Source organism: Tasmannia lanceolata, unplaced genomic scaffold, assembly GCF_043159265.1.
Source record: "Tasmannia lanceolata isolate RefF3 unplaced genomic scaffold, GAP_Taslan_0.1 ptg000013l, whole genome shotgun sequence".
Taxonomy (NCBI): Eukaryota; Viridiplantae; Streptophyta; class Magnoliopsida; order Canellales; family Winteraceae; genus Tasmannia; species Tasmannia lanceolata.
Genome location: NW_027518690.1, coordinates 38,440,441 through 38,512,529, shown reverse-complemented (window position 1 = coordinate 38,512,529; position 72,089 = coordinate 38,440,441). Strand labels below are relative to the sequence as shown.

Below are 72,089 nucleotides of genomic sequence, written 5' to 3'. Positions count from 1 at the left end.
ATATCCAAATCGGCGCATCATCGTGACTACCCGAGTATTGGTGCTAGAGAGAAACATAATTTCTTCACTCATAGCTTCTTCCATGGTGATAGCTGAAACCTCCACTGAAAATCCTGTCGGACTAACATCTCTTATGTTTTCAGTAACAAGCTCCTAAGATATCTGTCCGATTTCCGGTTCGGGATCTCCCCTGACTATGATCACCCGGTTGTTTCGAATGAATTTCAATTTTTGGTGAAGTGTGGAAGGGATAACTCCGACCTTATGCAGCCAAGGTCGGCCAAGCAAAAGACAGAAGGAAGCCTTGATATCCAACACTTGGAATTCAATTTCAAAAGTCTCACCCCCAATCTCTATTTCAGTGGCTAATGTCCCAATTACATCCCTCCTGGTACCATCATATGCCAATATACTTGTTCAGACGGTATAAAGTCTTCAGGCCCAAACCCCAAAATAGTGGCAGTGCTCAAAGGGCATACGTTCAAAGCTGGCCCATTGTCTACTAACACTTCGGAAACTTTTTTCTTGTTGCAAAGTAAAGTAATTTTGAGAGGACGAGTATGGTCTTTTCCTTCTGAAGGCAAGTCCTCGTCTGAGAAAGATAAGGCTTTTGAAGCTCTGGTCATGGCCACTAGACCGACCAACTCGTCTGGAGTGATTTCAACTGACATTTGTGACGCATTTAGCTCACAAAGCACAACATGTGTGTGCTTTGGGGACGCCATCAGTAAACCCCAAATCGAAACATTAGCTTGGGTTTTCTTAAGCTGATTCAGCAGATTATCACTAGCTCTTGCAACTTCAGCCAGATTTTCCACTCTGAGCTCGGCTGGTTTGAAAACTCGTCCACCCCGTGTAATGTGACAGAGTTCATCGCACTGATCATTCAGGAGCAGCAGATCTTCATCTTCTATCTTAAGGATGTATGGGGTTTGCATCTCTTCTTCCTCATCATCACTCATCCTCAAGACATACAGAGTTTCACTCTCCTTCTTTTCATCCTCACACTGGAGAACGTACGACCTGTTTGACGACCCAGCTACATCAGGGTCATTCCATGACAAGACATATGACTCCTCTGTTTCTGTCCATTCATCTTCTTCCTCAAATTTCCAAACATAATTTCCCTCAGATTCAATTGCACATATGAAGGAAGCAGGATCAATGACAGACTCTTCGGCGCAAATGACGTTGATTGAAGCTGGAGGCGGCATTGCATGTGTCGGAAGGGGATTTCTGGTTACATTTGGCAGTTCAATTGTCAGCTCCCTCCTATCGATCATGTTCTGTATTTGGTGTTTGAAAGCTAAACACCTATCAGTAATATGACCTGTATTGCGATGATAATCACAGAACTGATCCTCTCTCCAGGACCTTGGCAATGGATTGGGTAGAGGCTTAATGTCAGGCAGTTTGATCTTCCTGTCCTTTAACAACTTCTTCAAAGCCACAGACAAAGAATATGGGAGGGGATCAAAGTGACGAGGAGGCTTCTGCTCCATTGGCGGCCTTCTCACTTCAGTGATTGCCCTGGGTGGTGGTCTGACATAATTGACATTATGTACTTCTTTTGGTGCCATCACAGGTCGCTTCCCCTCTCTGACATCAGATGAAATTCTTGATCTTAGGCCTTTAGCCAATGCATCTTCTATCTGGGTCCCAGTCTTAATAAGATGGTTGAAATCAATGAAATACTGTATAGCAATGTGATGGTACTATTGTGGAGACAAATTCTTAACCACAATCTTTATCTGATCCTCATCTGACAGACGATGAGTCATCTGCGTAGCTTTCCTTCTCCATCTGCGGATGAAGGAAGTGAAGGTTTCATTGTGGCCCTGCTTCAATGCTTTCAGATCTCTTTTGGTCACGTCGATTCCCTCCTCCATGGAGAACTGCTCGATGAACCTATTTGCAATATTTTCTAGAGTTCTGATCTCCTCGGTCTTTAAACTCAAAAACTACTTCTTGGCGGTTCCAACTAAGGATCTGGGAAATAGGAGAGCAATCTGCTCTGGAAACAAACCATGCTGCTGCAGAAGGGGAATTACTGACTTCAGATGACTTCGGGGACAGCCTGTCCCATCATATTTGTCTAGGTCAGGTACTTTGAACCCTTGGGGTAGAACAACACCCGGATCTATCATGAAGTCAGACATGTTTAACTTCTTAGGACCTTGACTCGACCTAAAAGACGGGACTAGTTATTAAAGTTTCTTGTGCGATTATTTATATTCCAATGGATTGTGGATTTTAAGACACCCTATATGCCCTAACTAAATGCAGGTTAGCCCTAAGCTAATGCAGGTGGTTCCTACAACCTATGTGTAACTAGGCTGTGTGTCCTAAGAAAAACAATAAGATCGCTAACGTATCCAAGACCTAGTCATCAGTCGGCGATGTGGATCGCCAACTGACCGGACGGAGGCGCTCCTAGCTAGGACAAACTCCTAACTCTAACACAAACACACAACAAGCACACAACAAAAGACAAACTCCTAACTCTAGAACAAACTCCTAACTCTAGAGGAAGAGCTTTTTGAAAAACAAGATTTTAAAGTTGCTTATTTAAAAAGATTTAAAAATGTTATTTACAAGAGTTTGGTTGGACTTGGGATAAAAATCCCAAGCTGCACTACGTACCTCGTGGAAGAGGATCAAGCCAACGTAGTTCGAAACGAACTCTCCTAATACGCTATAAAACTCAACACTTGAGATTTTTTTTTAGGTTTTTTATATTTTCAAATGCTTTTGATGCTTTTTTATATTTTTGGTGATTAAAAGTGTGTTAACACCCTTTTGGCTAAAGGGGATCCGATAGAAGAGCCTCTATACCCACCAGATCACGGTAGGGTATTAAAGAGGGAAACGGGATCCCTATAACCTTAGGGGAAAGAAGACAAACGAGGGAACTAAAATTCCGATATGAGAAAAATAATCTCAAAGAGATGACCAAAAGCTGACGAGGCTTAGCCAGTATCCATAAGAGACGAGTTCTAACCTGCGAGGGAAAATCCTAAATAAACGAGAGATGAAAAACCTCTAACCCAAAGGGTAAACTTCTAATCAAAATGGGACAGACAACAAAAAAACCTATATGAAGAACCATGAAACAACCGGTCACTAAGGAAGGGTCCTAACTGGTTAAATACTCTAAGAGGAGGGAATCTCTTAACCTACGAAAACTCTAAGGCAGGAAGGGAAGAGACTGGCTCAAGAAAACGTTCCATCGTCGCCAGACCCGACAAAGTGTTCCCAAAATCGAGAGAATCCCGAAAGTAGAAAAGGATCCCAAGGAACGCACAAAGAATGATCTCGAAAGTGAAGGAACTCCTACACCCTATAAGAAGTAATGATCTCGAAGAAGGAGAAACCTCTAAACCCTGTAGAAAATGATGAGATAGGAAAATGGACACGAAGGGCAAAGGGGTAAACACTTGACAATATTCAAATGAAGAGGATCTGGGCCATATCACATTGACACTGTAAGAAGTCAATAGAGTGGGATGGAGTTTGGGTTAGTCACTTAAGATCCAAACTGAATTCTCACCTGAAGACCAGGATCGAATCAAGAATAATTCCAACTTATCTTTTAGCAATAGCTTAAATATGCTCAACCCAAATTACACCCTTACCACCAAAACTCATTTTCAAAGCTGATGCTAAACCAAGAGGAAATGTAAAACATACTGCCATTAGAAGAACTTGACCAAGAACAATTATTAGCATCATGGAAAAAAACATATCACCTAACATTCCCAAATCAAAACCCATCCAATTCTCCTTTTAAAATTCATAAGCCTAATACCCACAATCTTAAACAATTTAAATCCTCTTTCAAAAGAAATCAAATCCAATCCTCCAGGCAATAGAAAAGCTAGAATTCAACTTTTATTGCTCAATAAAAGGAAATCTCAGCAAAGCTCCTCATAAAAATCGATCTATATGACTTATGCTTTCAACTCAAGATTTTTATCATAAGCATTTTCTAATGAGCAAAACGAATGAGGGAAAGAAGCGATAACCAAGAAGCACTCCATGAACAAACCATCCAATCCACTAGAAAATAACAGAGAGAGAAACAAAAATAATAATAAAAAAAGAAAAAAATACCTTAGGGTAATAACTGAAATTGATGGAGCCAATACATGGGTGAGCGATCCGTCCGGTGAAATCCGAGCGACCAACAAGCTTCCTTCTTCTCCTCTTCAAGAGATATAAGATATCCCTTCGACCTTACCTTGCACTAGTAATTCATATTTCCAAAAACCCTCAAAATAGATGAGAGAAGAAATGAAGGGACGGGATCAGTGAGGGCTATGGTTTCCGGTGGAGTTGCTGGAATACTTGCAGAGGGGAGATTGGGTCTTGAAATGGGTTTGATGGGAAGGTGATGTAAATGGGGAAAATAGGAGAGGGTTTGAAGAAATTAGGAAGGGATTTTAGTGGAAGGGAATGTGAAGAGCAGAGTATGGTGGTTTTGACCGGATTCCATGGTGGCTGTGATCGGAGAAGAGGAGTTGACTGGCCGGAGGTAGAGGTTAAAATGGTGGCTCTGATATGGGTGGTGAAGGTGCTGACCGGGTGAAGGAAAAAGGGGAGGGGAGATGATGGTTTGGGTCGGATTTAATGGAGGTCGAGGTGGGAGATGGGATCTGCCGGCGGGAATGGGCCGGCCGGAGAAAATGGGTGATGGGGATTGAGCTCTCCTCCTCCTTTGTAACAAAAAAATGGGATCCCCCCTTTTCCAACAAAACCTAATTAGTTGGTATATGGATGAGGGGTGTAGATGGGTTTTAATGGAGCTCTGAGATGGGTTTTGGGTTTTAGAGGTGGCGGCTTTAATGGGTTTTGGCCGGATTTCGGTGATGGCGATCGGAGCAGATGAAGAGATGAAGGTTGAAGTCGAGGGTGGCGATGATGGTGGTTCAAAGGGTGGGTAGCCGGAGAGTGATCGGGGAAGAAGATGGAAAGGGGTTAGGGATTGGTAGAGAAGAGGGTTTGAGATGGTGGAAATAGAGGTTGTAGGGGCGATGGAGATGGGAGGCCGGAGGAGATGAAGTTGGGGGGGGGGGGTCGAACTCTCTTCTTTTTCCCTACTCTCTTTGCTTTTTCCTTTTCTTGCTGATGAAGAAAAGGCTCCTCTAAAACCCTAATCCTAGTTGCCTTTTAAAGGGAAATGATAAATTAACACCCCCTTTAATTTCCTATAGACAGCCCTCCTCAAGTGTATTTATAATTACTCTTTTAATCTCAGAGGGGGGTGCCTGGGTAGAACAGACCCCTGAGAGAAATGATATATTTGACCCCATTTATTCCTTGGACAACCTTCTCTAACGTATCCTCTCTTCTTTAATTCACTTACAGGGCACTCCCTCTTGGATGACTTAACCCCCTATCTGAATTTGCACCGCGACACTATCGAGGCTTGCTCAATAGGCGAATCAGCTCAGATCTTGACGAAATTTCACAGGGACCTTGGTGGGATCCTAAGCCAGCCCAGGGTATAATTTGGGGTCCTAACACACTGATTTGAAAAAGTTATGCACAAAAAATGGAGGTATAGGGCACGGTCAAGATGGGGTGTCTACAGTCGATTTTGCCAACGATGACCGAACCTGAAATGATCAGGTTGCCTACATACCCCAAAGAGGGATTGGGATCAGATTCGCGTAGTTCGAGATTTCCTGCGGGGGAACTAGTTGGATGTTTGGCTTTGCCAAGTGTGACCGAACCTGAATTGATCAGGTTGCCTACATACCCCAAAGAAGGGTTGGGATCAAGTCCGTGTAGTTCGAGGCTTTTCTGTGGGGAAAATGATCGAAAAGGGGTAATATGAGAGGTTTTGTTGGCTTTACCAAAGGGTGACCAAACCTGGGTTTGTCATGCTGCCTACATACCCCAAAGAGGGTGGGATCAAGTCCGCGCAGTTCGTGGCTTAAAGGCATCTTCAAATGGGTCTTGAACTTTGTAGGTGAGTCTTTTTAGGCTCCGATCGGCACGTGGAGGATTTTGATATCTTTTGATTTGATCGAGGTTAGTAGGTTCTGACATTCTATCTCGATTTTGGTCAAGAAGTCTGACGGCTTTTCCGGACAGGATATCATCAACGATGTATGAGCCAGACCAGTTTGGTCAAAACTTCCCCTAGGATCGAAGACATGAGTTTGGTATTATATAAACATCATATCCCCTCTCTAGAATTCACTGCTCTGCTTTGCATCTTCAGTAGGTGCTTCAATTAACTATTTTGTGGTAACTTTGTCTTTGACCAACTTTAAAGTAATGTTCATGACGTCGAATTCTGATGAATGGTTGTCAGGCGACAACTGGTGACAACATTTAGGGGAGATGACAAACAGCCCTTGATCTTTTCGAAGGCTTCTTGATATTTAGTGTTCCACTATTTGGATAGTCGTCCTTTGGACAATATCGAACATTTTCATTTTTCTTTGGTATTGGAATGATGTTTGCTAATCATTTGGGATGTGTGACAACCTTCAGAATGTTTTCAATTGATTAATCACTCCATCTTTGATTTTGAGGACCTATTCAGGTTTCTGCTTCTTCGGCTTGGCTTCTGGGGAGAGAGGGATATGGTGCTGGACAATTTCCTCACTTAATCCTTGCATATTTTCGTAAGACTTAGATGAAGGCTTCTTTGAAGTCTTTTAACAATTTGGTTAATTCCGCACGCTCTTCAGGGGAAAAGGTTTGCTAATCTTTATCTCCTGAAGCAGGTCTCAAAGGGGGCCATGCCGGCACTACCCACCCCCCCCCCCCCCCCCCCCCCCCCGAGCAATTCTCGTATTTTTATGTCCCCATTGGCAATTTTTCCATATTTTTAGTACTTATCTACATTCCGTAAGATATGAAGAATTGATAGGACTACTAGCATTTTGGCTCTAAGCCCATTTGGGTTCGTAACATAGAGGGTCGAGGTTTCAAAGGGGGCCGTGCCGGCACGGCCCACAAAACAGGGGACCCATGTGGTCAGCAGGCCGACACGATTGACACCTTGACTAGAGGGGGTTGCCCAAGAAAAAAAGGGGGCAAATATAAGTATCTTTATTGGTTTTTGTTTGGCTCTCTCCTTTCATTTCAAGTAGCGAGGTTGGCAGTGAGGGTCTGAAAGAACCGACAGAGATTGAGGAAGAAGCCATCCCGGTGGGCTCCACTTTTCACAGACCACATATTCTCTGCGATAGAGACATCAACTGCCAGTGCATACGACACGTGTAATTTTATCCCGTGACACGTCCTTTTCCCTGTCACGTGTACGGCAGCTTACGACACGTGTAAGTTCGCCTGTTGCTTTTTCCCCCACGTCCGGACACTCCCGGTTACCAACCCAATTAATCGCCGATTTAAACCCCTTACCTTTTCCAACTATGATCGAGAGATCTTTAATGATCTATAGGAAAAGACGGGAATATCCTCCCCCTTTTTTTATATTGGCACCCCTTTCTCTCTTTTAATTTCATTACTTTGCTTCTTCTTCTTTTTCCCTACCATATATGGATGGCCAAGATCCTCCAACTATACAATAATGATGAAAAATGATGTGGGCCATCTTTTTCCTCACTATTATTCTTTAATTAAGTTGCCAGCAACATATGTAACTCTTTTTAATCAATAATGATTACTATATCTAGATGATTAATGATAACCATCCATGACGAGGCCATTACCATTTGATCCAAAATCCTCTATCCATTCTCCCAATAGATAAAGAAGCAATCACTCATCTGGCAGAAAATTGATGAATTAAAAATACAAAATCACACTCAAATACAAGGGCCTGTTTGGATACCTCATATTTTATATTTGGATTTGGAATTGAATTTTGAATACAAAATGAATAGATCCGCCAACTCATGTTGGTGGTAGACAGAGGAAAGGGGATACTTCTTACTGGAGGGGAGAGGTTGAAAGAAACTGCCAGATCTGTGGATTTCAAATTACTTATTTAAAAAACATATTTGGAAATCTGATTTTTTCACTGTCAGTCGCTGATTTGGGAATCCAAGGATTTGATCAGGTTCCAAATCACAACGCAAAACGAGCTGCAAATGTGAGAAATCCAAATCAAAATCTTCTCGGCATTCAAACGGGCCCTAAATGGAATGTGATATACCCTTCTTAGATGCCCTATAGATATAAATACATTAAAGTATGATTTAGGTAATTTTCTTTCTCTATAAAAAAAGGTCCTTGTTGGATGACCACATTAGGAAAGACAAACACCTTAGACATTGGCTTTTAGAAATGAGATGAAAAGGGGGAACTGGAGGATAATGTGGACTAGGGTTTTAGGTTAAAGAAAATGAAGAGAGGAACTAATAGAGAGAAAAAGGACAGAATTTGGTGTCAATTTCAACATTCGACGGGGTTTCAACCATCCTTGTCTTGACAGTGTCTTGATAGGTATCTCACATCTATACTTAATTCTTTCTTGTTAAAGAATCTCTTTCTAATTGCTCTCAAATGATTAGGAGAATCCGTCAGATCTACTTATGGAGCTACCCTTAACACCTCAAACTTGTTATCTCATCCTTTTAGAATTTGTTAGGTTTTTTTAGGATCTGTTGGGGTGAGAGAAGAGAAAGTGAAATAAGGTTACAAAATAGCGAGGTTAATCTATTAACTTCTTCTGACAATTTCACTACGCTCTGTTTCTTTCGACATAAAATGGGCCTAAAACAAAATTTCCACTCATTTTAAGTGAAGAAACGGGCATAAAATTTGCTTCGCACCTATTTTACATGAGGAATGATAGATGCAAGGGAGCCCTTGCATAAAAAGCCAAAAAAGGGTTCTTGATTGGATCCACGTCATCAAATGTAACTGATTTTACTTTTTCAACTGATTTAAAAATGTAACTGAAAATGACGTGGATCCAATGAAAAGCCCTTTTGTGGCTCTTTATGCAAGGGCTCCCCCTTTAAGGGTGTCAATTTTGGCTCGGGCTCGGAGGCTCGCTCGAGCTCGGCTCGAATCCTTAACGAGCCGAGCCAAGCCGGCTCACCAGGCTCGTTAAGCTTAACAAGCCGAGCCTAATTTAGGCCAGGCTCGGCTCGTTAAGGCTCGTTAAGAATTTAATATATTTAAATATATATATATATATATTTAAATATATATATATATATATTATATATTAATTTATACATTAAAAGGGTTGTCCAGGGAGTGAAAGGGGGGGCAAAATATGTCACTTCATTTTTGGAACCCCATTTGTTACTAGGACCACCCCCCATAGTGTAAAAAAAGTAGTCAAATTACACTAGTAGGGCTGTCCAGGGAAGATGAGGGGTGTGAACATAATATAACCCGAGCTCGGTAAGGCTCGCGAGCCTGGCCGAGCCTAGCCTGGTTCAAGCCCGAGCCGAGCTTTTGAGCTTAACGAGCCGAACCGAGCCTGGCCAAGCTCGGCTCGGCTCGTTTACACCCCTAGCCCCCTTGTATCTATCAATGCTCATTTTACATTGAAAGAAACGTACCCTACCTAAACCAAAAAATGGTTGTTTTTAGAAATTCCCCTTCCTTTATTTAATTTATAACAATTCTAACACGAAAGAATTTTGACAAGATGAATATTAAGAGGCAGTTTTTTACACCCATTTTAGGTTGAAAGAAACGGAACCTTAGGGTAAGAATTTTCTTGGAAAAAAATGATCCAAAATTTCCAATGTTGAGCTAACTCCACTCCCATAGAAAATCTTCCAAACTCGTAAACTTCCTGATTTTCTAGGAGAAATTCAATATTGGCTGAAATTTGGATTCTTAAAGGACCTGTTTCTTTGGCAGTAAAATGTGCAAAATTAGCGTAAAACAAATGTATGCATATTTTTCCACTTAAAATGGGCATAAAATTCGTTTACAACCATTATGCGAAGAAAGAAATGGAGCCAGAATATTTTTTGGAAATGATAAATGAGCCCCTTTTCATCACTTAGGACACCCAGCTGCATTGTACGTGGCAATCATGTCATTTCGTTCCTTCAAATGTGAAGTACATCAGCAACTATGCAGTCGTAGATGCACTGTAGCTGGGTGTCCCAAGTAACGAAAAGGGGAGCATTTATCATTTCCGTATTTTTTTCCCAAAAAAGATTTAGCCTGAATCAAAACCACCTTTGAGACAAGCATGGTGCTAAAGATAGGTTTAGCCCAAAGATTTGTCTTATATTAGCTAACATCACTATCATCTTGCACGAAGGCAATAATTAAAAAGGTATTAGATGACGTTTTAGATGTAATTGATTAACCATAGTTAAAATAATTGATCAATTACACCATTGCAAATTAGACACCAGGAAAACAACAAGAGGAAGAAAAAGAGATTTTCGGGCCCCTTTGGATGACACCAACATCATATATTCATATCGATCCATATTTGCAAATAAGATTGTCTTAATTTCATATTAGTTGCTAATGAGACTTTTAAGGCCTCTTGTAGGGAATTCAACCGGGCAGAACTCACCCCTAAAAGCTAGCCGTTAGAGGGAGGGTGCCCATTCCTTTATAACCCATCCCCATCCCATCTCTTTACCGATGTGGGACTATTTGCTTTTGCGTGGAACCTCAACAATTGGGAAAGTTGCTTTGATACCATTGTCGAGAAAGTTGCCTTGTTTCCCAAGGCATATTGGGAAAGAGGAAAAATAAAAAGTCCTAGTTTTGGAAAACCTATTGCTTAAAAGGCAATTATTTGCACGACCATAAAAGTGGTGGTCAGCTGCAAGAAAGCCTTTGGCTTGAGAATGTGACAGAGAAGGGAGAGGAAAAGAGAGACAAGGAGCAAGGAGGTTCTCGGGTTTCATCTTGGGTCTTCATCTCGGGTTTTCTCTTGGGTTTTCTCTTGTATACGGTCTTGGGTTTGAGAAGCAAGGAAAGGGTTACGGGTTTTTAGGTTTGGGTTTAACCATTGTAATCCTTTTATTTTATTTTTCTCATAGTGGAAGATCGTATTTTTCGCCCGTAGAGTAGGCTTAGCCGAACCACGTAAAATCTTGATGTTCATCTTGTGGCTTGTTTGTTTATTTTACTTTTTCGTTTAATTGGTGCACGATCGGATTGTTTTACCCAGCAGATTTTCTCAACTAGCGGTATCAAAGCCGTTGTTGCAATGATCGTCGAAGCTGGGTGGAGTGATCGTGAGTGTTGTGGTTGGATCACGGCTAGAGCAATCTTTGGATGTAGAAAGATTCTCATTCGAGGTGGAGCGCTACCGTGAAGTGCAGAGTAATCTGAGATGGCGGTAAAATCAAGTTCTACTCAGTTCAACATTGATAGATTTTACGAAAATGGCAGTTTCACCCTATAGCAGATGAGGGTGAAAGACATCCTAGTTCAACAGGGATTAGCTAAGGCGTTGAAGGGAAAGGATGAGAAGCCGGAGAAGATGACGGTTGCCTAGTGGGAAAATATTGATTCGAAGGAGGTCAGCACGATTCGGCTATGTTTGGCAGATAATGTTATGTTTAACCTTAATAAAGAAGAAGATGCGCTTAAATTATGAGAGAAGTTGGAAAGTCCTAGGTCTCCACAGATAATCACACTTCTCCTCATGATGAATAGATTCTAGATTCAAGATGCCTTGTTTCCCAAGGCATATTGGAAAAGTGGAAAAATAGAAAGTCCTAGGTCTTGGAAAACCTATTGCTTAAAAGGCAATTATTTGCATGACCATAGAAGTGGGGTGGTCAGCTGCAAGAAAGCCTTTGGCGTGAGAACATGACAGAGAAGGGAGAGGAAAAGAGAGAGGAGGTTCTCAGGTTTTCTCTCGGGTCTTCATCTCGGGTTTTCTCTTGGGTTTTCTCTGCTTATGGTCTTGGGTTTGAGAAGCAATGTGGGTTTTTGAGTTTGGGTTTAATCCATTGTAATCCTTCTATTTTGTTTTTCTCATAGTGGAAGATCGTGTTTCTCACCTGTAGAGTAGGCTTGGCAGAACCACGTAAAATCTTGGTCTTCATCTTGTGGCTTGTTTGTTTATTTTACTTTTCCGTTTAATTGGTGCACGATCAGATCGCTTTGCCTGGCGGATTTTCTCAACACCTCTTTAGAAGCCATTAACTATATGATTTATCAAACCATTAGAATCATGTTTGCAAATAATCATATTTAATTTCAAAACCATTTGTATATAAGATTATGGATTTACTAGGCAATTTTGCAGAAAGCCATTTCACGGCTGACTTTTGTACGGGAGATCAGCCACATAGGCTCGCATTTTAGCAGATTTTGTCTTATAAATTTAATTCATCTGCCGTGGCTGTTCTCATACAAAAGTCAGCCGCAAAATGGGTTTCCCCTAAACTGCCTAGCAAATCCCATAACATTAATATGCAGTTAATTTTAGAGGTATCCTTCAATTTATATAGTTAGTTCACTTGAGTCACTATTGATACTTCTAAAAATTATTTCGATGCATAGTGATCTTTTAATATTCAAATGGTTTTGAGGCTAAATATTATTAGTTTGCAAATAACGATATAATCATTTTAAAAAAAATACTAAAATAGCTTCTGAATTGGCCTTAATGTCCCATTTAAAAATAAAAATAACTTAAAATAATTTAATGGCAAATGATAGTCCCAATATGGCTTGTCTTTTCAAGAAAATGAAGTCATTTTCATGAAAAGATAAATTAAGAAAAGAGGGTGAATTGCATATCACAGGCTTGTAGCAAATCAAGCTACCTTGGAAAGCCCTTTCCAAAGTGTCCAGGCGATACGAAGGAGGGAATCAATGGGCCAACTACCTTAGAAAGCCCTTTCCAAAAGTGTCCCGGCGATACGAAGGAGGGAATCAATGGGTTGGCCCATAGATTTAAGGATGTGTTTGTTTTGGATTTTCAATTGTTAAGTCCAAAACTGATTATATCTAGCAGATAACACTTGATGGATGATTCGACTGTGGAGGTCAAACCGAGAAAAGAATATGCATTCATTTTTAGGAAAAGATAAACAAATTAAAAGGATTTGAAAATGATTAAAAAAAATGGAGTAAAAATAACATTTCTCTAAGGCCCCGTTTGGATACCTCATGCATTTGTATTTTGATTTGGATTTGAGTTTTGGATACAAAATACATCAATCATCTTCTTGATCATGTTTTGAGAGAGAGAGAGAGAGAGGGGGGGGGGGGAGGTCTCGCTGCTGCCGGAGCAACGTCGAAGAGCAGCGACAGTGAAGGAAGTTGCCACAAATATTAATTTCCAAATAATGTCTCGCAGAACAGATTTGAAAATGGGAATTTTTCGCACTATTGTAGCTGATTTGGAAATTTAAGGATCTGATCCAGTTCAAAATATCAACTAAATCGAAATTGAAATATTGTGGGTATCCAAACGTGGCCTAAGTTTATTTGCAAATATGGACTGATTCTTGTGACATTCAAAGAGTCTCCTACTAGGGGAAGCTTATCCTACATCCATGAGAGAAGACCTAATGGCGGGCCCACTAAAATTATGAACAATCAGGTGTTCTCCATGCCCTACCATATACTTATCCAATTCTGCTTAATACAAAGTTATGTCGAGCTTGATCTTGAGGACTCCATCCCTAGTTTGTTTCAAGCTGACTTCGTGAAACATTGGTGTTGTGACATTAAGCTTAGTTGTGATGTCTCAACTCCTTAGGCATTTTTAGATTAAAGGCTGAAAGGTATGTGACTAATTAGATAATGGGACTGTCTGATCGATGAAGGGCCATTTTGGATACCTCTAAAAATTATTTGCGTATCTATAAGTGAAATCCCCTCTTACTTTTTAGAGGGATCTAATTAAAACTGATTACCTAACTTTTGGCGGATGGGTAAGACAATGAACCCTCTTTTTTCTCTTTTTTCTTTTTATCTTTTTGAAACGGTGGATGGTCATTATAATGCAACTCCCATGACCGCCTTGGTCAATGGAACTACGCATCCAAAACACAAGAGTTACAAGGAACAAGACAAAAAGCTCCTCAAGGGCGTAGAAAATCCAAAAACTCTAACTCCGCTCTAGACACTCCTGCTCGAGCAAGATGATCCGTCTCTCCATTCGCCGACTATCTAACATGTTGAAAACACACCAAATGACCCTCAACCTGATCCAAGATTTTATCAAGGAATTCTTTAAAACTACAAGGGTATGGAGATCGGCCTTCCAACTATCTGATGACATTTCAAGCATCTCCCTCGACTATTAGATTGCCAATTTCTCTTTCCGACATCAATCTTATCCCTTGGAGGATTGCTCTTACTCCTACTTCATTTGAATCTGAAGTTCCTATCGGGCCTGAGAATGCCCATTTTGTAGAGCCGTTCTCTATCTCTAAGAACGCCTCCTATTCCCGAAGGCCCTGGTTTGCCCAAACTAGAACCATCAAAGTTCAACTTCAACCACCCAAGTCCAAGGGGTGTCCGTCCGCTTAGGAGCAACTATATATTCACCTTTCATGCTAGTGCAAATCTCCTTCTTGTACCTTTTTATGTCTGATGCTGAATAAAATTATAAGATCTCTCTCCCACATCGGCACGCACCTTTTTAGGGCTATCAATGGACCGAGGCGGTACAATGATCATCCTATCCGAACTTAAACGGACAAGATTAAGACACATTACTAGGATCCATGGATAACTTTTTGATGCCGATCATAGGATCCAAAATTATTTATGATCAAATCCAAACAACTAACAAAAACCCCTGAGACGATCCTAAATTTGATTTTATTATACTATTTTACAAAGTTCTCTCCAATTTCTTTATAACTTTAAATATTATTTCAAAGGTATTGTAGTAAAAATAAGCCATATGCATATTTTTCCAAACTATTATTATTTTTATTATTTTGTCATTCATCTCTCACGGCTTGATTCACCCTCTTCTCTTCCTTCTCTAACCATTGACCCTAAGTCCCCAATCCACTGTGACGCTGTTTCTTAGACTAGCCGTCGCTATTGCTGCTCACACTCGCCCTCACCCTCTTCTGAGAATCTTAACTGTGTACAATGGAAGTAGGACCTATTAGGACTCTCCAATGGATGGTCCGATATGAAATGGATTGTGACCGAGACATGGGAAGTAGGATCCAAAGAACTGTCAGATCTGATCCAACCAATAAGGGATTGGAATGGTTCATGACTAAGACACAAGAGGATCTGACCCGAAGTGGATCCGTTAACACTCTTACCTTTTCTAGTATTCTTATATGCACATAGTTTTGAAGTTAAATATAATTATTTATAAATAATATCTGTCATAATGTTATTAATGGTAATGTCCCATTTACAATTAAGATTAACTTCAAATAAACTTATTTTTATATATGGATCAATGTTGGTAGTATCCAACTCCCTTTGACACCTCTAAAGCTGCATCTGGATTGTTGGAAGAAGGAATCGAAAAGGATATCTTATTCTAATTCCTATTTTTATTTCCTGTAAATGAAATGGAACATTAAATAAAATGAAAATTTTAATCCAAACAGTCTAATAAAAATTTCATTCTGACATGGACGGAAACAGAATACCAACTCTCGCATAGCAAAACAGATTCCTACATTCTCTCCGCTCCCCCAAATTCCCTTGCCAGGGAATGAATAGGAGACAGGTTGACCCATTGTTTGACCACTTTCCCCAGTTATAGTAGACCTGGCAAACGGGTAACCCGCGCGAGTACGGGTACAGGTGGGTACGGGTAAGAAATACCGGCGCGGAAACGGTTAGCCTTTCATGAACCCGGAATCCACCCGGGCAGGTACGGGTATACCCGTGGATAACCCGGCAAATTTAAAGAATAAATTATATATATATTTACCAAAAGAAATTATATGATGAATGGGTGTATGAACATATAAAGGTTGTACGATGGATGTACAGGCCTTGATATTTAATCCAACAGCAGCTTCTTAACAAGTCAGCTGCTGTTGGATCACATATCAAGGATGGGATGATGAGTACATGTTTATACAATTTTTTATTTACTTTAACAAGTATTTATTTTGGTACAACCAAAGATACCACCCACATAGTCTATTTTTTGCTGTTTAGTGTTTAGGCCTTAAGAATAAAAAGTTGAAAACCGAATGGCGGGTAACCTGCGGAAACCAACGCCCGACCTAGACCCACCCACGGGTCACGGGTACAGGTATTTTTTTCCGCGGGTAATGAAATTGGTACCCGTACCCCTGCGGGCTGGGTGTGCCCGTGGGTACGGGTCCCATTTTGCCAGGTCTAAGTTATAGTGAGGAACCAATCGATTACTAACCCCCCCCCCCCGGTGCAACTCGACCCCAGTGGCTATGATTTCGTTCTTTTAGGGAAAAATACACTTAGACCTCCTGTGGTTTCAATTTGTATAAGGTAGACCCCTCAGTTGACGGTTCATCCACAGATTGAAGGGTTAGGATGACCCGATGGAGCTGATTTTTAGGCACACCCTATCTATGTCTAAGGCCCATCAAATGAACGCTTTTGATCATCCAAAAAATGTGGGCCCACTGTGTTTTTGGTAGTATTTGGATTCGGATATGGGCCCACATTGTTTGGATGATCCAAAGCGTTCATTTGATGGGCCCTGACATAGATAGTGTGTGCCCAAAAAATCAACTCCATCGGGTCATCCTAACCCTTCAATCTGTGGACAAACCGTCAACTGAGGGGGCCTACCTTATACAAATTGAAACCACATGGGGTCTACTTGTAACTTTTTAAACATTAGGAGTTAAGTTGAATGTGTCAGAAACCACAAGGGATCAAAGTGTATTTTTCCCTTTTTTTTAACCAAACGCTAGAATTGGAATAAGATGTCGATTCAGGTGCCAGATTCCGGCAATCAAATGAATTGGGATCATCTCTGCTACCTCCAGGGTAGGGGTGCAACTCAAGTCGGGTTGGATCGGGTTGAGGCCAGCCCTAACCCAACCCGAGTTGGCATTCCCACAATCCTAACCCAACCCAACTCGAGCCTCGGTTTGAGGATGGTAAACCCTAACCCAACCTGCCTCTAAATCTCTCAACACTAACCCAAACCACCTAACCTTTTTCTTTTCTTTTTTTCAAATCAGGTCGGTTTGAGTCAGGTTGGGTTCGGGTTCGCCTAGGGCCAAACAGAAAAATATAAGGAAAAACCATAACCGTAAGAAAATCATGATAAAAGTAGAGGACAGAGGTCGGGTGGGTTCGGGTCACGTCAGGTTGACAAGGTCTCAACCCTAACACAACCCGAAATTAAATCGGGTTGGCTTTTCCCAACCCTCACCCGAGGAAATGCCAACCCAATGCGAGCCAAAATCGGGTTGAACTAGTTGGGTTCGGGTTGAGCCCGACTACGGGTGTAAACCGATCGAATTCGAATCGGATAGTGCTATATCCGAATTCGAATTGGATAGTGCTATATCCGAATTCGAATTCGATTACAATATTCAATATCCGTATCCGTATCCGAATCCGAATCCGACGAATAATTATTATTCGTTACTGAATTCGCATCCGATGGATATTATTCGAATTCGAATATTATCCGTATCCGTTTATCCGGATTCAAATCGTATCCAAATATCCAAATTCGAATAAATCATATCCGAATGTCCGAATTCGTATCCGTATCCAAATTCGATTCATGCATGTAACTTTAAATCAACTGGTTAAATATCCAAAATTATCTAATTGAAGTTGAATTCGAATGCGAATATCCGCATCCGTAACCGGATATCCGAGTTTGCATGTGAATCCGGATATCCAAATTCGAATACGAATTCGGATATACGGATACGGATGCGGATATTCGGGATAAACAGATGTACTTGTCGGATTCGGATGTTAAACGGATCGGATGCACCATTTACCAGATTCGGATCGTTAAGAACCAGATATCTCCGCTTGAAGCGGATTCGGATAATATTCGCTTTAAACGGATTCGGATAATATTCGCTTTAAACGATTCGAATGCGGACGGTAATCGAATTTTCGAATATCCATTTACACCCCCTAAGCCCGACCTCCGGAGTGGGTTTTTCAGTCACAAGTCATAAAAGGGTATTTTCATCATATAAAATAGAAAAGTCATGGTTCATATGTAATAGAGTGACAAAACGAGGGTAGTTGCTTTCTAACTTTCCCATTTCCTACACTCCAGGAACCGTTGCAGTGAAAACGTCTCGGCAGAAAATCTCGTATCCGACCAAAAGATCGGGATTTGGGAAAACGACAATGCTAGTTGACTGGGGTTAGCTAACATAACCTAGGGATGTGGTTAAGCTAACCCATAAGCAAGGTTAGTTAGCTTAAGCGTTGTGTACCTCAGACAGAAAAAAAGCTAACCGTGGTCTAGTTAACTAGCGCTTTGGTTTGGAGTCAGTCCATGTTAACCGTGGTAAGTTTTTTCGTGCCCTTTTTCTTTTCTTTTTTGCATTCTTTTAACGTTTTATTGTTGAAGATTAAAAACTCGCGATACCTACTCGCGAAATCTGGAAATATCTCTTCTCAAAAAGACGAGTTAATCAAAAGGCGGACTTTGGACCGGTCCACCGGATTTGATGAGATTAGGCGTACTTAGCTTCTTTTTAAACAAATGAATTTATAATTGATGTTTAAATTTAAAAAAATTTCCAAACGAGAAAGAATATGATTCAAAAATTGAAAGTGGGTTGGTTCCAACTTCCAATCAAGGTTTTAAATTTCGACCGAAATCTTGGTTCCAATCAAGGTTTTAAATATATCGACCGAAATCCTGGTTCCAATCAAGGTTTTAAATTTTGGCCAAAATCCGAAATTATTTGTTCAAAATTTAGGATTTTCGGTCAACATCGAAACCAAAATCCCCGAAACGTAACAAATTGGTCGAAATTTCAGAAATTTCATCAATTTCAGTCAAAATTTCGACAAAATATTATTTTTTATTTCTTTATAGAAAATTTCAGCTGAAATTTGAGGAGAAAAATACGACATTCCATTAGCTTCTACGGAATTTCGACCAAAATTTTGAGATTTCGGCTGAAATTTCAGTTTCGGTGAAGACTTAAATTATAGCCGAAACCGAAAATTAAATCCTTGGTTCATATTAGATTTAAAAGAAGGAACAAAAGAAGGGCAGTGACAAATCGACCCCCTATATCTTAAATCGACCCCTTTTAACGTAAAACATCGGCGTGTGAATAAAGTTTTCATTGCCGTTAAACACTATACAAGTGGACAACTCACACGCCTTGATGTTTTCGGTTAGAAGGGGTCGATTTAAGATATATGGGGTCGATTTATCACTCCCCCAAAAGAATTAGGATAAGAGTTTGTATACGATGGACTGCCATGGGCAAAAAAAATAGTGAGCCACACAGATTGGGTAATCTAAACCAATCATTTGTTGGGTCTGATGTAAAAAGACAAACCCCAAAAATTCTCTCGATAAGATAATCCTAGCCCTATGATTTGTTTAATTTTAAAATTGATTTCATGAAATAAAATTCTCCTCCGATGGGACACGCGTGAGAATATTTTTGAGGCACAATCTATGCATGTCGGACCCCAACAAATGAATGTCCATGTACTATGTTAAGATTTATACTCTCAAATTGAGAAAATTAAATCACTTAGGGCCCGTTTGGATACCTCACATTTTGTATTTGGATTTGGAATTGAGTTTTGAATACAAATTGGATAGATTTGGCAGCTCATCTAGAGGGAGACAGGGAGGGAAGGGGTACTCCCTAGTGGAGGGGAGAGGTTGAGGAGCAAAGAGGGTGAAGAAAATTGCCGGATCTGTGGATTTCCAATTTCTTATTTCCACAGCAAACTTAGAAATCTGATTTTTTTCATTGTCAGCTGCTGAATTAGAAATCCAAGAATTTGATCCGATCCAAATTACAATGCAAAAAGGGCTGCAAATGTGAGAAATCCAAATCAAAATCTTCTCGGCATCCAAATGGGCCCTTAAGAAATTGAGATTAAGGTCATGTTTGGGACCCATAATTGTTTCCATAGAATATTAGCTTACCCAGTGGTAAGGAAGGGAGGTAGAGGAAGAGACTTGCGCAGGAGAGAGCGGAGAAAACGTTGAAAAACATGGAGATAGAAAACTCCGGTCAAAAAGCAATTTATTTTTTACCTATTTTTAGCCACTTTTCACCCTCTCCTAGATTATACTTCTCAAATTTCTCATTTTAATCTTTACCCTTTCAGGAAAAAAATTGAAGAAAGGAAAAGGTTGACAATCACTAATGTTCTTATTTATTTCTCAAAAAGGAAAAATGAAAATAAAAAGTCTAACTGAAGATATGGTAGAAGCATGATTTAAAATTTTGGTTTCAGTAACCGTTTCGGACCCCACCAAAAACTGAAATTTTGACGAAATCCGAAATTTCGGTCCGAAATTTGGTAATTTGATTCGAAATTTCGGCCGAAATTTTGTAACACTTTTTTTAAAAATAAATAATGGCATTTAATCGAAATTTCGGACCGAAACTACAGATGACCGAAATTGGGTAAATGGCGAAAAATGAAATTTCAATAAATTTCGGTTTCGGTCCTCAGATTCCGGTCGAAATTTAAAACCATGGGTAGAAGCACACGAGAAAAATGTCAGTGGCTTCTAAATGGACTCGAAGGGACCCACTGGAGTATTGTTTGGATCCGACACAAGTAGGTCCCATCATTTACACAGAGTAGCAACTAACTTGATGGTCCGTGGACCTTACAGTGGTCCCTCGTGAACAAAAATACTTATGCTGTACTATAACTGCCGACACCCTACTTTATAAAGTCAAATTGAAAAGGAGTTTTCTTTTGGCTACTATATGTTGTACCATGTTTTCATAATTGCACTAACTCGGCTTACTTTTTACTATTTATTCGTATGGTAATTTCCAAAAGAGCTCTCAGAAGTAAGGGTGTCAATTTTGGCTCTGGCTCGGAGCCTCGCTCGAGCTCTGCTCGAAAAAAGCTCGGCTCGAATCCTTAACGAGCCAAGCCGAGCTGGCTCTCCAGGCTCGTTAAGCTTAACGAGCCGAGCCCAATTTAGGCCAGGCTCGGCTCGGCTCGGCTCGTTAAGAATTTAATATATTTAAATATATATATTATATATTAATTTATGCATTAAAAGGGTTGTCCAGGGAGTGAAAGGAGGGGGCAAAATATGTCACTTCATTTTCGGAACCCCATTTGTTACTAGGACCACCCCCATAGTGTAAAAAAAGTAGTCAAATTACACTAATAGGGCTGTCCAGGGAAGATGAGGGGTGTGAACATAATATAACCCGAGCTCGGTAAGGCTCGTGAGCCTGGCCGAGCCTGACCGAGCCGAGCCGAGTTCGAGCCCGAGCCGAGCCTGGCCAAGCTCGCCTCGGCTCGGCTCGTTTACACCCCTACTCAGAAGCAAATAAAGGAAGAAAAAACAAGGTTACTTAGTGCAGTTATCAATGCTAGGAAGTGCCAATATCAGTAGCTTTTTTTAAGTTTTATGCTATAAGTAGGCCCGCAACAGGGTCGGGTTGGGTCGGGTTTTTCAAAACCCTAGGCCAACCGTGGATCCCATTATCTCGGCCCTGACTCTGAGTCAGGGCCGAAAAACCTCAATCCATTGCCTGCCCTACAGGGCTCAGTGCTGGCCCTGGCCCGCCCTAATTGGCCCTAATTGGGCAGGGCCAGCCCTAATTGACCCTAGTGCAAATACATGTTAAGAGTGCCAAAAATAAAGCAACCACTTATCATATAGAACAAAATGATCAATAAACAGAGAAATGAAACAAAATAAGACAATATGAATTCAACAACATGACGGGCAACAGAGACAATTAATAATAATAATATAAAGAAACATCAATCCAAGATAATAGAAAACATAGCAAAAGAAACATGCACATATGGTTCAATTCTATAATAGAAAACTTAGGGTCGGGCCAGGTCAGGGTACCCGAGGCATTAACCTAGAACCCGACCCGACCTAAGTCAGGGTCTAAAAAAATGAACCCTAACCCGCCCTCAGGGTTAGAAAATCCAGCCCTAACCCTGTTCGGGCTCAGGGCTGACAGAGCCAAACTTACACCCCTAGCTATAAGTCTATCAAAAAATTAGAAAATTGAAAAAAAAAATATGTTGGTTGTTACACTTTTCATAAAGGCCACTTTCTGGGCCCCACATGTGCTAAGTGGATGTGACAGAGTGCATTTATCTTATAAAAAGCACTAAGGGTGTAATTGGCGTACCGTTTGAAATAGCATTTGAAACGCCGTTTTGTAAAACGGTGTTTTGCCAAACGGCGTTTTCATGTTTGGTTGGCCAGATCAAAATGGCGTTTTAAACTGCAAACGGAGGTATTGTGTGTTTGGTTGCAAATTCCCCAAAACAGAGTTTTAGTGGTAAAATGACCAAAAAGGGCATTGTTTTAGGGAAGTTGCAGGGGGGGTTGTTAGGGCGAAAAAAAAGGTGTAAAAATGGGTTTTGGTGAGGGCAAACATGTAAAAACCAACAGCCCAAAAACTCCGTTTAAAACGGCATTTTGTAAACGGACCTCCCCCCCCCCCTCTCCATTTGCAAAACGCCGTTTTGAGGGTTCAAAACGGTGTATCAAATGGTGGCTGTGCACCCAAACACTCCCAAACTGCCGTTTTGCCCCCAAACGGTGTTTTAAACGGTACGCCAAACACGCACTAAGTATGACTCATTTCTATAGATCGAATGATCTTAGCCCCGTGATCCAACAAGCCCCAATTAGGGTTTTACCAAGAGAGTGCAAAGTCGTTGTTTTTTGTATACAATAATCTCTACTGTTTGAATAGTTGATATCCTTCAACCCACATGTGCTGTGTCTTTGTCATTTGTGCAAAAAAGTGGGACCTACCACATGATATGTCTATTGCAATCTAGTCCACACAACTAACATTGCATGTGAAATCATGACCACTGATCGTGTAGAACGTCATGAGGAGGAGACCCACATGGTCTTGAACCCATCCCGAATAAACATTCCATGTGTGAGATAAATGACTGTAAAAATCAACTGTTATGCTTTTATGAGCAGAACCATAAAAAATGGACATTCCAAAATTTCATGCTTTTCAATTATTTGATTACAAGTGAAAAAAAAAAATGACTTGAACCAGCCCAGAGATTTATATGGTCGTCGATCGAAGAATCTGATCACATACAAGGACCAGAGGTGGGGTCCAATAAGTCCTACTCCTATAGGAAGAAGTATCTCAGTCCATTCTAAATATGGTGGTGCCAAACCGCCAAATCTACACTCGTTACACATCATATTATACCATACAAATCCATGGGAAAGTTTTTCCAAAAGGACCTTTTTGGATGAGGGTTTAGGCTCATGTTTTTAAATTTCGACCGAAACTGAAATCAAACATACCCGAATGGCACTTTATTTCAACCGAAATTTCCAAAATTTCATCCGAAATGTTAGGAAATTCGACCAAAATTTTCATTTTAAAAAAATAAATATAACATTATTTTTAATATGAGGTTGGATTTCGGCTGAAATTTTGGTTTTCGGTGAGGTCCAAAACCGGTACCGAAACCGAAATTTAAAACCAAGGATAGGATCATGGTTTTAAATTTCGACCGATTTTGGATTTCGGTGGGGACCGAAACCGAAATTTCCTGAAATTTGATATTTCGCAAAATATCAAATTTCGGCCAAAATTTAGGAATCTCGGTCCGAAATTTCGGAAAAATGGCATTTAAAAAAAAAAATGTTACAAAATTTCGGAATTTCAGTCCCAAATTTCGAAGCTTAATACGAAATTTTGGATTTCGTTGAGGTCCGAAACCGGTACCGAAACCAAAATTTAAAACCAAGGTTAGGATAATTTGATCTGGCTTGTGGGGTCGGGTTGGGCCCACCAGATTAACGGCCGACCACGTGCAGACATACTAATTACAGAGAATTTAATATCTCATAAGATGAGAAGTAGGCAGAGAAAATGCGGAGAAATTATCTATTTTGTTGAGGTGGAGATTAGAACAGATCACACGACCGATGGTTTTGGCGTATATCACTTTATCACTACTCTTTTCTTTCTTTCTTTCTTGTTTTTTTGTTTTTGTTTTCACACTTATGAAAACGAAAGCAAAAAAATATTTTCTTTAAAAATTCTCTATCATTTCTTTATTCGATTTTCTATTCCAATAATTCTTTTCAGATTTTTGTTGTCTTTTCTTATCTCTGGTTTTGTTTTCTTTTCTTTTGTTTCATATGAAACTAAGTAAAAGAGAAAGAGATTGCGAAATTTCATGGCGATTTTGATGAATCTTTAAGATTTTGGACTTTTCCTCTTTAATAGAGATGTATTTTTCTGTTGTAATTCTAGAGAGTTTGGCTGATATTTGAAGATCATGAAGAAGGTTAGGGTTTCTGTTATAGTCATGGTTTTGAGGTTTTAGAGAGAGAGAGAGAGAGGGAGAGAGCGAGTTTTAAAGAGGAAATGCGTGATATGATTTGATTGAGGAAAAAGGATAAGATGAAAAGATGTTTTGAGTGTGTGAAAATTAAGGTTTCGTTGACTTAGGGTTTTGTTGCAGACATGGTTTGAGGAGGAGTGAAATGGAGTTTTAGGGTTTGAGATTTGTTTTGAAATCTCTGGTAGAATTTGGATTTTAAAGGAATAAGTATTTAGGTTAGGCTTTTTTTTTTTTTTGGGTAATGAGGATTGTGAGGTCTGAGATTGTCTAAGAGGGTTTAGGGTTTTCTTTCATTGAATTGAATTGGGGTTTTGGCGTTAATTTGATAGTACTTGTTTGATAACAGCATTTTCCGAAGGTTAGGTATTGAGAAAGAAGTGGATTTTTCGGATTTGGAATTTGGTTGATCTTTGATTTATCGTTTGATGAAGGAACTAAGGGCAAGGTGAGAGATTTCCACTCTTTTGCATCTTTTTTCTGATAAATTTGATGATTTTTCTTATATAAATGTTGTGAGTTTCTTTTTTTTCTTTTTCTCATTACAGTTTCCTTACATTGGTGATCTTTGTATAGTTACAGCATTTTCTGAGAACCAGTATTGAGAAAAGAAATTGGGGTTTTATGCTGTGAGGCTTTTGATTATTTCCTTTTATCATCCTGTTCTATTATGATATTTGGAGAGAAACAGTATTAAGAAATTGGGATTTTATGATCTTGGGGTTGATTATTTCCTTTAATCATACTGTTTTTCTATGATGACATTTCGAGATTCGTCAAAAGAATTGATGGAGTGTGACAAGTGCTTGGATTCTCAGCTCTGGCACGCCTGTGCTGGAGGAATGGTTCAGATGCCGAATGTGAACTCAAAGGTCTTTTACTTCCCACAAGGCCAGGCTGAGCATGTCCATGGGACAGTGGACTTTGGGAATTGTATGAGAATTCCACCCCTTATTCTTTGTAGGGTTGCTTCTGTGAAATTCATGGCGGATCATGAGACAGACGAGGTTTATGCTAAGATCCAATTAGTTCCCGTGAGGAACAACGAGGCAGATTATATGGAAGAAGACAGTGTCCTTGGTAACAGTGGATGTGAAGTTCCCGAAAAACCCGCGTCTTTTGCAAAAACGTTGACTCAATCAGATGCCAACAATGGTGGGGGATTCTCTGTTCCTCGTTACTGTGCGGAGACGATATTCCCCCGCCTGGATTATTCTGCAGACCCACCAGTCCAAACCATACTAGCTAAGGATGTTCATGGCGAAATTTGGAAATTTCGACATATTTATAGAGGGACACCTCGTCGGCATTTACTAACCACAGGGTGGAGCACTTTTGTGAACCAGAAGAAGCTTGTTGCTGGGGATTCGATCGTGTTCTTGAGAACAGAGAACGGGGATCTCTGTGTTGGGATCCGACGAGCAAAGAGGGGCGGACCCGAGTTTCCATCTGGGTGGAATCCATATGGGCAGTTTTCTATGTTCTTGAGAGAAGATGAGAACAAGTTGATGAGAAATGGTAATTGTGGGAATTCTAATTTGGGTGGGGCTTTGAGAGGAAGGGCGAGAGTGAGGCCTGAATCGGTTATTGAGGCAGCGACACTTGCTGCAAATGGACAGCCTTTTGAGGTTGTTTACTACCCTCGTGCGAGCACACCGGAGTTTTGTGTGAAGGCTGTAGCCGTGAGAGCGGCAATGAGGATTCAGTGGTGTTCAGGGATGAGGTTCAAGATGGCCTTTGAGACCGAGGATTCTTCACGGATCAGCTGGTTTATGGGAACCATATCCTCTGTTCAAGTTGATGACCCCCTCCGTTGGTCTAATTCCCCATGGAGGCTTCTTCAGGTAACCCTTCCCACTCTCCTGATTGCAACTGCCGGCACAAAATATAGTCATTTCTATATATTACGATTCTAGGAAATACTTTGCTGATTTGCACTTTATATTTTGCTTACTGTAACCAGTGTTCAATATTCAAACATTCACTTTTTGCAAATTTTTCCTTTCATAATATAGGGGTTGGAATTTGTAGTAGTCTTGGTTTTGCAGTTTTTGGGTTAATTGGTTACTGAAATAAGTAACTCAATCATGTGATACCCTGGCATATCTCAACCCTATCTTTTCATCATCTTCCCCATGTGAAAAGATGGTAATTTGTTTTTCTTATAAAAATGGGGCCGCCGGAGATCGGATTGGTTGGCTATCGTGCACGGTTAGGGGCGCACAATAGCTCTGGGCTTTCGAGCGGGATTTTTGAAAATCGAATTTCCCAGCGAATTGTAGTAGAGAAATCGGTGTGACGTGGCAGGTCACGATCTTGACTTGGGGGTCCCACAAATATGGCACTTTTTCGATTTAATTGAGGCTATTGGGTAATGTAAGGGGTAATGGGTTTTTCTTTTGGGTCAAGGATAATGCTCCTGGGCAATTCATACTATGTAAATTTTGTGGGACTACTGGTCCCCAAGTTATTTTGCTGGTATGAATATATTTGTCAATTTTCAAAAAAAATAAAAAATGGGGCACCGCCCGAAGGTGTATCTCTTGCTATGTACTCAAGAAATGTGAAGTAAATTTCATGAAATCTCCATATGTACCTCACTGGTCTGCATTGGGCTGCAACTCCATTTTCAGGGTCCTGTTTCTGAACTCTATGAAGAGTGCACTGTTGGTCTAGCTACCATTTCGATAATAGTTTTTTTTTTTCAAGTGTGGCAATTTTATGTGGTATTTTAATTCATAATGCTTACGTTTATGAGCTATGAATTGCATGCTTCTTATGGGTTCAACACTTCTGAGTAACCCACATCTGATCATATTCTCTTGTCCCTTGTGTATATGAAGATGGATGTATATTTCAGATGTTTATTTTTAGGAGGATCTTGTTTTCCCCTATCCATATGCGAAAGAAAAACAGCTATATACAGACTTCTAGCACCTTTTCATATTCGGACCTCTGAGTTTTACTGAATCATGTACAAACATTCTACCCACATGACGATAAGCCCTAAGGATCAGTTTGGTTGCAGATAGTTACCTAGTAGGGTAGTGGTGAATTAAAACTTAACTAGTCAACAGGGAGGAGACTACTTGGCTTGTCTCTTCCCTGTTGACTACTTACGTTCTAAGTCACCACTACTATACAAGGTAACTACCTGCAACCAAGCTGACCCTAAGGTATTGTGGATTGTAGGGAACTCATACTGCACATGTATGCTTAAGTGTTTTAACGTAAGCATATCTGAATGCCTTTTAGAATCCTCGCCCATTGTGTTCATATGCAAGTGGCTTAATTTATGCAGATTTGAGGGGCTTTTAGGATCTATTCTCACTCCGCTCAATGAAGTATAAACCCTGAATCATAATCTAGATTGAACTATCGTTGCATGAATCTTCTATTGATGATGCTACTCCCTCTTCAGAATCTTGTGATTCCTAGATTCTTTTGTTCCAAACCTTATTTTCTACTTCATCCTGTGCCTCCTGATTTCTGCCTATTCTGTTATCTGGGGTTAAACCTGTAATCCTTGCATGATATTGCACAGTCATCTCTGTTGATTAGACACAGAGGATTTAGTATAGGACATGGAGATGAGGTGTCTAACAAGCCTGACATCTTAATCTGAATGTATCTAATACTAAAAATATTGTTACAAGCGGATCACTTTTTATGTCACATTGAAGAGTATATCCATTTAGATTTAAATACATTAAATTATATCAATATTACATAATTATCATCTACTAATAAGAAACTAAAAACCTACTTACAGGTTTTTCCTGAATAGCTGCATTGGCATTCTGTCTAAAATGGCTATTTATTAAAAGCTAGAGGACCTTGTTTCATAGACAGCTGTATATCTTTAACTTTAGAAGATACATAAAGAACTTAGTATACTATTTCAAAAAAAAATAAAGAACTTAGTATCGCTTTATATTATTATTTTTATAAATGAATGCTGATTATCTATTTAGGAATTATGCACTTGTAACTCTTTATCTTAATGTACCATGTTCACTTCAGTTAACGCAGCATTCTGTGCATTCATAGCATCCTGTGAGCTTTACTTCATATATATGAGAGCAATTTCTTGCAAGTCTTGTGGGGTAGTTTCAATATTCAATTTTGTAAATTGCATTCTTGAAATCTCGTACTTAAATTTTTCGAACTTATGATTGTGCAGTCGAAAATCTTGCATGTCATGTAACCATTTAGCTAATGCTCCTGTAATTTTCTCCTTTTATGGGTATTAGGCATCCTCTGATCCTTCCCATTATCTGCTCATTTTTGTGCCTTTTCTGTTCCAAAAACTATTATATCAGGTGACGTGGGATGAGCCGGACTTGCTACAGAATGTGAAACGTGTCAGCCCATGGCTGGTCGAATTGGTGTCAAATATACCAACCATCAATCTATCACCCTTCTCGCCACCGAGGAAAAAGTTGAGGCCCCCACAGCACCCCGATTTTCCCCTCGATGGCCATTTTCCAACGCCGATTTTTTCCGGCAACCCCCTTGGGCCCAGCAGTCCCATGTGTTATCTATCAGAAAACACTCCTGCAGGCATACAGGGAGCCAGGCATGCTCAATTTGGTATATCTTTATCAGATTTCCATCTCAACAAACTCCAGTCAGATCTGTTTGAGGCTGGTTTTCTGCGGTTCAATCACACGGCCCCAGCCTCTAGAATCTCCACGGGCCCCATTATCGAAAGCTCTAGCCTCATTATCGAAAACCCTAGTGTCCATGATAATGTCTCATGCTTACTCACTATAGGGAACTCTTCGCAGAGCATGAAGAAATTGGATGATGGAAAGACACCCCAGTTTGTGCTCTTTGGACAACCAATACTTACCGAGCAACAAATATCCCATAGCTGTTCTGGGGATACAGTCTCCCCGGTACTTACTGGAAACAGTTCCTCAGATGGGAATCCAGAGAGGACAACGAACATCTCATCCGACGGTCTGCAAGATAATTCATCCTGTGAAGGTTTTGCGTGGCACAAGGATCGACGGTCAAGTGATGTCGGTTTAGAGACTGGGCATTGTAAGGTGTTTATGGAGTCAGAGGATGTGGGTCGAACACTTGATCTCTCAGTCCTCGGCTCATACGAAGAGCTGTACCGGAGGCTGGCTAACATGTTTGGCATAGAAAGATCAGAGATGCTGAGCCATGTGCTTTACAGGGATGCGACCGGCGCAGTTAAACACACTGGCGATGAACCGTTCAGGTGAGTTATTCTTTTTGTTTTTTGATTATTTGCTTGTACCATTTGGTCACTCACTATATAAGTGTTGGCAATATATTTCTATCCGGACTTGGGAAATTATTAAGTATTGCCATTCCTCTGCTTGAATTGTGTATGTTTGGTTGCAAAAAAGCTTGGATGGATAAGGGTTTTGCTTGGCATTTGGGTGCCATGTCAGCAAAACCCCTTGTTTTGTTGCCAATATAAAATTGACATCCTAGAAGACAATCAGGGATATCTCTTGATTAATCATTGCATGTAATGTCTGCTGATGTGTCACCCGTGTCTCCTCTCTATGAAATCCAAGCCAAAATCCACAAAAAAGGTGGAATTTTGCTAGGATTTCTTGGGAACCATGCTCTCTCTCTCTCTCTCTCTCTCTCTCTCTCTCTCTCTCTCTATATATATATATATATATATATATATATATATAATGACACCCCATACCACAGCTTTATGAGGCTGACAACCAAACACTACTTACCACTATCCTACAATGTAAGTTTTAGGTAAATCCTATGCTTGTCTCCTCCCTGTTGACTACTTACACCACTAATCTACAAGGTAAATACCTACTGTTCTAACTCATTATAGCTAAAGTGGTGCTTCATAGATAATGATGAAGGGCAATAAAATTCCATTTTTTGCCCATGTTTCCAAATTTTGAGTTTAGATTATTTGGAGTTGTCTTAACTTGATGACAAATTTTTTCCTGTATTATTGCAGCGAGTTCACGAAAACAGCACGGAGGCTGACAATTCTAACGGACTCAGGCAGTGACAACATTGGAAGGTAGGAAAATAAATCTCATATGTTAAATGTACAGCTGAATGAGCAACTCTTTATGTTCAAGGCCAAGATTTTTGAGTCATGGAAACCCTTTGATCCTTTTTTGAGTATCTTATGCGCTTAACCAAGGTTTTTTTCCCTTTTTATATCCTTATCTACCAAGTTTATTCAGCACAACACATTATTTGACCATTTACTCTATAGCAATGCCCATCTGTTCCTAATATGGGAACCCAATTTTCCTTTGCTCACAGCCATAATTTTACCTAGGCCCGGTTTGTTTTAGATTTTGAGAACTGATTATGAGTCCAAAACTGATTATTGGACTCAAAATTAGGTTTAAGTTTAGACATATATCAGAATGTCATGCATTCAAGTCGCAGGACTGTAAATGGGCTACATTCTAATAAGTTTAGACAACACTGAGTTGGGATTCCCTATTTTTTCTTGAAAGACATGGCCTGAGAAGCAACTTAAGGCCATGTTCGTTTCAGATTGTGAGAACCGATGGTGAGGGTCCCAACTGATTATTGGTCCAAAATTAAACATAATTTTTGGCTAATAATCTGTTGGGGCCCTAACCATCGGTTGTCACAGTCTGAAACGAGCAGGGCCTAAACCTTCACATGAGGTCTTTTAAAAAGCCTCTGAAGTTCTGGTGTGCTTTTTCCTTCCATGTATTTTTCAATACATGATAGAGATGTGAGATGTGGGACATAAAACATCTACTTCACCATACATGTCTAAATATTTTCATTATTTTACGTCTTTGAAGGTTAGCACGGAATCCCTTTTTCCTAGCAACCCTCTTATTTTAATGAGCTGCTACTTAGAGTCTTGTTCAGAACTTCCTCAACTCTCCTTATTACGCTATTTACACAAAAATACGTTAATGACCATTTTTATGACAAAATTACTCTTATATACCTCATAAGATGACAAACATGCCCAACAAAAACCTCTCTCTGCATCATTTCCCAATTTTAATGGTTTCTCTCCTCATTCTCACTGACACCAAAAAGGAAGGGGCTTAGGGGTAGACCTGGCAAAAAGTGACCCGAACCGTGGGTCCAACCAGTCCGCCCGTACGGGCTGGGTCCAGTTCACTAAATTAGTGACCCATGGAAATTTGACCTGGCCGGGTGGACCTGCGGGTGCCCCAAAAAACCCAAATGATTGAGGCCCTTATAGTCCCGTATTTTTCAGAAAGTATTGTACTGACCACATCATAGGATGATCTAAACCGTCCATGTGATGGAACACACCGTAAATAGGTCACCCGCCAAAAATCATTTCCATAAGATAATCCTAGCCATCCGATCTATAGAGGTTTCCATAACTAATAATTATATGGGGCTAGAATCATCCTATGAAAATGATTTTTTTGGCACAACCTATTTACGTTATAGCCCATCACACGGACAGTTTGGATCATCCTATTATCGTGTGGAAATAAAAACAACAAAAAAAAGGGTGACCTGCTGGTCCACCCGGCCCGTAACGTTGGGGCCCGGGTTCACCCGGGTCATTTTGACCCAGCCCGTACGGGTTGGGTGAAACCCGGCCTGGCCCACCTGTTTGCCAGCCCACCTGTTTGCCAGGTCTAGGGGTGCCAATTTCAGACCAAAGAGTGTGCCAATATCAATTTCCCTCCTGAATGGCAAAGCAAAATCCCGAGAAATCAAATTTTAGGAAAATTGATATCCCGGTAAAACCGCAAATTCTTTATTAATTTCCGGTCAACAGGGGCCCGGCCATCAGAACGGCGTAACATTCGCATCCGCTGACGTGTCCACACGTGAACATTGATCGCCTGTGGGACCCAATCTGACGTGGAATAAAGCGTTTTTCGCTTTTGACTTTCGTATCTCCGTGTTTCTTCAAAAGCAAGATCTCATTTTTATATTTTATATCTCCTTTAAAAAATTATTTTTATTTTAATAACCCCTATATTTTTATTTGTTTATTTCCCCACGCTTGCGCCACAGAAATAGGGCAGTTGGGAAATAGGAATACAATGAGACCTATTCGTTTAATTTTTTTTAATTATTATTTTAGTGCTTGTGTGGGACCCTTAAATTCCATTGTTTTTTTTTTTTCTCCCGCGCTGGGGTTAGTTTCATGTAAGAGGAATTCTAGAATGAAGGGAGCCCTTGCGAAAAAGAGGTGAAAGGGCTCTCCCATTGGCTACACATCACCATCATGCATTAATAACGGCTGAAAGTCATACATGATGGTGATCTGCAGCCAATGGGGGGGGGGGGGGGGCCTTTCACCTCTTTTCTGCAAGGCCGCCCTTCAATTTAGATTTCCTCTTTTATGTAATTATTTTTTAATATTTGCATCTTTTTTTTATTTTTCTAAATTATTTCACTAACTAGGGTTTGTAAATGGAAAATGATATCATTCACGTGAGGGTTGGTTTACAAATGCTAATTTTCCGGCAAATTTTCAGCTTAATTTCTCGAGAGAAATTAAATATGGGATGATCAAGCTGTATTAACAGTGTCCATTCAAAGATGAGGAACCGTGGGCCCAGCTTTGCTGTTACTGGTTAATGAAGGGAAATGATGTAGTATTCGTCCCCTTTTTCTTCCATGGGCCACCCTCTTTTAGGGTAAAAAGTAGTCATAAACTCATAATACACTAACGAGGACCTTAATAAAGATAAGATGTGAAATGATGTTGGGCCCACATCATGATTGGAAGGTGATAGGTTTTGCACACCGTTTGTGTAAGAGGAATGATCTGATGCATAATCTATACACCAAAAGACTAATAATGTATGTACCTTTAGGGCCAGTTTGGATGCCAAGAAGATTTTGATTTGGATTTCTCACATTTGCTGCCCTTTTTGCGTTGTAATTTGGATCGGATCAAATTCTTGGATTTCTAATTCAGCAGTTGACAGTGAAAAAAATCAAATTTCTAAATTTGCTGTGGAAATAAGAAATTTCGGAATCCACAGATCTTGCAGTTTCCTTCACCCTCTTTGCTCCTCAACCTCTCCCCTCCACTAAGAAGAAACCCCTTCCCTCTCTGTGTCACTCAACATGAGCTGTCGGATCTATTCAATTTTTATTCGAAACTCAGTTTCAAATCCAAATACAAAATGGGAGGTGTTAGGCCTAAAATCGGTAACAGATACGGCAGTGACAGAAGAGCTGAGCTGGAGGACCCGAGGAGCTGAAGTCCTGCACAGGAGCACACGAGGTCAGAAGACCAACCCGGAATCGTTACTCCGGACAGGCCCTTCGACACTCAAGTCAGTACAAGCAGGAGTGCAGAGCGAGTTTTAAAGAGTGGTAGTTCAGAAGTTATCTTGTACTATCATATTTTCAAGAAAATGATGATAGGTGACGACTGCTTGAGGCCGGCAAACTCCGATCTGTTCGGTTTCTCAGGGGAGGTCGTGAAAGTGGAAGGACAGATTGAACTCTCAGTCCTCGTCGGAGAGCCGCCCTGTCAAGCCTTCGCGATGGTCAACTTCCTGGTAGTGAGGGCCACTTCAGTCTATAACGCTATCTTGGGACGACCCGGCCAGAACTTAATCCGCGCCGTCGCTTCAGCGTATCACCAGAAAATGAAGTTTATAACGCCAAACGGCATGGGAGAAGTCAGGGGAGACCAATCACAGTCCAGGGAGTGCTATGCCATGGCACTCAAGGGCAAAAATGCGGTGGAATCGCTGCCGATTGAGCTACTCGATCTGAGGGACGAAGCCCAGGGGACTAAGCCCGCCGAAGACCTCATCTCCGTCTCTCTGTGCAAAGACGATAATGAGAAAGTCGTCCAGATTAGCTCCTCACTAGGCAGCAGCACCCGGCATAGCCTCACCCAGTTTCTTCAAGACAGCGCAGACATTTTTGCATGAGCACCAACGGACATGCCTGGCATAGACCCGGCAGTCAGCACGCACAGGCTCGACGTCGATCCCACCTGCAAGCCGGTGAAACAAAAAACAAGACATTTCGCCCTGGAAAGACGGCAGGCGATCAAGGAAGAAGTGGAGAGGCTCTTAAGAGCTGACTTCATTCGGGAAATTCAATATCCGGACTGGCTAGCGAACGTGGTCCTAGTAAAAAAGACCAATGGAAAGTGGAGGACCTGCGTTGATTTCACCGATCTGAATAAAGCCTATCCCAAGGACAGCTACCCGCTCCCGAAAATCGATCAACTCATTGATGCCACCACAGGTCACGAACTACTGAGCTTCATGGACGCTTTCTCCGGATACAACCAAATCAGAATGTATGAATCAGATATACCAAAGACCTCCTTCATAATAGATCAGGGAACATACTGTTACCGCGTCATGCCCTTCGGCCTGAAGGATGCCGGGGCCACCTATCAAAGGCTCGTGAATAAGCTCTTCCAGAAACAAATCGGCTGTAACATGGAAGTCTATGTGGACGATATGCTGGTCAAAAGCTGAAGCGCGCACGATAATGTCTCCGACCTGAGGGAAACATTCCAAGTCTTAAGAGAGCACAAAATGAAGCTCAACCCCACCAAGTGCACTTTTGGCATCAGCTCAGGAAAGTTCTTGGGGTTTATGGTAAGCCAAAGAGGGATCGAGGCCAATCCAGAAAAAATCAAGGCCGTGGTGGAGCTCACTCCACCAAAAACCATCAGAGAAATACAACGGTTAACCGAGATTGTGGCCGCGCTGGGGCGCTTCATCTCAAAGTCTGCAGAGAGATGCCTGCTGCCTTTCTTCAACGCCGTCAGAGGGATCAAGACAGCACCCTGGACAGAGGAGTGCCAGATTGCGTTCAAGGAACTGAAGCAGTACTTGTCCTCCCCACCGCTGTTGACAAAGCCAGAGCCGGGGGGAGCTGCTCCTGTACCTGTCCGTAAGCCCCATGGCATTGGCAGCCGTGCTAGTTCGAGAAGAGCACAACCACCAGAAACCGATTTACTACGTCAGCAAGGTCCTGCATGATGCTGAGACCAGGCACCAGCGGGTTGAGAAACTGGCGTACGCCCTGATCATGGCGGCCAGAAAACTGAGGCCATATTTTCAAACCCACACAATAAAGGTCCTGACTGATCAGCCGCTCAGGCAAGTTCTCCACAGACCGGACACCTCGGGTCTTCCAGCTCAGCTTACGTCACTGCCGTATCTGTTACCGATTTTAGGCCTAACATGAGGTATCCAAATGGGCCCGACTTTTGAATGATTAATGTTTGTAATTACACTAACATGTCTACCGATGGGCCTATTAAACCGGCCAACTGGTTGACAAGCCCCAGATAAATGTGCCAGATAAATGTGCCAACGGACTCCTACTACATTTAATTGGGTAGAGTCAGATGATCCGAAAATACCCCTTTATATTTTGTATGCAATGGTAAGAGGCCTCAATTATTCAATATAAAAAAAGGTCAAAACTTTGTTTGAGTACCATTGTGGTTTTCTAAGACTACATCATTTCATTATGAATGTTTTATTATTTGATGTAGGACAATTCTAATATTCTATGTATAATGGATTGTGACACAATGTAAACACCTAAATTTGAAATTTTTATGTGAAAGAGAGAAATAACAGTTACATATGGTGTATTCCGGCAACTTTCAGTAAGACCCATTTTAAAACGTTACTTACTAACACATGTTGTGCAAGAAAATTGACATTTGCACCCTTCCACATGCATTGGAAATGACATTTTATACTATATCTGCTAACTTGTAGTTGTGTTCTGCAACTCAATTCTCCCATCTGCAACTTTTGTAACAATATCTCATTATTTAAGTTATCACTTCTAATTACTGAGGTAGTGATGGTTTGGACATTGGTAAGTACTCACTATTGCTTTTTTGGCATCGTTGAGTTTCTTATCTTCTCCTTGAGTTTGTCATCTTCTCATTTGAGTTTTTTTATCTTCTCATTTATTTGTCCTAATTGTTTTTATAATTGAGTTTATCTTCTCGTCGAGTCTTTTATCTTCTCCTTGAGGGTGAGCCTTGGCACAACGGTAAGGTTGCTCCATTGTGACCTGATGGTCACGAGTTCAAGTCACAGAAACAACCTCTCTACAAAGCAGGGGTAAGGCTGCATACATCTAGCCCTCTCTAGACCCCACAATGGTAGGAGCCTCGTGCACTAGGCCGCCATTTATTTTTATTTTTTTATAATTATTCATTTCCTCGGTGAGTTTCTAATCTCTTGGATACCCTTTTAAACCCTTTAAGTCACCTTTGTATGAAAAATTACCATTTTTAATTTAATTTTTTAATTACGTGATAACTTTTCATATCATAAGTCTCCATGTTTATCATCGAGCACTTTAAAATGCATCATAAGGTTTAGACAGGTTTATGCCTACTAGGAAAAAGACCTAATCACTTCGTCAAGTTCTAACAAATGAAAAACCAACATATTCGCTGTAGCCATCATCTCGGTATCTTATTGCTACTTTTATTTTCGTTGATAATGATATCTTGGAGTAGTGGTTGATGGTGCAACATTGGTGTTGTTTTCATTGCTATTATGGAAGGTAAACCAAGGCTTAGTCAAATGGCAAAATCACCGAAAAGTTTAATATCGAGCCATAAGTTTTCAATGCACATCAGTTCCAAGAAAGGAAACCATAGAATATGCAGAATGGCCTATTCTCTTTCGTTCTCTACTTTATTTTGGTTGATGGAACTGAACGTTTTGTTTTGAAGAATACGTTACAGGGGGGCGGGATTTAACAGTTAATTTTTCTAAAAAATATATAAAAATAAAAGTTGTTAAAAAATATAAGAAATTAGAGGAATGCAACACTCACAGGAGCCCGTCCTAAAAAACAGGGAAAGGGCGCCCTCATTGGTCAAAACCCATTTAGGATGGCACAGAAAATCATAGTCATAACTGTCATGAAGGACTTTTGTAAGTACATCCAGCATTCCTCAAGAAATATGAAATATTATATGAACCAAATTTAATAAAAAACACATTTAATTACTTAAGACATTAAATTTAGGGAAATTTTATCAGCACTACTGTATTTTGTTGAGGCCCCGAGGGCACTCCTCACTTTATTAAAAGTACGGTATGGCCCGCACCATAAGATGATCGGAACCGTCCATTAGATGGGCCACAGCCTAAATAGGTTGTTCCCGAAAATTATTTCCATAGGTTGATCCTAACCCTCCGATCTAAAGAGGGTTAGGATCAACCCTCTAACATCAGATCGGAGGGTTAGGATCAACCTACGGAAATGATTTTTGGGGTACAACCTATTTAGGCTGTTACCCATCTAATGGACGGTTTGGATCATCCTATGGTGCGGGCCATACCGTACTTCTAATAAAGTGAGGAGTGCCCTCATCAAAATACAGTAGTGCTGATAACATTTCCCTAAATTTATTTTCATATATTGACATTAAATTTGTAAGACTTTTTGCTTGGAGAGACAAAAAGACGTGAAATACCCTTCAAATGGCTATAAAAGGGTCAAATCAGCTATAAAATAAAGGATAAAACAGTAAAAAAAACATATAGCCATTTGAGAGCATTGCTGTAATTTAAAAACAATACTTCGTTCGGGTCGAAACATATTAGAGATAAGAACAAACCATAATAGACCGAAATCTGAGCTAAAGAGGAATATATAGGATTTTTGTTCCATTTTCCAGGCCGAAAGGAAACATTTCATCAACTTAAGGTGACCTTAGTCTTTATCTTCATCCAAAAGCAAAAGACCCTCTTCAAGCAAACCTCAAGATCATGATACATGTCACAACTAAATTGGTGCTCTCATTATTAGTTTTGAAAGTTACGCTTATGAAAAGTTGTTAGCTAAGAAAAACTCCACTTAATAGTCTTGTAGATTCCATTTTCCTCTCTTCTCGAAGTGGGTCTACCAGCTTTCACCTAGAGCTTAGCTCTTCCGTCCCTCTTCCCCCACGCACTATGATTTACCATCCCTTTTCTGTCGAGGGTATCTATTTTCATCCCTATAGTTGATGGGTTTTTAATAGGGCTGCAACTCGGGTCGGGCGGGTCGGGTTTTGGAGAACCCAACCCTACCCGAGAAATATCTCGGGTCGGGTCGGGTCGGGTTTTTTTTCGGAAAACCCACGATTCCCAAACCCGGCCCTACCCATGATAAATCTCGGGTCGGGTTGGGTTTTTTCACGTTGACGCAATTTTTTAAGGAAAATTCTTGTTTGGTAAGGCAACTCAACTCATAGAAGCAGAAATTACACTCACATTACACTTGAATCAAACAATGTTGTAATTACAATCAAACAATGCTGAATCAAACACTTGAATCAATTCAACTCATAGAAGCAGAAATTACACTCACATACAATAACAGTGGGTGCGTGGGTTTTCACTTTTAACTTTTAACTAACAATAGAAAAAAATGTACATACTATAACTTATGTAACTCGGGTCGGGCCCCTTCAAACCCGGCTCGACCCGAGATTCATGCGGACTTTTGAATGCTCAACCCGAAACCCATGCAACCTGAACCCAACCCAGGCTATTTTCGGGTCGGGTAAAACCCGGCTCGAGTTGCAGCCCTAGTTTTAATGCCTTGCTAACTATTTTCTAACACAAGATGTATGGCTAATCTCCCATCTGCATAGGGATCTCATCCATCACCAAGCTGACCCTGTTATGAGAAGGCCATGACCCAAAAATCACAATGATGGCAAATCCAAATTGGCACTTCTAATGCTACTCATTGAATAGTACTTGTACCAAGGATAAGCAGAGATCCAATTAATTTTACAATAACAGATGAGAAAAGTAGGGAAGTTGGGTAATAATTACGAGGAATTACGGATTTCGGGTACCTTTTAAATTAACCATCAAACACGGGTGATTCTTCAAAAAAGGGTGAGAAAAAAACTCCAATACCCTCCTGACATGATCAGAGTCCTCGTATGTTGCCCTTCGTGACGAATTCACAACCTAACGTCAATCATTATCTTTAAAGTAATAATATTTTATTATTAACACCTCTCTATTGGTTGAAAACGGCGACGTTATTGAATATTTTATTATTTCTCACGTCTCTTTTGGCTTGGATATTGAATATTTTATTATTTTTCACATATCTTTTGGCTTAGAACGGCTACATTATTGAATATTTTATTATTTCTCACGTCTTCTTTGGCTGAAAATGCGGCCGGATTCTATAGTACACCGTCGGAATATCGAGTACACCACCAGATTTTCTAGGTTCAAACATGTGTTCCAAACATATTGAGTACGCTGCCGGAATATCAAGGGGACGTCGGCAGAAATAGGGTGTGCGCCGGCAGAAATAAGGTGAACACCGGCAGAAATAATAGGTACGCCGGTGGAATCTCATACAGAGAGATGGCTGTATTATTAGAAGATGCCACTGTTCCATAATGATGTCTATGTGTAATGCATCCGACCGTCTATGCATATTGGCTACGGTCAAGATTTAAACGAACCCAAGGGACTCTGGGTTTGAAGGAAAATTTCAAATCCAAGTCAAACCAGTTGTGTATAGAGGCGCCAACGTTCCAAAAAGTTTTTAAACATGTGTAAAGCATCCATCCGTCTCTGGTTATTTTCGACGGCCAAGATATAAACGAACCCAAGGTTCTGTCGGTTCAAATACACATTCAGACGAACCAAAAGAAGCCTTGTGAAGCGCACCAATTTAATGAGCCTGTAATGAAAAATGAAGCTGCAAGGAGAGTTATGTTGATGTCAGGAGGTATTGGGATCTTTTTTCCACCCATTTTTGAAGAATCACCCGTGTTTGATGATTAATTTAAAGGCTATAATTCCTCATAATTACTACCCCATTCCGTACTTTTCTCATAACTAATCCACTTCTCCAGTTATAATGACTGCAAGTCAAAAGAGTATTAAATGTACTTTGGCCTCATGCAGCCAATGAGGGCGCCCCTTTTACCCCCTTGTTTTTTTGCAAGGGCACTCCTGAGTTCTCATGAATTTCGATTTTGGGCTCATGAATTTCATTTTTGCTCTATACCATGCCTAATTTTAGTGGTGTCTATACCACCTTGATTTTTCTCCAAGCGGACTATAATTGTCCTTGTCTGATAAAAAAATGAATGTTTTTCAAGTGGGCAGTGATAAATTCACCCCATTCTAGGATGAATTCACCCCGTATTTTTCAAAATGGACTGTACAGCCCACACCATAGGGATGATCCAAACCGCCCATTTGATGGGCCAAGATGTAAATAGGTTTGTGCACGAAAAATCATTTCCATAGGATGATCCCAACCGTCCGATCTATATAACTTTCCATAATGTGAGTCCCTCTTTAGATCGGAGGGTTAGAATCATCCTATGGAAATGATTTTTGGGGCACAAGCCTATTTACATTGTGGCCCTCATCAAAGAAATTTACAGCATCAGAATCTCCTTAGCTGCACAGGCAACTAGGAAAGTGCTCAATTTTCAAATCCTTCCTCTTCATATGCCTGCCATTTAAGACATTCTTTACCAATCAACTTCATGAATGTTAAGGTTTCCTAAACTATGTTAAGGTTTCCCAAAACTCAGTCCAACGTAGGATTAACACTAATGAAGCCACAAATGGAAAAATATTTAAGGTGCTACCTAGTTAAGCATTTGCTAAAACAAACTTGAATGCTTGTCAATGATGAGACTTGTCTGAATTGATAAATGAAGGGTAAACGAAAAAGATGGGTATGTAGAAGTAAGACAACTAAGGCAGTGTTGATAGATGATAATCTAAATTACAAAGCAGTCTTTACAAGCCTTACAGAAGTCTATACATCTTATATGTTAAAGTATTTGCATCATATATATAAAGGTAGCCATATGAAAATTGGTTCACCCAAGAGCGCTTCGTAGTTATATAGAATCCATATCATAGAAATTACTAGTTGACAACAGCATGCCTCTGAAATGGGATATTCTTCTTCCATTGCCATTATCAGAATCCATGCTCGCAAGCATCTTCAGCCACAGATCTGTAGTACAAATTAATTATCAACATGTAAGTTTTTATACTAGGACTTTGAAACCATAAAGCATGAAAAAGGTGACATAACAAACCAAAGACAAGCCCAGAGAGCACCAAGCAAATGAGACTTGAATCAATGAGAAGCCCATTTTTAGCAACCACATTTCAGTTTTGCCACCAGATTAATGAAGACACATTTGAAATGTGTGTTAGCACATTTTAAAGCAACTGATGAAAATGGCAACATGGTTTACAAGAAAAATGGTTGAAACAGGCATACAAATTATTCACATGAAGGATTGTCATGCTCCAAGGGGGGGTGCAGCGCACGAGGCTCCCGCCATTGCGGGGTCTGGGGAGGGATAGATGTACGCAGCCTTACCCCTGCTTTGCAGAGAGGCTGTTTCTGTGACTCGAACCCGTGACCACCAGGTCACAATGGACAATGGAGCAACCTTACCGTTGCGCAACCTTATTGTCATGCTCCAAAAGCAGAAATAATATCCCGGGCTTGGGATAAAAATGATGACTCATAAACAAAGAAATAACTGCACATAAGGCATCAACGAAATTATGAGATACTATGTACTCCATAAGAACTGGTTGTACAAGATTTTATCAGTAAACAGGTCACAGACCAAAACCAAAGAAAAAATAATTTCAATTTAAGAAGATATTAATAAGCAAAGAAAAAATAATTTCAATCTACGAAGATATTAACAGTTGATGAATTGAAATCATCCGGCATGTATAAGAATACCATGATTTTTTTTTTTGAACGATTAAAACAATGCCAAAGAGGCACTAGCAAATGTACCAATGTACTTTGTCTTGTACAAAACTTCGGTAAAGGGGGCTAAAAGGATAGAGAAGCTTCAAAAGGAATTTCTATGGGAAGGAAGTGGAAACAAAAGGCTCAAACATCTAAACCAATTGGTGGCAAGTCTTCAGGCTTTTAAATCCCATGGCGGCTTGGTGATTGGCAAAATCAGATTGCGCAATATGACATTGAAGGGAAAATATGCACTTTGGCACAAGATAATTGGGGACAAATATGGGCGGGAATGGGAAGATTGGGAGAGTAAGGACATAGTAATAGGAAAAGGTTTGGGAGCATGGATGTCCATTTGTTCGTCTAGACCCTTGTATAAACCCCTTGTCAGATATAGGGTGGGAAAAGGCGAGAGTATGAGATTTTGGGTTGACCTCATGGGTAGGAGAGTCATGTCTTTGACAGGCTTTTCTGAACCTCTACTACTTAGCGACCAATAGAGAGGTGAGAGGGGAGAGTGTTTGATTATTTATCCAGAGGAGGAATGACAGGGTTTTTTGAGAAATTAGACTTCAGCGCAATCTTAAAGTCAGAGAAATCTCTTCTTGGGTCCCTTTACTCCCTAGTTTCTCATCTTTTCTAGAATCCCTTCATTCCTTCTGTTGTTCTCCCTTCCTTTTTTGTTCGTTCCTTCTTTTACATGTTGAACTCAAGCAATGTGAGATCAAGGCGTGCAAAAATATGGAAATCCTTAGCCTCCCCAAGCATTACAACGTTCACTTGGACAATGGTTAGTCGAAAGATCAATATACTTGTGAGCGGCTCAAAAGAAGAAAATTCCACATTATAAGCAGGTGCATTCTATGCAAAAAGCAGGAAGAAACCAAGGTTGCCAGGGCGGAAATCGAAAGTGGAAAGCGAAGCGGGAATCGAAGGCTCCCAGGATGGTCGGAAGCGAGAATCGTGAAGAAGCGTGTGAAGGGTCGAAGGATTTTTTTTAATAGTTAAATATATTTAAAAAAAATAAAAAAAATTACTAAAAAATAAAAGAAATAATCATATGAACCATATATTTAAAAAAATACTTTTTTATTAAAAGATCCAACATTTACTTAAAAGGAAAATCACTATCAGCCGAAATGCCTGTGTTGGCCAGTGCGTTGATCAGTGCCTGACAAGATGAAAAAAATTTAGAGACCAAATTATGAGATTTTTTTACCAGAATTCAGAGATTTAATAATGTTTGTACTCGATAGAATTTACGAATTTTTAAAACTGGAAAAATACCCCATCATTTGAGAGTAAAGATTTTCACCTGACCTGTTTTTTTTTTCAAATTTTGTACTAGAACTGGAAACTTGACTTTTTATCCTTTTATATTTGGGTCTTGAAACTATTTTTAATTGATTCAAATCAGGGATATTCCCGTATTTACATGTTAATCTTAAGTAAATGGAGAATAAAAGTAGTAAAGACATAAGAGGACCGGCAAGAAGAGAAGACAATCACCAAGAGACAGAGAGGGTGGGTAGGAAACGCAGTTCCCATAGAGTGGGGGATACACGTTTCCCATAGAGTGGGGGATACACGTTTCCCATGTTTCCGAAACAGGCTTCCCAAAAATTGGGGAATCGAGAATATTCCCGTTTCCGAATCGATTTTCGTTGAATCGGGATTCCCCGTTATGAATAGAGATTCCTGCTTCCTTGGAAGAAACACCATATCACATCATGGTGGAATGTCTTTTTTGCTACCGCTTGTGGCAGGCTTTGATAAATTGCTTAGGCTAATCATGGGTGCAGCAAAGATTGATTAGCAACATTGTTTTCTAATGAGTGTGCTGGTCATTGTGGAGAAACCGGGCAAGCATTATGGAAGGCAGTCCCCTTATGCTCTCACATTGCATATTTGGAAGGAAACGAACAACTGCATATTCAAGCACAAGAGAAAGTCTTGGGAGAGGATTCTACTAGATGCTAGAATTGATATAGTCTCTATGGGAGGCAAAAATGATAAGTCTGGAGCAAGCTATCAAGTGGTAAACATTCTGAGAAAATGGCAAGCTATAGCACAAGAAAAAAGATTAAGATCAAATGTCAGTCCAAAATGGCAGCCTCCCATAAATGGGTGGTTCAAATTGAATTTTGAATTTTGAATTTTTGATGTAAGTGCCAGAAGCAAACCGAGGCCAGCAGGGATTGGTGGGATCATTCATGATTCTAATGGAAGAACAATAATGTCATTTTCAGGACCTGCTGGGATCTGCGATTCAAATGAGGCTGAAGCAAAGGCTTTATTATGGGGTCTTAAATAGTGTGTGGAAGCTCGCATTCGCCCTAATGCGATTGATGGAGACTCAACCACCATAATAGCATGGGCTTCCAACAAATCAAAAGGCCTGTGGAAATTGGCCTCCATCATTGTTGAACTTAAGGACATCATGCGGATTATAAATCCTCAAACCCATCACATGAGGAGATCGGCAAATGAATTAGTGGACATCTTGGCAAAACAGAGAGTGAACTTTGAGGGAGTACAAGTATGGGTAAATGAGCTATCAAAATCATAAAGTGCAGCACTCAAGATTCACTTGTCAACGCAGGGCACGGATGTATGGATTCAGCGCATATGTCTGGCTCATTCTGTAACTTAGCGGGCTATCTATTGTGGTAATGTCGTTTGAGAGTGAGGTCTTCTTGTAAGGGAATGGTGTGACTATTATAATGTAGGTGGGACCCCCATCATGTATTTCGGTCGACACCATATTAAAAAATTGTCACCTTTAAAAAAAATGCCAAAGTAACAAGCTAAAATTGTTCATGCTATGATATATATCACACATTGTGTTTACACGGTACACTTTGCTTACCACCAAATTCACTATGTTTCTTATGCACTCATGTCAGCTGAATATGGATATCAACTTCTTTCAGATTCTAACAGGTTAGGCTCTCTATTACTTCGTAGAATTAAGTTCATTCCAGAAACTGTGATTAGATCACTGCATTGACAGAGAGCGAAAACGTTCTAGAAAATTCCACAAAACAACCAAAAGGTATATAAGATGACATCTGCCCCAATGTTACAGGGGTCGCCATCCCACCATCCGACCTGTGATTATTTGCAGCATGGGAGATTACCTCTTGACCCTAAGCAAAAGGTGGAAATAAGCAGGCGTGCTCCTCGATTTATATACTTTAATGACACTTTGTATCGGAGATCCCTCGATGGAATTCTTCTAAGATGTCTCTCCGAAAACGAGGCAAGTGCATTGAACGAAGTGCATGCCGGATCATGTGGTGCTCACCAGTTAGGTCCAAAGTTACATCAACATTTAAAAAGAATGGGTATTTATTGGCCCACTATGTTGGCGGATTCTAGAGTTTGACTGAAAATGTGAAGTCTATTAATTCCATGCAGATTATATATTCATCAGCCACCAGAGCCTCTCCATCCAACAGTCGCTTCATGGCCTTGTGAGGCTTGAGGCATGGATGTGATGGGGCAAATTCACCCTCCATCTTTCGGAAATCATCAATACATTGTCATTGCCACATATTACTTCTCCAAATGGGCAGAGGTAATTCCCTTTAAGGTTATAAAGGCAACAAATGTTACCGATTTCATTCTTACAAATATTATATACTGTATCGGTATACCACAACGAATTATCTCAGACAATGGGACACCCTTTAAAAATCGGGCCGTGAACCGATTATGTGATAAATTCCACATCAAACAACTTTATTCGTCAACCTACTACGCTCCTGATAATGGCCTGCCAGAGGCATTCAACAAGATACTTTGTAAACTTCTTAAGAAAAATCACTTCAAGAAACAAAAGGGGTAGGAATGAAAGACTCCAAGAAGCTCTGTGGGCGTATAGAACTATGTATCTTACCCCACGCAAGCTACCCCTTATTCTTTACTCTTTGGAGGAGAGGCTATACTACCTTTGGATGTACAATTGCCGTCTTCAAGAGTAGTAATCCAAAATTCCATCACTGAAGAAGAAAACGTCAAATTGAGGCTGCAGGAGTTGGAAGCGTTACACAAGCACCGCCTTGAAGCACAACTTCGACTAGAAGCACGTATGATATCTTCATTCAACAAGAGAGTTCAAAGACATTCCTTTAAAAAGGGTGATTTGGTACTCATCATTAAAAGACCAATAGTAATATCAAGGCGATCTCGCGGGAAATTCAACTTAAATGGGAAAGGTCCGTATGTAGCTGAAAAGGTCTTTACAAACGATGCTTATCAGTTAATATCTGTCGAAGGCAATCACCTCTTCCCTCCTATCAATGGGGGTTTCACGAAGTTATATTATTACACATGAAATCCATGATGAACAAAGAAAATAAGGCCAATATCATATAATCAAAAACTAAATGAATAAAAGATAAACAATTTATGTCTTAAAAAAAGAGTAAGCCTCCCTAAAAAAGGGGGGAATGAAGAGATGAAAACATGTAACAAAAGTCCGATTGGTTTATAAATAATTAACTTATTCAAGCCATTCGGAATGAGACAAAAACTCTAAACTTCCTCTTTTCCTCTAAAGTAGCATGACTTTTCTTAAGAAGATCTTGACATTCTGAAATTCGTCGTTCTGCATTTTGTTGAAAAGCTATGACAGTTGCCCTTTCCTTGGTGGCCTTCATTAATGCTTCTCCACACTCATTCACATCGTTTTCTGCAGCTGCATTCTTCGGCTTCAGATCATCCATCTCAGTTTACGTCATTGGTAATTCTTTTTCCAAATCTCTAAGGCGAGCATCTATAATAGATCCCTCAACCCTAAGGGAATCAGTGGCATGCCTACTTTGATTGCACTTCATAGAGGATGCAAAATCTCTGCGCTCCGCTTCTGCAATACAATCCCGACGCAGTGATTGTTTGTCATTGTTATGTGAAGAATCTTCTTGCGCATATTTATCCCACAAGCTAAGGATTTCCAATATATGTGCTTTAAAATTTGATAGATGAGCCCATTGATCTTAAATGGTGCGATTTTATTTCTGATCATTTGTGCACGGTCTTTCATTCAATGGAGTTCTGAGACCTGACTATAGGCCAAGGCTTTCTGTAATGTCTCCCCATATATTTTAGCAACTGCTAAATCAACGTCAATGCTGGCATCAAAAGTCAAGGTTTTAAATTTCGTCCGAAATTTTGGATTTCGGTCAAGACCGAAACGACCGAAATCTGAAATTGGCGAAACATACAAAATTTCGGTCGAGATTTCTGAAATTTCGTCAATTTTGGCTAAATTTTAAAAATATATATTAAATTTTTATTCCTTTCTCAGATTTCAGCCGAAATTTTGCCCCGAAAATTTGAAATTTCGAGCATCTTTACCGAATTTCGGCTGAAATTTCAGTTTCGACTAGGTCCGAAATTACCTCCCAAACCGAAATTTAAAACCTTGTCAAAAGCAGCAATATCAAAAGGATTAGAACGGAGTTCTAAGGTGGTGGTCAAGCTACTACAGCCCTTCGATTAGCCTTCTGTGCAGGGATATATATATGATATGGTTGGAAGGGAATAAAAGAGTGCATGAAAATAAATGCTGGCACAAACATGACATCCTCCATAGTATTTTATTGGTAGTAAAGAAGAGACTCATATTTCTTAAGCTGGAGGACAATCCCACCCCGAGAAATAGAGAGATTGTGATGCAGATATTAGGATTTATTTCCGCATTATTTCGTTTCTAGTATTTTTATTTCCATGTTATAGTTTCTATGATTTTATTTTCCATGTTAATAGTAGGAATTCTTATTTTAGTAGGTTTCTATCTTTTAGGTTTCTTTCTCTTTACAGCTTATTTTGTAAATTTGATGATTAATACAATTGATTGAGAGCTTCTCCCCCAGATTCCTATTCTTTCCTCTCTTCTTCTACTTCTCCTCTTATTCTTCTTTACTTTTGTCTCTTCTTCAGGTTATTTTCGTCTCTTCTTCCCCTATTCTTCTAATTCTATCCCCTTTCGTCTATTTCTCTCCCCTTTCCTCAATTTTTCTTCATGGTGCTGCATCAATTTGGTATCAAAGCGAAGATCCAAGAGTCTACACCAAAGATCCAAGCCTCAAAATATTAAAGAGCAACTTCCAATCGAGCCGCAAACTGCTCAGAAATTCCGCTGAAAGTTGCTACCCGAACACCCGTTGGCAACAAACCTGTGAGTTCTTTTCGAAAATCCTCAAGCACTTCGAAAGTGGAGAATTCCTGTATCTTTCTCAGCCATCTCCATTCAAATTCTCTACACAAACCCAGCCCAAATTTCCCCGAACCAGTCCTCAAACTTTCACCTTATTTCCAATTTTTCCCATCACCATCTCCACTAAAACCAGCCCCAAACCCATTTTCCAGACCCCATTCAAACCCAGTCTCCTCCTCCAACCAGACACCACATAGGAGCCCTAATTTTCAGCCCTAGACCTAAGCCTGACACAAACCCTAACCCAATCCTTTTTTCCGACCATAAAAAACCAGTCCTCTAGATAAACTAAAATCAGAAATCAGTCTGTAGAAGTCATTAAACTGCCCAGAAATTTGCCCTACCCAGTAACTTCCTGTAGTCAATTACAAAACAATCCCTGTTTATTCTCAGTCCCTGCAAATTCATTCCCCTAAAACCCACCACCAGTTGCCTCCGAAACCATTCGATCATCCTTTGACATCTTACCTGAATACAATCTTCTATTCATTAGTGGGACAGTGTAATGTTCCTTTTTAGGAACATTGATCAAGTATTATGGATCGAATGGAAACACAAGGATTGGGTCGTGTGGGACCACTTAGTGGGCCGAAGATCAGACAAAGGTGCAAGGTTTGAGCAGTGCGGGGCCCCTTTTGTGTGTTTGGGCATCATCTGTGGGGCCAGATCGTGTGGAGGTGGTCCACTTGTGGGGAATATGGAGTGGGAGACCCTCTCTAGAATACGGGCCAAGGTGCCATCTAGTGTTAAAGAGGCTATGTCATGGGCCATGTTTTGAACTATTTATGCTTCCGTGCTGAAATGATAGGGGCACCCCTTTTTGTTGTCCATTGGGGGCAAAGGCCCCTCTTGTGGTTGCTTTCAAGAGGGCATTAAATTCGTAGAAGCACTCCATATGTTTTGGGTAGGTGTGTAATTGGGGAGTTATAAGTGCCTTGTGGTGAAGGGAGAAGAGATTATGCATGTTTTTATCTTTCCTTTGTAACCAAGAACACCCTACGACTAGTGTAGTCGTGTGTTAGCAAGAGGAATGAACAGTGCGTTCTACTTCCTCTAGCAATTGGTGCAGTGAGCACCCCATCTATTCATCCTTCCTCCTTGTGGCAGTGTGCACTTGGAGCATATCCTTTCCATCACCACTTTAAGTGGTTACCTCTTCCATCCCACCAAATTCCATGATGGAGCTAGCAAACTTCTCCATCTCAAGATCTAATGTTCTCCTTTTGTTGCTCGTCACTTTTGTAATTGACGAATTTGGACCTCTCCAGTCATCATCTTAAGGAAGCTATAGCTGTATTTTCTTTGTAATACCATGTTTGGTGTTTTAATTAAAGGGAAATGCAAAACAGTCCTCTATATAATCACTTATTGAAAGAGTTTGATGAAATGTCTGAGTGAATTGTCATGCATTTTATGTGTTAACAAGCTTGGGAGAAAGGCCATAGAATCTTAGTTTTTTGGGGTCATTACAGACAGATTTGAAGAACCTTCCACCTCCATCACTTGAAACCCAAATAACCCTAACCCTTCCCTTGAATCTCAGCCAACCTTTCCTCTTTGCTGTTTAACACTTCACAAAACTTCTGAATATTAGCAGACCTCTTTCCCTCCAGATCTTCACTCAAACCCTATTTCCGGCTGCTTGTTTCCGTGAAAAAGGAGGAAACTCACGGGTTTCCTTTTTCTTTCAGCACCCTAACAAGTTGCCCCGGAGATTGCTTATTCCACCTTCCAAATATAGTTTCGGTGGAGATTGATTTGGATTTCAATTCTCTGTATCCTTGGAAAGCCACAGTAGAAGATAAAGATAAGGAAGGCAGCTTACTTGTAGGGTAAGTTTCCACAAAAACAATAAAGAAAGTTTACTTTTACCAAAGTGGAAATAAGTCTTTATTATTGGAACCTGCCACCGGACGTGAGGGTCATGATAAAGCTAACTTAGCTTATATTATAAGGAAAGACTTATACCACCCCACCTTCATTACCTTGGACACCCCCTTTATTTAAAAGGCTACGTAACAGATTCAATTTGTGAATCTGTTACCTGGAGAATTTGATACCTAAGTAATTACCAACTCCTTTTTTGACATCAGGCATCGCTCTTTTACTGAAGTAATTTTAACACCCTGATTTTCCTTTGGGCACCCCTCTTGTTTTTCTTTTTAAAAGTTATTCAACCCCATTTTTTCCCGTTCGACCATCCACTCATAAAGTTGAGACTTCTATATTTCCACCCTTTTTTTTTACCTTTAGGCACCCAAAAATATATATATATAAAAATAAAATCAGAAAAAGAAAAAGAAAAAAAAAAGTTTTCGCTCTCTACATTTTCTCTCTTTGGTTTTTCTCTCTCTTCACTCGGGAAATATCCACTCAAAATTGGCCCTCGACCTCAACACGAAAGTTGTTCGTGATAACTTTTAGAGCACATCCTGCCTATTTTCAGCAGCGGACAGCAGTCTTCAGCACCGTTTCAGGAGCCATCTCAGTCGTTGATTGCGCCCCTTCTTCCGATCATCAGCTTTCACTAATCTGATTTCAGATCCATGACAAACGTTGTGCTTCTTTCGACATGACAAACAAATCAAACGGTTGATTTCAGATTTCGACGCCGATCCCAATGGCTTCGCCCTATGTTCCATATTTTGACGGGTATGACGATCAATATTTCGAAGACCGCACTCCCTATAGTTATTATGAGACTGTATGTCTACAGTTGATCAATGCTTTGGATGCATATCATGAATACTATGGCTATGATCACCGAGCGACCATCTACCGAGCCAGAGAAACTATACGACGACAACCTGAGAGGTTATGGATAAGTCAAATCACGGACCGTCATCGCAATTCTCTATTCCGTCGATGGAGGATGCCCGTGATGAGTTTATGGGTATTTATACAATAACGGCATATCGGTATGAAAGACAATTGATGCGTGAAGCAGCTCGACGTGAACAAGAAGCTGCAGCCCGCAGTGAGAGAAAAGCTGCAGCCCATCGTGCACGAGAAGCTAAAATTGAAGCTGAGAATTTAGAGCGTCGCATGCGTGAGTCAGATTTACAGAGCCGCTTCACTACTTCATCCGTCTTACCCGTTATTGATATTCTTACAGGTCCAAATGCTAGTATTGATGTTGAGCCTTTGATTCCATCAGATTCAGACTCTGAGATGGACGATCCAGAGTTAGAGACTCAGTTGATTGCTGATATCGACATCGTTGCACATGATACATCTGAGATTTCTACCGCACCGATTGCCGATCATCTAGAGAGTGAGCTTTACTCTTCTGAGGCAGATATTGTGGCAGATCCACGTGAGGCTGATCCATTGCCTGAGCCCGAGCCGAGAGACCTGACTGTTGAGCCATTACTTGAGATGGATGTTCGAAAGCATATTGTTGTGGATTGCACTATTTTTGAGCCGGTTGAGCAGATTGTCGAGATTTGTGCTGACACAGAGGTGCTTGCTACACAGATTGATCAGGAGGATTGCCTGCTTGATATCACTATGCCAGATACGATTCTAGTAGATGACTTTGTTGTTGATTTCATTGCGCCAGATGTGATACTAGCAGGTGATATCTTTATTGAGGTTGGTCATGGATTGGTACTACCCATTGCCGTTAAGCCGATCCCACCGATCCAGGAGGAGTACGTTGCTATTTTCCCCGCTACATTACTTGTCAGGAGAGGTTTGCGCATTTATGGTTCTACATGGGCGATTTCTTCCCTCACTCCGTCGGCATTTCAAACACTTCTCACAGTTGTTACGAGCATTACACATCAGGAGTGTCGCCGAAAGATTGCGACTCATGCTGCTTGAGTGGGTCGTCTACATATTTGATCCAGGCGAATTAGAACTCGAGGGCGAGTTCTTTTCATGCGCGGGAGAATCATGAAGATATTAGGATTTATTTCCTCATTATTTAGTTTCTAGTATTTTTATTTCCATGTTATTAGTTTCTAAGATTTTATTTTCCATGTTATTTTTAGGAATTCTTATTTTTGTAGGTTTCTGTCTTTTAGGTTATTTATTTGCCTATATATAGGCCTCTTTACAGCTTATTTTGTAATTTTGATGATTAATACAATTGATTGAGAGCTTCTCCCCCAGATTTCTATTCTTCCCTCCCTTCTTCTGCTTCTCTTCTCATATTCTTTATTTTCGTCTCTTCTTCAGGTTATTTTCGTCTCTTCTTCCCCTATTCTTCTAATTCTATCCCCTTTCGTCTATTTATCTCCCATTTCCTCAATTTTTCTTCACGGCGCTACATCAGATTGCTGATAACTTCTATCTCCCGTGTATTATCAAGAAAAGTGCTCCTGCCTTGTGCACTTGGATTTACCCAGAGCCAAATTAATTGAAAATCAACACCGAGGCTTCGCTCACGGATATGGGCGCTGGAATTGGTGGGGTGATCCGGGATTTCAAAGGTCAGGTCCTCGCTCTTTTCTCTATGTATGTAAGCAGAGAGGAGATTCACATCCTAGAAATGAGAACGATAATTCATGGCCTCAAGCTTGCATTGTCAAAAAAGTTAAGTCACGTCTGGGTAGAATCTGATTCCCTCCTTGGGGTTAGCAACCTCAATGACGAATGGATTCCTCATGGTAACAAACTCCTCTCTTCCAGGAGACCAAGGATTTGCTGGCTCGTTTTCTCAGTTGGAAAGTGTCCCATGTTTGGAGAGAAGCCAATGCAGCGGCGGATTTTCTATCTAAAACTGATTGTAGATGTAAAGGGGAGGATGTTCCCCTGACTTGCATAGCCCAAGAACTCTCTAGGATCTTCCGTAGTGATGCTCTTGGGGTATCCTATTCCCGTTTGTAATTTTCATTTGCCTTATATTGATCTGGTGGGGGTCTGCCTAACCCAAACTTAACTACCAAAATAAAAAAGCTATATCAAAAGGCTATTTAGAATCTGGAGTCTCAGTTGACAAATTGATTTGGGATGACGGCATTATCATAGGAATCCTAGTCGAAGGTATCGCTACAAGAGGCCAATTTGCCACTAGAGGGCATGTTGGCACAACATTAGACGTTGAAACTGAAACAATAGGGGCCGATAGCAAAAATTACACTTCTCTTTCGAGCTTTTGCGCAAATGGACCAATCAGACTTGATGAAATGTCCAAAGTAGCATGTGACAACAAATGAGAAGACTTTGATGCAGCCATTGAGGTCAAAATAGCCAAATTTGGCACATCTAATGAATTAGTTGGAGCGGTAGAGAATGTGATGGTATGAGCATTTGTGTCTTAGTGTTCAAACTTACATCGGATGACATCAGCAGAGAAGGCGATGGTTTGAGAATGTGTCTCACGGGTCAACCTCACACCGGATGACATTTTCGGAGGAGCGAATTGAATGATGACCTTTGGAATAGAAGCATTCACTTCCAAAACTTCAGACAAAGTGTTTTGATCATCCACATCGATTCCTAATTCCAAAAAGGGAAAGATTAGAAATATAAAAAAATCTACTCTAATAAATTAAAAAAATCTATATTTGAAAGAAAAAAGCGGGAATTGGAGGTGGAGATTTCCTCCACCTAATGGTACATCATTGAATATGCCATCAATGGAGGGCCCCAGAGGCAATGGAGCCGACTCTAAATCTATAGGATCGAAGGGGATATCTACTTTATCGTTAACAGTTGATTTTTTCGATTTTCTTCCTAAGCTGATCTTTTTCCTCTACCTGGAAAGAAAGGAAAGAAAAAGAAAATGCAAATCAATGTGTAAAATCATTAAAAGAAAAAAAGGAAATAGATCATATCATATCGCTTCGAGGCTGCATCAGGAGGTACTCTAATGGTAGGAGTAAGTTTCGTATTAATGTTCGGATCTTCATGAGCACAATCATTGCTACCAAATAAGTCATCCGAATCATCCTTTAGACCATCGTTTTCCCTATATTCAGCCGGCCTCCTTTTATGCTTAAAATTTCTGTCATCTAAAAAATCATCAGAATTATTTCTTAGAGACCGCTTTGTCCTTTTGATGAAAGGCAATATTTGAGGAAGTTTCGAGATGCTTCTTCGAATTCTATTTCTTCGAAGTTATAGCAGGTGTGGATGAAATTAAAGCTGGTGCGGATGAAGTTTTCTTCTGGATCTTGGCAGTTGGTTCCAGGTTTTCTCTGCTACGCTATCTTCCCCCAGCTAATTCAAAAAAACTCATGTCCCGACGGAATAAGTGTCGATATTCTAAGAAAAAAGGCTTTCCAAGCCGAATACCACCAACATGCACACCCATACGTATACCTTCCTTGAGTTCCTAGAAACGATAAAATTCGTATCAATGCCATCGCGCAACAAATTTACCCAAAGAGCCAGCTACCTCGGCAAGCTTCATATTACGACGCTCTGAATGTTCTTTTGGTGGGTGTATCGGAACTCGTTGATCATAACCAAATATGTAACCATATTGGTATGGATAATACGGCTCGAAGCTACTTTGTTGAAGATCTCTTAAGGGAAGGAGCGCCTCCCTGATACAAATAAAAAATTTCAAATCCAACTCCGAAATGATGTCTTTTCTTTCATGTAGACAAGTAGACGTGTTCGACTAACGCCCTATCTTATGGGCCACCAAATTGACTTTTTTGATGATTTCTGAATATAAGTCTATTATTCCGAGAAATGCACTCCGGTGCGGGTGTGCACCCATAAAATGCTCTACAATACAATCCAATCAGATATCAGGAAGTGGCATCCTGTCATAAGGCATTAGAAAATAGCTACTCACCCATACGACTAAGAAGTGAACGGAAAAATATACAATGGCGTCTCAAAAATAGCTACTCACCCATAAGACCTCAATGGCTGCATCAAAAGCTTCGCATTTGTTGCCACATGCTATTTTTGGCATTTGATCAAATCTGACTGGTCCATTTGCGCAAAGCACGTAAGAGGAAAGTTGTATTTTTGTTATCGGCCCTACTACTTCAGTTTCAACGTCTGATGTTGCACCAACATCCCCTCTAGCAACAGATAGGCCTCCTGTGGCACACCTTCGATTGGGATTCCTACTATAATGTCGTCATCCCAAATCAATTCGTCGACCGAGACTTCAGTTTCTGAACGGCCTTTTGATATAGCTGCTTTTGATGCGAGCATTGATGGTGCCAATTTAACAGCCGCCAAAATATATGGGGAGACACTACTGAAAGCCTAAGATTTTTGTTAGGTTTCAAAACTGCACGGAATGAAGAACTATGCACAAATGATCCTAAATAAAATCGCACCACTTAAGATAAACAAGGTCATTTCTAAAATTTTAAAAGCACATATATCGAAAATCCTTAGCTTGGAGGATAAATATGCGCGCAAGAAGAATCCTCTCTTAACAAAGACAAACAATCAGTGCGTCGGGATTTAATTGCAGAAGTGGAGCGCCGAGTTTCTGCATCCTCTGTGAAGCGCGATCAAAGTAAGCATGCCACTGAATCCCTCAGGACTGAGGACTCTATTACAGATGCCCGCCTTAGAGATTTAGAAAAAGAATTATCAATGACGCAAAATAAGATGGATGATTTGAAGACAAAGATTGCAACTGCAGAAAACGATGCGAAAGAGTGGGAAGAAGCATTAATGAAGGCGACCAAGGAAAGGACAGTTATCATAGCTTCTCAAGAGAATGCAAAACGACGAATTTCAGAACATCAAAATCTTCTTAAGGAAAAACAGACAACTTTAGAGGAAAAGATGAAGTTTAAAGATTTTGTCTCATTCCGAAAGGCTTGAATAAGTTATTTTGTTATAAATCAATTGGACCTTTGTTACATGTTTTCATCTCTTCCTTCCCCTTTTTTTAAGGAGGTTAACACTTTTTTTTGGAGAGAAATTGTTCTCTTTTATTTTTATTTATTTTTTTGGTTCTATGATATTAGCATTATTTTTTTGTTCATCATGGATTTCAGGTGTAATATATCTTCATGAAACGCCCATTGATAAGAGGGAAAAGGCGACAGCCTTCGACATAAATTAACTAATAAGCGTCGTTTGTAAAAACCTTTTCAACTACATACGAACCTTCCCATTTTCATTGAATTTTCCGCAGTTCGCCTTGATATTACTATTGGTCTTTTGATTGTGAGTACCATATCACCCTTTTTAGAGGAACGTTTTTTTAGTCTTTTTGTTGAATGAAGATATCATACGTGCTTGATATGCCTTCGGTCGTTGTTGTGCTTCAAGGCGGTGATCGTCTAATGCTTCCAATTCCTGCAGCCTTAGGCCCTGTTCGTTTTAGATTCGGACAACAGATAGTTGGAGACCCAACCGATTATTGGCCCAAAATTATGTTTAATTTTGGTCAAATAATTGGTTGGGCCCCTCACCATCGGTTGCCAGAATCTGAAACGAAAAGGGAGTTAATGTGGCATTTTCTTTTTCGGTAATGAAATTTTGGATTGCTACTCTCAAAGACGACAATTGTACATCCAAAGGAAGTATAGCCCAAGGAAGCAGGATTCGCACCTGAAGGTGGGGATTCGCGATTCCCCGAATCGCGAATGGAATCATGATTCGATTCCCCGATTCTGGGGAATCCCGAATCGATTCCATCAGAATCGCGAATCCTAAATTGGGAATCGCGATTCTGTTTCCACCGGAATCGCGATTCTGGAATTGTAAATACGCATTTTATGAAAATAAAATCCACAGTTTTTATTTGTATTGATTCGAGAATCACATAAGTTAAAACCGCGATTCCCATTACATTAAATCCGTTTTTTAGTACTGTGAATCGCGAATCCCAACTTTTTGACGGGAAATTACATTTATGGCCATTTTTTAACAGTAAGGGGGGTATTTTGAGTGGGTTTTTTTTTGTAATTTCATTTTAAAAGCTAATAAAAGTCAAGACCCTGAAAATAAAGGAAAAAACCCTTTTCTTCTTCTCTACTCCTCCTCACTGCCGCCCTCATTTTAAAAGCTAATAAAAGTCAAGACCCTGAAAATAAAGGAAAAAACCCTTTTCTTCTTCTCTTCTCCTCCTCACTGCCGCCCCTCTCACTCCCCTTCTCCTCTCTCACTGCCGCCGGTCTCACCGTGATTCCCGCCGGCAAGAAGAAGAAGAAGAAGAAAGAAAGAAGAAGAACAAGAAGAAGAAGAAAAGGTATATATTTTATATTTTTTTCTAGTTTTTTAGAAAAAAACTAAAAAAGGGATGGGTTTTCTGTGTGGGAAACACAGTTTCTGTGAAATTGTCGGTTTTTTTTAATGGCACTCCTCACTTTATTAAAAAGTATGGCATGGCCCGCACCATAGGATAATCCAAACCGTCCATTAGATGGGCCACGGCCTAAAAAGGTTTTTGCCCCAAAAAATCATTTCCATAGGTTGATCCTAACCTCCGATCTATAGAGGGTTAGGATCAACCCTCAAATATTCAGATCGGAGGGTTAGGATCAATTTTATGGAAATGATTTTTGGGGCCCACCTATTTAGGCCGTGGCCCAATTAATGGACGGTTTGGATCATCCTGTAGTGCAGACCATAGTGCCATATCATACTTTTAAATTTTTAATAAAGTGAGGAGTGCCCGCATCAAAATACAGTAGTGCTTTTGGCTACCATGTTTGGGTTTTGGCCGTGGCCCATCAAAATACATTTGGGTTTGGTAGTGGCTTTTGGCTACTGATGTTAGCACTACCATGTTTTAATATTGCACAACTGACTGACTGAGTGATTTTTCAAAAGTACAGTGGAGCCCACTTGATAGGATGATCCAAACCATTCATTTGGTTTGGACTTTGGACTTTGCAACTTTGGTCTTTGGATCATCCTAAGAAGTTGCCCCACTGTCCATTTTGAAAAAAACTATACTTGGGTAAATAGGGGGCTGATGGATGATCTTGTTAGTGGCACTAAAGGTGTTGCAAATTGATATTCCTTAGATGAGATGTGAATTTTGATTCCAAAAGTGTTTACTGATTCAAAATTACATTTAGGAATTTTAGAATTTGAGAATTGAGTTTGAGTTCAAAATTGAATATTATTTAGATTGAATGAGCTGATTGTAGCATTGTGCAAAAATATTTTTATCAAATATTGTTTATGATTGAATGTGCTAAATTGCTGATTTTTTGTCTCCGACTCAAATTGAATGTGCTGAATTGCTGATTGTAGCACTGTAGTTGTACAAAGTACAAACTCAATTTGTCTGTGACTTACGGTGGGCCTATCTTATTAGCTTATCTTTTGAGCTAATAAGATATATTGTTTATTTGTCATTTGATAATAGTACGAGACTACATACGAGCCTACGTGGGGCCTTTACGAGTGATGGCGAGTGGAATGGATGAAGTCTCCAACAATGGTTTACTGGCATGGATCCATGGGTTGCATCAAGTGGAAGGAGTTAATCTTGGCACAGTGGGCCTATGCAGCTTACGCAATATTGCCACTATCTGTGTTAATTGGGGTTTGATTCGTGCCGCAATCAGTTGTTGGGATCTAGATTTGCATGTGTTTCATTTTGGAATGCAAGAGCTTTGTCCAACTCATGAAGATATTTGCATGATGCTCCGCATTTCTCCTGATGATCCCATGTTCAAGCCTTCCTTTAAGGAATGCTATGATAAGGCATTGAGCCGTCTGATTAGCGTGCCACAGAAGTCCCTAGGTCACTACCGTCAGGCAAGTAGTATCTTCGTGCATAAGCTAGCACAAGTCTTTTCACCAAGTAGAGAACTGGATATGGAGTATCGTCGTTGCCGTGAAAATGCATTAGCATTATGTGCTTATCCAATGTTTCTCTTTCCGGGCCGATTAGAGTCATCAAACTTGATTCCATTATATTTTGTAAACTTGGTTGATCAAGTTCGCCAAGGTGCAAATCTAGCTCCTACTGTCTTAGTGGAACTTTTTGATAGCCTAGATAGTGCTCGCCGATCTACTGGATCTGAGTCTGACTTCTCGGGAAGTTCCGTCATTCTTTATGAAAGTATTGGATGATTTATTAAAAATGCTTGAATGATGTACTTAGTTATGGATAATTATTATTTCTAACTTTTTTTTATTTAGGTTTGGCTAGTGGAGAGATTACGAATTTTGGCTCCACCACCTTTGCCAAGACGAGCCTGGACGAGGAGTTTTAATACTCGGGAGGTGTTGGTTTCATTTGATGATCGCGACAGTTGGGCTATATGGCTTGAGGGTCGCGAAAGTAAGACGGTCTGTTGGATATAAATCCAATGGATTCGACATTGCGCTACGGGAAACCCAACCCTGACCCTACCCCTGCAGAATAGTGAATACCCTCGGGAATTCCCACATAAGACGGTCTGTTGGATATAAATCCAATGGATTCGACACTGCGCCACGAGAAACCCAACCCTCACCCTACCCCTGCAAAATAGTGAATACCCTCGGGAATTCCCACGTAAGACGGTCTGTTGGATATAAATCCAATGGATTCGACACTGCACCACGGGAAACCCAACCCTGACCCTACCCCTGCAAAATAGTGAATACCCTCGGGAATTCTCACGTAAGACGGTATGTTGGATATAGATACAATGGATTCGACGCTGCGCCACGGAAAACCCAACCCTCACCCTACCCCTGCAAAATAGTGAATACCCTCGGGAATTCCCACGTAAGACTGTCTGTTGGATATAAATCCAATGGATTTGACACTGCGCCACGGGAAACCCAACTCTCACCCTACGCCTGCAAAATAGTGAATACCCTCAGGAATTCCCACGGAAACCCAACCCCTGCATACCCTTGCATGCATGCATGTAAGACACTCACAGTAGAAAATATCTATCATAATTATTCAAATATTTTACAATTTGATTTTGTCAAAGGCAATTGAGGAAAGATGGTGGACGAGACTGTCAACCAAGAATTCAAGGCCAAGGTGTAGGTGATGATGACATAGTTTTTGAAGGGGACCTAGAATACAACTATGATGAAGAATATGTTGAAGAAGATTATGATTAGGACATAGTGTTGGGTCCAAACGTAAGGTCAGCGAAAGTTTTATGGTCACACGTAGTCAAAGGAAAGAAAGCTGGCGAAGGACATGGGGGAACCAAAAAGTGAAAATGTAAGCACTGTAAGAAGGTTTACACTGGAACTTATACAAGGGTGCACGCACACCTTGTGAAAGCACCAAGATGTCAAGGTCAAGGAATAGCATATTGCAGTGCAGTTGCAAAAAAGACAAACGATTTCAAGAGCACATCAGAAGCCAAGTCCAAAGAGCAGAGAATTTACCTAGAAGACTGCCACTGAAGAAACCACGGTTAGACATGCTTGGCAAGTCTTCCAGCTCCGGTGCGACTTCTTCAAGTAAGGTTGGTGAATCACCAATTGGCAAGTCTTTTAGAGCAAAAGATAGAGACGATGTTGATCATAAAGTGCTGCGATTTTTGGCCGCCAATGGGATTCCCTTTAACGTCCTCCGATCTCCATATTTTCAAGAGATGATAACTGCCGCCAATTTTGTGCCTGGATACAAGTTGCCTTCTTATGAGAAAGCAAGAACAACTTTATTGAACCATGAGAAAGAGAATGTAACAAGAGATCTAGGTGTTGTGAGAGAAAAATGGCCTGAACATGGGCTTTCTATTGTCTCTGATGGATGGACAAACGTGAAGAACAAAGCCTTGATTAATGTACTGGCATCGAATATGTTTGGTTCAATGTTTCTCTATGCGCACGACTTCTCTGCCGTGGAGAAATCAGGGAAAAACATTGCAAAGTTTTTGTTGGATGCCATTGAAGAAGTAGGGCCTTTTAATGTTGTGCAAGTGCAGACAGATAATGCGGCCAATTGCAAGCTTGCAGAGACAGAGGTTAATAAAGTTTATCCCCACATATTTTGGTCTCCTTGTGTGGTTCACACATTAAATCTGATATTCAAGGACTTGACCAAGCATAACCACCTAGGTTGGATTGGAGAGACTTACCGTTCCTGCAAGGATGTCATCAAATATATTACCAATCATTCGCAGGCTCTTGCTATATTTAGAAGCAATTCGAAGTTTGAGTGGCTGAAAGTTGCGAAGACTAGATTTGCAACTCATTATACTACACTTAAGAGACTTCTTAATGTAGGGAGGCGTTGCAGATGACCGTATTAACAGATGCTTGAAAATATTGGTTGAATGCTTGCACCGACAAAGTGATGATAGAGAGGGGCAAGATGACAACTATTTGTGTAGTCTCTGATGAATTTTGGACGAACATAAAATTGGCATTATTAATTACGAAGCCCGTCTATAAAATGATTAAGTTCACTGACCAGGAAGGCTGTCTGATCTCAGAAGTGTACGAAGGCATGGACAATATGTTAGGACAAATAAAAGATAACTAAAAAGATGTGCCTGACATGTACAATCATATTCATGGTATTGTGGTGGGACGATGGGGGAAGATGAATGTTCAAATGCATGCCTTGGCTCATGTACTCACTCCAAAATATTATGACCCTGCATATCTCAATATTCCAGCACCAGGCGGTGGTAAACGAGTCACCCCAGGTATGTAATTGTTTCTCATATTGTGAATTTTCATAATGTAATTGTATTTATCTTCATTTATGTTATCGACTGATCAATTATTCAATTTTATTTTCAGATAAGGACCCTGAAATCATGGATGTTGTATATGAAGCCATTACGGATCTCTCCCCTGATGATGAGATGAGTGGTACGATTAGACGTCAGTTATATGATTTCATAGGAAGGGTTGGAAGGTTTTCCAGTAAATTTGTCAGGGAGGATGCGAAAGATCCCAATGTATATGTGACTAAATCGTGGAACTTTCATGGAAGTCATGTACCAGAGTTACAGTCAGTGGCCATCAAAATTCTCTCACAGCCTATTAGCACATCTTCTGCAGAGAGAGTATGGAGCACGTATAGCTTCATTCACAATGTAAAGCGTAATCGCTTAAATTCACATCGTGCTGATACCCTTGTGTACATCCACTCAAATCTTCGACTCCTACCCAGGTTTAAGTTTGTTTCGTTTTTGCATGTAATAATTGTTTTTTATTACTTATGTCAGATTATTTATTTAATTTCGAATCTATTATTTAGATTTAATGCGGCAGTATACAAAGAAGGACCAAATAGAAAATGGGACATCAACCCAGAGCTCCCACTTATGGATGACTCCTCTATCAGAATGGAGGATATGCGATGGCAGGATCTCGATGATGATTTCCTTATACCTTCTACATTTCGTGCGTCATCTCAGTCATTACCTTCAAGTCCTTCACTCACTATTCCTGACTTAGATGACAATGACGAAGCTGCAGGATCTGGGACTCCAAGAGTGGTCAGTAGCTCGGAACTTGAAATTGGACGACCATCCAACACTCAAGGTCGTATTACTAGTTTCCTGAGCGTGGAGAACGTACAAGGGGAGGTACAAAATCTTTAACACTTTCAATTTCCCAGTGAAGATATTAGTCTTATAAATATTAATTCATTTATTTAAACTTTTCCTTCACAGAAAATGTAGAAGGAAGAGGACGAACTGATCATGTTTATTCGAAGGGAAAGAGAAGAGCCTAACTTTATTTCTTTTTATTTGAAAATACTGGAGAAATTCTGTAATAATTTTGATATTTCACTTTTTGGAAACTGAATTTTTTGTTTAATGGTTGAGTCCTGGGCCTCTTGGCTCCTGAATGAAAAACTGTTATAATTTCAGTATTTGGAGAATTATGTTTATGTTTAATGGTGTACAGTTGAATGCTTAGATTTTGATTTTCAGGTATTTTTCCTTAAATTTTATCTTTTATTAATTTTTTATCGCATTCCGACGACTCTCCGGCGAATCCCCGGCGAATCCCCGACGACTCCCCGGCGAAAAATCGAATTCCGCCCTGGCAACCTTGGTATAGCCTCTCCTCCGAAAACTAAAGAATAAGAAGTGGCTGGCGTGGGGTACCATACGTAGTTCTATATGCCCATAGAGCTTCTTAGAGTCTTTTATGCCAATCCCTTTTGTTTGTTGAAGTAATTTTCTGAAGAATGCAAAGCGTCTTGTTGAATGCCTCTGCCAAGCCATTAGCAGGAGCATAGACAAATCTTTAACGAACTGAATCTCCTTAGCCGGCTTATACGCTACTCTCTGCTTGCGTAGAGTCGGCCCTACACTTTGCTCCTTGCTCCAAACCAGACTCTTCTTTGCTTGAGCTGCTCCCACGCACGTAGGTTGACGAATGCAGTTGTTTGATGTGGAATTTATCACAGAATCAATCCACGATCCGATTTTTAAAAGGTGTACCATTGTCTGAGATAATTTGTTGTGGTATACAGAAACAGTAAATAATATTTGTACGAACGAAATCGGTAACAATTGTTCCCTTTACAACCTTAAAGTTTGCAATATAGTCCACAACCAAAGCAATCAACAAATCCTTCAGAAAAAAGAGAAAACTAAGGGAAATGAAGATTCTTCAAACCTAGTCCCAAATGTTTTACCCTCAACAAAAGAACCAATTAAGTACAACATGGTAACACACCTCAAAAAGGTTCCCGCTTTACTTAGTGTTTATGCTTCTTTACAAATGTCAAAAGAGTTGAGGCACGCACTAATCCGGGCTATCACCAACCCAGATAAATTTCTCACTGAAGTTTGTAAAGTTGAAATAGAAATGAACCCTCCAAAACTGGACACAAGTGCAGAATGTAAGGCAACCCTCACTTTTACTGACGATGATCTTTTGTTGGGCACTAAAGCACATAATCGACCGTTGTTTGTCAGAGGGATATTGGCAGAAACAAAGATCAATAGAATAATGCTAGGGTGTGTTTGGCAACGATTCCAATTTTTTTCTTGATTTTAATTCTGATTCTTGATTTTGTTTTTTATGCCGATTCTAATTCTAAAGAATCAAAATCATGTTTAGTATGTGACAAAAAAATTATCTTGACAAAATAAACAATGGCCTAGTAAACTACTCGAGAGCTAAGTAAAAGCCACTGGCCATTCAACAGTTCTAGATCTTTATTTGGTAGAGACTAAATGAGACAACTCATGGGTGAGTGGTGTCTCTCAAAAATCCTAAGTAAATGAAGGTAGTTCTCACCCCTATAAAAAATGAGAGATTTTTCCTTTGAATTGGACTGCTCTTTCCAACCCAAGGCAAACAAATTCTGCTACTAAGTGATCAGGTAGTGGTGGATACAAAAGGGCAATTCAAGAAAACCAAAGAAGAAAGGATAATTAACAGGTGTCATTCTTTAAGAGGTTTGATCCCCCATTTGGTAGCACGAGGTTACATGGATTCAATTTAAGAATGGTAACATACAAAACCAATATTGACTAGTGTTTACCTTGATTCAACTACTCCATACATGTGGCAACCAAAAACATGCAGTCCTTGTTTCTGCATATATGTGATCTGCTCATTTATCATAGGGAGTTTCTTAAACATTCAGCCACAGGTTCAAACTGAAAACCCAGTGGTAGCTGCTCTCAAATCAGCAAGTTGAGGTTTTACTCGTTTTCTCAGATCTGATAGATCGACTTAAGGAGATGACTCAGGCATGTCCTGAAACGAATTTGATGAGGTGTTTTCACAAGAAACACTTCAGGAAGCAGCCATGCTCTTCCCTTTCTTCAATGGCATTGGTGTGACCTTGTCGCTCGCATCCTTCCTGACAGGGATCCGATTCTGATTGGATTTGTTCCATTCAGAGAGGAATTCCACCTCTTGTAAAACGGATGCCTCCTTTAGATGCTTGAAGTCAAAGTAGTAGTGGAAATCCTTGCCTTCCTCATCTTTGTAACTCTGATTATATGTTGCAGCCAAGCAGATGTTCAGATCCATCACAAACGTCTTGTGTTCAGATACAGTGCCTTGCTGAGATCGAACGAGAAGAAGAACATCTGATCAGGTTCAGCCCTATGGGTTCCGAGGCGGAACTCATCTCTTTCATGGATTACAGCTTCAAGCTTGGTTTCGAGTCCGGGATCCAAATCTCTCTGTTGGGCAAAAGTAGGAAACAAGAGAGAGAAGGAGATTGTAGGGTTTTATGAACTTGGAACTGTCACACAGAGAGAGAGGCGAGAGATGATGACATGATTTTTCTTGTAGCAGCTTCTAGGCGAGAGATGATGACATGATCTTTCTTGTGGCAGCTTCTAGGTTTTTTAGAAAATGATGAGAAAGAGGCGAAAGTTTCAGCGTCTGGATTTTTTGGAAGATGAGAAAGAGGCGATGGTGATGGGAGGGGCATTTAAAAGACCAGATAAAACGATTCGTTTCTGGCGCGAAACAACATTTTTGTTTCATTTTAAAAGTTTCCGGAACGAAAAGAGAAATAAGAATGATTACCATTAAACTAGCCAAACGTGATTCTTCGGATTTTATGATCTTTTTAACAGAAAAAACATGAAAAACGTTTCAAAGAAATGTTGCCAAATACACCCTTAGATTCTAGGTCTGCGGTTAACTTGTTGCGTTGGAGAGTCCTCACTCATTTGGGTTTGACAGTTCAGGATCTCACGCCAAGCTCTTGTGATACAAGGATTCAATCAAAATGGTCAAAGAGCCATCGGTACAATACGCCTCCACCCTGAAATTAGCAACCCAAAATCTATGGTCTTATTCCATGTCAATGATGCCAAAACATCCTACAATGCTTTACTTGGAAGACCATGGATGCACGATAATGGGGTAGTGTCCTCAATGCTACACCAATGCTTTAAATATCATTTTGAAGGGAGCCAAGAAAAAGTATGCGGATGAACATCCTTTCACTAAGGCTAAGGTGTACTCCGCGGATGCAAAATTCTACATAGTAGAGGATCCCCAAGAATGTAACTATTAAGGAGCCTGAAAAGTCTTCCATTGTTAATCCCAAGGAACCTGAAAAAACAAAAATTGAGCAGTTAAAGGAGGAAGAAAAGAAACTCGTTTCCAATATATACCTAAATCTCAAAGGAAAGCAGGCGAACCTAGGTTGGTTCGAATCAATGGAGGGAGAATGACTCGACCCCCAATTGAGATGATCCACCCATTGACCAAGATTGATCCTTCGATTCCATAAGAGTTAAAGACTTTGATAGTCTCATCAAAGAATCCAACGCAAAAGCCTGTCCGATTCTTTAAAGGACCACCGTCTGTATTATTAGCACCAGATAGGCTAGAATGAGACTAGACCCCCTCGTCTCGATAATATGGACACAAAGATGGTAAAAAGATAGAAAAGACGGGCCTTGATCTCAAGAAACCCCAAATGAAACAAGCATCTCCATTTGAAATCCACCAAAGATGTACAAATGCCACACATGGTATAGGTTTTCAGCCCCATATGGTAAGGAACACCTAAAATGACTGTCCATCACATAGTTACCGATGCTCAGAAAACTTCACTATCGAAAGATAAGTCTTTAGCCTCTACGAGCCAGACACGTACAGCTCCGCAAATGGAAGTTCCAGAAACTTCATCAAGAAAGAGATTCCAAAAATTCAAAAGGTCGAAGGCATCTCATAATGAATCCTCTCGTGTGTCAGCCTTTGAGAGACTTGGAAAACCTGCATTCACGAATGGAGGAAAACCCAAATTTGCAAATGGAAATGGGACCGAGGTAGCCCTGAATCATGTGCCTTTTAGGTCAAGACAGACAGCAAGGTTAGTCAAATGCGTTCATCGTGTGAACCCGGCTATGGGACATATGAAGATCACCAAACGATTTGATCAACCAAATAATTCATTATATGGGAGATAGAATTCTCATTCCCTACAGGCCCCAAGTCCGAAACCCTTGCATCACTATTCGGAGAAGGCATTCAAATTGATGATGCTAATGGGACATGAAGTTGGGAAAAGTCTGGGAAAGAGAGGACAAAATGATATTCGTGCATTGGAAGCTGATTTGTCTCGCCAAGTGCATGTGACTAGGATGGAACCGGAAGAAATAGAAAATGTATACATGATATCTGTAGAAGAAGTGCAACCCAATCAAAGTCATCAAACCAAACCCTGCTCCGCCCCAATTCGAAGGAGGCCAGGCCACTGTTGATGATTTGTATGAAATTAACCTAGGAACTGCTGAGAAACCTAAATTTACTTATTTCGAACTGTACACAATATTTCGGACCCAAATCCGATTTGATCCAAGACATCCAACCCAACAAAAGGAAAAATGGTAGGCCCACCCATACTATCCATGGAGTAAGAATGGCAACACAACTAGTGGGCCCTATATGTAGAAAAAGACGAGAGGAAGGTGGGCCCGTGGAAAATGGTAAGCCCAATTAAATCAAAATTTGAGACACAGATGGTGGGCCATCCATACTAATCCATGGCGTAAAAGGACAACAGTGGGTCCACCACATCAAAGCGTTAGGTGTAAAATGGTGGTCCCAACTTGTAAGTTGGCATAAGATAATGGACCACATACAAAAAGTGTGGGATTCAAAATGGTGGACCCCTCCATGCATTGGTCAACGGAGTTTAGTGGGCCCCTTCAAAGTGCCACCAAATCAGGTAAAAAGACTAGCGTACCCTCAGGTTAAGAAAAATAGTCAAAATACCACCAAATCAGGTAAAAAGACCACAAAACCCTCGGGTCAAGAAAATGGTCAAAATACCACCAAATCAAATTAAAAAAGACCAAAACAACTTCGAGTCAAGGAAAATAAAAAATTACTAAAATACCCTTATATCAAAATCAAGTCTTGCAAGCCACAGAACCCCTTCCACTCACAAGACTTGAGGGGGCATTTGTTTGGCTCGAAATTTTATAAAAAGGGGATAATAGTAAAATCCCTTAGTAAAATAAGAAAAGAGAGAAAAGGGGTGGTTACGCATCATGTTATTCCCTAAAGTAAAAAGGATAAACATAAAGATAAAAGTAATTTAATGGAAAAAAAAAGGAACCCACAACTAAGGGAAAAGAAATCCCTAAATTTTCGGGAACAAAATTACTCTCGCGAAGGAAGAAAAGAATCATCAACTTTTTAAAAAAGAGGAAGTTACGTAACTCCCCACAAAAGGTGAAGTGGAGATCGTGAAGTTGAAAGATAAGGGGAGAGGCGACAGTTGCCAACAACTTCAAGAGAGTTCTATAAATAGAGGGAAGATCCTTTAGAAAAGGGATCAGGTCCTTTGGAGAGACAAGCTACGTGGAAGGATAAAAGAAGAAAGAGAAGTGAGAAAGGTGAGAAAAGATTATTGGCTAGCAGTTACCTTTTTTCTTCTTACTTTTTTTCACAGATTTTCTCCGGGGAAGAAGACCTTTCTCTTTCATGAGAAGGGTAAAGAAAATCCCATTAGAATCTCTTCCAGAGACTCTCTAAAGGTCCCTTTAGGATCTCTTCCCAGAGACTCCCTAAAGGGAGAAGACTTTTCTCCTCCAAGAGAAGGAAGATAAAGATGGCGGCTCCACACAAGAAAAGGATTTTCCGCTCTTTTCTTGTATCGAAATAATAATGACTCTTGATCCTGATCGTTAAAGATTACGATTTAGGATGGCTAAAGTAAACACCCTAGAGAATTTACAGAGTTTCTTTCCCAACTAAAAATCCACTTGCAAAATTATTGGAAAAAAAATCAAAATCCCATCCCATGGCAATTGTATGATTAATAAAAGCATCACAGAGAAAAATCCAGAGTTCAATAGATAAACGCATACTAGAAGAGAATAATCTGAAGCAATTTCCATAATCAGAAAACCAAAAACCCTATGCAGAAGAAGAAGAAAAAAAAAGAATAATAATCAGATGCAAGTTCCATAACCAGAAAACTGAAACCCTAGATTATGACAACCGATTGTGGGCACCGAACAGATTAAAGTTTCATAATTAGAAAACAGATTATTGAAGAATAAGAAAAAGAAAAAATATATATATAATCAGATGCATGTTCCATAATCAGAAAACTTAAGACCTAGATTATGACAACCGATTGTGAGTACCAAACCGATTAAAGTTCAATAATCAGAAAACCGAATGTGAGTACCAAACCATAATCATAAAGAATAATCAGATACAAGTTCCAGACAAGAAAGAACAATCAGATGCAAGTTCCATAGTCAGAAAATTGAAACCCTAGAATAAGAAAAAGAAGAAGAGTAGAGGGGAAACCCTAACCTAATTGTAGTAGAGTTCGAGGCCCATGCCATCGTGAATCTCGTAGTCCTTGAGAGTGATGTGATCCTTATAGATCGTATACCATTTTTGTATGCGTATCTTATCAGATCTCGTTCCAGTCTGAGCAGCAACGAGCTTCTTCAGATCGCCAATCGTATCATCGTCATTGCACTTCACTCGGACCTTCTTTCCAAGCCGATCGTTTAAAACCACCTCGATCATCTTCTTCTTCTTCTTATCGAACTGAGTAAGAGATTGAAGCAAAAACCCTAACCCTAGAATGCAGAGTACAAGATTTTAGATTTTTCTCGTGGTTGAAGAGATAGTTGAAGGGATTAGGAACTTAGGGTTAGGGGTATATATAGTCGCTTCTATCGTTAAATTACTAAAATACCCTCATTAATGTTCGGTGTGCTCGCATTCGTACGGATGGCTTTTTTGTCATTTAAAATCCGAATAGAAAAGGATTTTTTGCTGGTCAACCGTAGTTAACCGCGTCTAGGACTGATATATTGTCCCCGCTCCTTTTACCTGTGACAGCCCTGTCTAATGTACAAGAGTAGTCATAATTCACAAATACTAGGGTTGCATAAAAAACTGGCCAAACCCATTAATTGAACCGAATCGGGCCTTTCAGTTTGGTTTGGTTCGGTTTTTCTCGGCATTGGTTTGATCACGGTTTAGAATTTTACCGAACAGATCCCATCGGTTTGGTTCATGGTTTTAGATTTTTAAACCGAAAATTAACTGACCCGAACCGAGAAATGGAGGAAAAAATGAACTGATTTTGTGTCATTATCAAATCTAAGGTGAGTTATTTCATTTGCAAAGAGAAGAGGGGTGATTTAAACAACGTAGGTGTGTCTATATCAATTCCCTGTATTCGAATACATTCACCCATTCCCCTTAGACCACCCCTTAGAAGTGTAAAAAGAATAGTCCTAAACACTTAGAGGAGCCGTCCAAGAGAAGAAAAAGGGAAGGGGGGGAGGCGAATATATCATCCCCATTATAAGGCCCTCGATTAGGGTTAGAGAGGGAGAGGTCTCTTCATTTTTTATTGAGAGAGAGAGAGGGGGGGACGCAAAGAGAGCTTACTTAGAGAGCTTGCTGGTCTCATTGCACACCATTGATGGTCGATTTGGATAGAGAAACCTTTTTTTTTTCTTGGATAGATAAATGTATTTAACTACTTGATTTGGATTTCTACCGGATAAACTATGAACCAAACCGAACTGAACAGGTCAAAATCAGTTTGGTTTGGTTCAGTTATACCCCGGATCGGTTTGGTTATGGTTTGGATTTTATCCAAACCGATGTGATTGGTTCGGTTCAAAAAAACTCTCGAAACCGAACCGGTCCGAACCATGTGCAGCCCTAATAAATACAGTAGAAGGGGCTGTCCTGCGTAAAAAAAAGGGGAAGAATATATCACTTCCCTTTACTTATTTGACTTTTAAAAATGAGGAATGATAGAATGAAGGGCGCCCTCGTAAAAATCAGCTTCAAGGGCCATTGGTCAATTTCAACAAAGTCAAAGCCATTCCACCTTTTTCTTTTGTTGGCGCCATCATAAATTTACTTTTCTAAAATTAACAAATGGGGGCACCCTTGAAGCTGGTTTTCACAAGCGGAGCCTTCATTCTATCATTCCTCTTGAAAAATAGAAAATTATTAGAGTAATGCTAAACTGTGGGGCGCCCATGCAAAAAACAACTGAAAGGGCGCTTCCATTAGCTGCCCATGCATTTAATACTCTTGGTTGCACGCCATTATAAATGCACGCCTGTTTGGTTGCAAAAAGAGTGGAAGACGGCTGGGCTCTTGATGGAATATGAAATGCCGGGCTGGGCTCTTGATGGAATATGAAATGCCGGAAGATGTTTGGTTGCCAAATTTGAACTCAAATTCCATTTGACTACTAGGCATCAAGGGGACATCATTATTACATTTTTTCCTAGGTGGCGCTGATGTGGCGGGAGTTTGTTGTCCCCTCTACTAAAATTCCAATTCCAAACCTCATTTTTGGAGTTTTTTTGTGAGAAAAAGAGTGGAATTTGTTTGTCTTATATAATCATTGCCTTTTTCCTTCCCTCTCTCTCTCTCTTCCACTGCCCATTTTGATAATGACACCCCAAATATTTCCACACCTCTTCTAGCAACCAAACGCCTTACCGTTTTTTTCTTTTGACTACCACTCTTCTCCCCAAGACAAGCCTACACAACTTCCATGCTTGTCACCTCCCCCTTTGACTACTTCTTCCACTAAAATCCCAGAAACCAAACAGGGTCTAAATGAATGTGCAGCAAATGGGGGCGCCTTTTAGCTATTTGTTTTTTCAAGGGCACGAGGGAGTTTGGCATTCCTCAAGTTTTTATTATTATGGGAAATTATATCCCCCCTGTATCAATTACATCATGGAACTCCTTGGTAGATTTAAGGAATGGTTCTCAATGCTTTACAGCTTAGGGGTTGGAATGATCCTTTTATTTAGCAAATTTAGGGTTCCTACGGAGTATAGGTGTAGCATATCGTGTTGAGCTTGGGACTCTTTGGGGAGGATTCCTTTATGGTGAGTTTGGATTGTCGGAATCAGGAATAGGTATCCACATCACATTCCAATCCTATTCCAATTCCCCC

At 40.2% G+C, this 72,089-nt stretch overlaps 3 protein-coding genes across 4 annotated transcripts; 2 read left to right on the top strand and 1 right to left on the bottom strand.

Moving 5' to 3' along the window:
• The first annotated feature begins 24,133 nt into the window (after window positions 1-24,133).
• LOC143890060 (auxin response factor 18-like) lies at window positions 24,134-30,573 on the top strand. 2 transcript variants are annotated; one of them, XM_077394603.1, is made up of 4 exons: window positions 24,134-24,835; window positions 24,964-26,231; window positions 28,710-29,620; window positions 30,365-30,573. In XM_077394603.1, the coding sequence occupies exons 2-4, from the start codon at window positions 25,143-25,145 to the stop codon at window positions 30,432-30,434; spliced, it is 2,070 nt and encodes a 689-aa protein (XP_077250718.1). In that variant the 5' UTR covers window positions 24,134-24,835; window positions 24,964-25,142; the 3' UTR covers window positions 30,435-30,573. The 2 variants fall into 2 exon arrangements, with proteins under 2 accessions (XP_077250718.1, XP_077250717.1); XM_077394602.1 differs by having other exon boundaries at window positions 24,936-26,231.
• A 10,524-nt stretch (window positions 30,574-41,097) lies between these two features.
• Window positions 41,098-69,795, bottom strand: LOC143891428 (ubiquitin-like protein 5). The gene is made up of 2 exons (XM_077396002.1): window positions 69,449-69,795; window positions 41,098-41,379 (listed from the first exon to the last, which is right to left on the bottom strand). Exon 1 carries the CDS (start codon window positions 69,668-69,670, stop codon window positions 69,449-69,451), a length of 222 nt encoding a protein of 73 aa, XP_077252117.1. The 5' UTR covers window positions 69,671-69,795; the 3' UTR covers window positions 41,098-41,379.
• On the top strand, window positions 60,505-61,464 carry LOC143891218 (uncharacterized). The gene has a single exon (XM_077395845.1). It carries the CDS (start codon window positions 60,505-60,507, stop codon window positions 61,462-61,464), a length of 960 nt encoding a protein of 319 aa, XP_077251960.1.
• Window positions 69,796-72,089: the final 2,294 nt, after the last annotated feature.

Bases quoted from the DNA above. Each gene is read 5' to 3' on its own strand.
- LOC143890060 (XM_077394603.1), top strand. From the start codon at position 25,143: ATGATGACATTTCGAGATTCGTCAAAAGAATTGATGGAGTGTGACAAG. The intron at 26,232-28,709 runs GTAACCCTTCCC...CTATTATATCAG, and splicing joins CCCCATGGAGGCTTCTTCAG to GTGACGTGGGATGAGCCGGA. The intron at 29,621-30,364 runs GTGAGTTATTCT...GTATTATTGCAG, and splicing joins ACTGGCGATGAACCGTTCAG to CGAGTTCACGAAAACAGCAC.
- LOC143891218 (XM_077395845.1), top strand. From the start codon at position 60,505: ATGTCAAGGTCAAGGAATAGCATATTGCAGTGCAGTTGCAAAAAAGAC.
- LOC143891428 (XM_077396002.1), bottom strand. From the start codon at position 69,670: ATGATCGAGGTGGTTTTAAACGATCGGCTTGGAAAGAAGGTCCGAGTG.